General features: G+C 41.6%; 1 protein-coding gene across 2 annotated transcripts; it reads left to right on the top strand.

Annotated features, from left to right (window-relative positions):
* Window positions 1-13,997: 13,997 nt before the first annotated feature.
* NAB1 (NGFI-A binding protein 1) lies at window positions 13,998-64,543 on the top strand. 2 transcript variants are annotated; one of them, XM_002712343.5, is made up of 8 exons: window positions 13,998-14,257; window positions 25,641-26,475; window positions 40,423-40,556; window positions 43,539-43,590; window positions 53,860-53,949; window positions 55,532-55,694; window positions 59,110-59,226; window positions 62,039-64,543. In XM_002712343.5, the coding sequence occupies exons 2-8, from the start codon at window positions 25,660-25,662 to the stop codon at window positions 62,125-62,127; spliced, it is 1,461 nt and encodes a 486-aa protein (XP_002712389.1). In that variant the 5' UTR covers window positions 13,998-14,257; window positions 25,641-25,659; the 3' UTR covers window positions 62,128-64,543. The 2 variants fall into 2 exon arrangements, with proteins under 2 accessions (XP_002712389.1, XP_017198481.1); XM_017342992.3 differs by having other exon boundaries at window positions 14,018-14,257; window positions 55,535-55,694.
* Window positions 64,544-72,089: the final 7,546 nt, after the last annotated feature.

Raw genomic sequence — 72,089 nt, 5'->3', positions numbered from 1 at the left:
CCGCTGTTCACAAGGTCTTAATTTATCCAACCACTGGCTCTTCACATCATCTGTACAAAACACGTAAATAAAATTCACAGCTGCTTATGAGGCGAATTGGCAAGCTACAGCTCTCAGCCCGACATGCTTGCTCTCAAAACTGTACAACCAGTGTGTTATGACCCCAGGAAACTTCTGGGTGTTGCGCCACATTGTTCAAATCTCAACTCTGGTCATTGCAAGCAAATACTCGAGGAAGGCTGCTGTGGCACAGAAAGAGAGGGAGCTGGGCAGAGAGAGAGAGAGAAACTCTGAGGATTCTGGTAACGTCATCTTTCCATCCAGTCTACACCCTATTTTAAACGCAGTAACTTACACAGTATTCTTCATCGTGCTTGTTGTAGCATGTTTTAAGCCCACTTAATAAGCCATGTGATTTGAATTTTGGTTCAATAGCCTTTCTGTTCTGCATTCCCTTGGATAGCTTGCTTGTCAGTGTACTTACAGGCCACCAATGCAGCAAGGTAATTTCCTACACAATAGTGTTTATATGTCTTAAACGTGAATATAAATATATACTGCACATTCATCTGCAATTTTATATCTTTTAGTCAATATTGTTTTTGTGAGATTCTTTCACAGGAGATATGTAAATCTATTTCTTTCATTTTCATAGTTATATCCATTATATGAATATTTCACAATTTATTCATGAAATCTTCTGTTGTCTAACATAGGTTGCTTCCAGTTCTTTACTATTACAATCAATACTACTGTGAATATGGTTGTACAAATCTCCTTGGACACATGTAAGGGATCTTCTCTGAGAATATACCTAAGAATGCAATTTCTGACTCAGAGTATGCACACCTTTAGTTTCATTTAATATTGCCAAATTATACTCTGAAGTCATTGTGCCAATTTATACCTTTACCAAAAGTATATGAGTTCTTATGTTCTTAATTCTAGCCAATATTTTGTGGAGTGAGACTTTAAATTTTTTGCTGACCTAATGAATGGATAGATACACTCTACTCACAAAGAAGTAATAATGCAACGAAAAATCTTAGAGCATTTCCTCAGTACTTCAGTGAGAACGAAGAAATCTGTGTGAATGCTATGTCAGATTTCTGGACTTTATCACCCTCTATTTAAGGCCAAGTAAGTTTTCCCCTATTTATTTCTACCACTGTGAGTACCAGAGGAAAAACAACTTTGGAACAAAATTTTCCGTACTTTCTCTAAAGGGATGAGAGTTCAGAAGAATGACAGATTGGATGCTTTATGTCACAAAACTCCTTCTCTGATTATACAGGGACTCGAGGTGGGGGGAAATTAGCTGTATTCATTCAAATCAACCATCACTAAGCAATGTCATTATGATGGTGGGTCAGCAGAACAACCCCTACTCACAGGCTGAGAACGCACTCATTTAGAAAGTTCTAGAAAGTTGCTCACTGCCCCAGAATATCTAGCCCACGGGCTTGTTACATGCTGTAAATATTGACTGTTAGAAATTAATGTATGAGGATCAAATTTTTCCCTTTTAAGAAAATTCCAAGGGCATGGCATTGTGGCATAGCAAATAAAGCAGCTATCTGTGATGCCAACATCCCATATGGATACTGGTTCCTGTCCTGGCTGCTCCATTTTTGATCCAGCTCTCCTTTAATAGTCTGGGAAAAGCAGCAGGAGATGGTCCACGTGCTTGGGTCCCTGCAGCCACATGGGAGACCTGGAAAAAAATTCCTGGCTCCTGGCTTTGGCCTGGCCCAGTCCAGGTCACCGGGATCATCTGGGGAGTGAACCAGCAGATGGAAGATCTCTCTCTGTCTCTCCCTCTTTCTCTCTGTGACTCTTTCAAATAAGTTAAAAATAATTCTTTAAAAAAAAAAAAGAAAAACTCCATCTCAAAAAATACATTCAGCACTTAGAAGTCATCAGCACCTTATCCAGCACACCTCCTTCAAAAGCACAAAAGGAATGGGACAGAGAAGGTGTAAGATGGAGGCCATGCTCAACTCATTCCTCTCCCTTCACCCAGCACATTGACAGGCAGATCGCTGTCCTCAACATGTTGCTTCAATCTCTGGGTTGCTCCCCCACAGTCCTAGCAGTGTCCTGAAAATGTTGAGTTCACTGGCCCTAAGGCATTTTTTTTTTTTAAAGTGCTATTCCTGAGTCCCAACCCAGGTCAACTCAAAACAGCATGCCCTGGAATCTGTGTTCTCAATCAACAACCCAGCTTGAGTTGTTGACAGTGGGGAAGTGTATCACAGGATCATAAAAGCACAGAGAACACAGATGTACAGTCAATTCATTATCACAAAGCCAACACCCACGTATCACGGCTCAGAGAGTTTTGCAGCCAGAAAAGAAGCCCCCTGGTCCCACTCCCCTTCCCGGCACCTCCCTCTTCCCTTACTTGTGCCTGTTGGGCTGATGGGTGACATGCTCAGCGCTCGGCTTGTCAGACAAGGCCCTGAAGAACTTGGTCTCTGCCGCCTCACCTTCGGCCGTCCGCACATCTCATTCTCAAGTGCTTCTTTCTACAATGATTTGTCTGATTCCCTGCTCATGCTCAAGCTCTTTGCCTCTGTGCTTCTGGGCTCGCTGGGGGAGTGCCCACACTTCCTGAGTCCTTCTATTAAACTCACTTTCCAAGATCTGTCCAACTGTTGCTTTCCTGGGAGGCTTCATGACTTTCACTTCTCAGCACTGCCACTCTACATGACTAAGAACACCTTACAGTATGTGCAACTGCCTATTTACTTTTCTATTTCCCTTTCTAGACCAGGAATTAAGGCACTCTGGTTTAGTTTTGTGTTGTTTCTTTAGTTCTCATATAGCCTTAGCATGTCTCTTTTGAACAAACTCCAGGTCTAAATGCCTTTGGAAAAGTAGCCCGTTGTAATCTTAACACCTTGGGGTATATTTGGATCATATCATGTTCTTCCCTGTCAGAAAATAAATCAGTCATCAGGAGCACACTGGGCGCCTGAGAGGGGGTCTGAAAGCAAGCAAAAGAGGGATGAAGTGGAGGGAAGAAGCCAGTGACAGTGCCCAGAGCCCTGCAGAGGCAGCAGCCCAGGGAGGACTCCCAGCTCACAGACCACTGTGCTGTGCGGGGCACCTGGACTGTTCTGAGGCCTCAACATCCTTCCCTGCCTCTGACTGTCCCCACACTGTCCCTCTGCTTCTCTGAGTGCCTATTCTTGCTCGTGAAATGCCACCTTGTAAGTAACCTGCCTATTTCTTGACCCTCGCATCAAAACTCCTACGCATCCATAGTATGTGTGAGTAGGAGTGGAGGGTGACAATGGGCCACACAGAAGCGCCTTGTGTAACTGCCCTGGTGCTCAGAGGATCTGGAGCACAAGCATGTGGGCAGCTTGCCACGGGAAACTGCAGCAATGTCAATAGTCCTGACGCAAACAAACCGCGACCGTGGGCAAACCCACAGGCTGGAGGCCAGCAGGGAGAAAAATGGCACACAACTTTTTGAAGCTAGAAAAAACACTGCTGAGCAAAACTACAGTTAACCAAAAAAACGGAGCAAGTCCAAGCCCCTTCTACTGTGCAAGTATGAACGAGAGCCAATGCTGGCGGTTTAATCGCTGGCATGGGGTGGGGGCAGCTTTGGGTCTCATGCACCCCTAAAGAACCACAGTGCCTTGCAGATAGATTCGAGCGGCACTGGACCAGTTCTGTACCTGGTGTGCCCGTCTTTCTACAGATAAACAGGGCAGCAAGAAACGGGCATCAGAGACTACTTCGACATCAGTTCTGTCGCTGTTCAGGTGTGGATGCCCAGTCAATGTCACTTTTTGAACTGCACAACACTTGTGACTGCATGGGTCCTGGGAGTGGGAGGATTGTCAAGATGATACAGGTGGATACATGCTTGAATGATTAAGCAGAAAACGAGATCAACTCTATTTGTGACATCAGATTAAACACTCCTAGCAAACAACAAATATATAACAGATCTGATATATGGAAGACTCTCAAGGCATGGAGTTCTATAGATTTATATACTAAGTGCTTGATATACATTTTGTTGGATAAGCTGATTTTTGTTGCCTTCTTCAAACAAGAGGATAAATATAGTGCAATTCTGTTCTCATTTTTTTATTTCATTGTAATCTCCTTCTGAAGCAAAATCTTTCCTAAAAATAACATTTAAAATTTTCCTCTGGTTTTCAAAGTAATGCATGTTTATTGCTGAAATTTTCAAAGTTGAAGGAAAGCAAAAAGAAAATAAAAATGATCAATAATACCATCACCCAGAGACAACACTTGCTAAGATTCAGTGAAATTTTTCCCATGCTTATTTAGGCAAGACAATTATAAATTATTTCGCTATGTTCTATTTCTTACCCCCAATATCATACTATGTGTATTTCTCAATTTTATTTATGAATTTGATATATTCTATCATGTAGATGTAATATAATCTATTTAACCAGTTCAGTATTTTATATGCTTTTGTTTTTCAATTTTATAAATGCTGTAAGTATAGTCTTCTTTAATGCTTATAAATTTAGGATACCATCTTAGAATTGAATTTGTTGGACTGAATTCAATGAACACTTAGAAACACTGAGTTCAATTTTCCTTTAAAATGCTATTCACCTCTTAGCAGCAATTTAGAACTCCTAACCTCATCAACATCAGGATGACCTGGAACATTTTATTTAAGCAATATATTTTATAATTGAAAAAAGTCCTCATTTTCCTACTGTTAGAGGTTATAGTACAAAAAATGAAAAAAAATCACAAATCCTTAAAATTTCTCACAATCACACAGTAATCTCCAATCCTGGGTCAACTGATGAATTACTATGCATAAGTCTGGGTAAACACAACAATATAATTCAAATTAAAAACATGTAACTCTGCAATCTATGTAAACAGAACCACATTTGACCTGCCTTTACTTCAGTAGTTTAAAACCTCTTACTGTAGAACATACACATTGTGCATTATCCTTTCAAAGTGTCTGCTAAGGCAGTCAGTGCTGACCAATCTGATGTGACAATTAGCCCAAGTCAAGATCTTTGTGGCTGCTTGGATGATAAGTCAACTCAAGTTCATACCTGGACCAGCATGATCTAAGTACTTGGTGTGGGCGGGGCCAAGTTTTGAAACCTTTCCTGCTCCCCTTTCCTCTTCCCGATTCCTAGTTGTACCTGCTACACCTACATTCCCTCTCCCAATCCAACAAAAAGGTAAGAGAGTGCACTAGCCACACTTTCTCTGTCACCTTCTCTCTATAGATCTGTCCCAACTGCTCCACCCCACCACTCCCACCTCAAGGGCATGACTGTGTGCCAGGCTTGGTGGAATGTATGCGAGGATGATCTTTCCTTTGCTTCTGCTTCCTTCTTCTTCGGGGGAGCATGCACTCAGTACTCTCTCTCTGGGTTTTCACAGCTCTCAGAAGAGTACTGTCCAGTTTAGCTGGCTCCTCCTAAGGACGCCCAGTTGCCTTCCTTGACTCCCTCCTCTCTCCCAACTCCAGCCCATCTACTTCAAGAAAGGCTCTTGTCTTTTACATTCTCCCTCCCTATTTATTTCCTTGCTCCTTTTATGAGCAAGAAAGAGCCCACATCTTGGTTGACAAGTCACACGCCTCTGTCAAGGAAACAAACAAAACCCTTCACACTCACTCTTCTGTGGAATGCTTCAAAGAGGTACGCCAGGGGTCGGACACTTTGCCTGCAGAATTGTAGCTGCAGAGCAGAGACCAGCGCACAGACAGAGCGAGCAGACTGGATGTCAATCTCTATACACGGGCCGGAGAAGAGCAAGGCCAAACATGCAGCTCAGAGGAACAAGAAAGCCAGGAAGGGAGTGAGCAAATAGGTGTTCTGAATACACTCCCGAGACAGTGAGCAGAGCAGTTTGCAACCGCTTTCCATCACGGCTGATACAGTTAGCACGATTACCAAAGTTAAGAAGGAGCTGACACCTAAGCAGCGTTGCAGCACGGTTAACTGTGCACATTCTGCAGTGGATGCTGTGGCAAGAGACGAGCAGCTGAGCTGTAACCACTGTTTCCAAAGAGGGCAGAGAGGAGAAAGAGAAGGTTCTACTCCTCAAAAAATGTCCAGAAACTCTCTTTAGGAAGTCATATGAGAAATTTCCATATACATTCTCTTCTGTCTTAACAAGTGAACTTTTAAAATAAAACCATAATTATTATTCAGTCAGCTGGATATTTGGTTGTGCTCACTGCCTACTATTATGTTTTCTGCTCTCTTATTAGCCATCTATAGTATACATTTCCTTACCTGTTGGAGCCAATTAGATCAATCAAGTGACTTCTAAGATCCTACCTGGTCTCCCAAATGTCTAGTAATACTCATACAACATTCTTACTTGGATCTTACAGGCCCATCCTGGGAATCTAGCCATCTCATTTCTTTCTTTTCTTCCCCTTCCAACAGGAATGGCAAAAGTAATCAACTTATAACTAAATAAGTTAGTGGAAACTAAACTAGTTTACATTGAATTTCTGCACAGTATTTGAATATACAAAAGTGGTAAACGTTATAATCCTTTACACTTGAAATTTTTGTAGTATATTGTAATAAAACACACTACATGAAGATTGGCTTATTTTTTAGAAGAGTAGCTACTTTCTCCTGAAATTATCAGTTATTATATATTCCTCATATTTCTTAGAGAAAGTTATTTATAATCTCCACACATCTAAAAATATTCACATTCTCATATATTAAAAAATCTACTTCACTTTTAAAGTTTTCAATTTCCCATTGCAAAAGAAGAGAAATTTTAATTACATTTCTGGTAATATGAATATCGTACATGACTCAGTTAACTGTAGGGCCATCATCACAGAGTGGAAAATTTGTTAAGTATAGAATCGTTCTGAGGCAGTAACAGGAGAATACCAGGACAGAATTATATTGTATCTTAGATCGTGTAGGTCATAAGCTCTAATTTTATTCTTTCTCTCCTCTAAGAACATTTAAAATCTATTATGCTTTCCTTTGTTTTGGGTCACTGAAGCATTTTAAAGTAAGAAATCTTTCCAAAGGCAGTAAATTTTCACTCAAATGTCAGAACCACTACTAACTTTCTACAGTTTTACTTAAAAAACATTTTTTGCTTTCATTTCACAATGTGGAGATGGTTTAGCAAAAAAAAAAAAAAAATCCTTGTTTTTGCGAATGTACTCATCCTTGAAATATTCTGAATAATTTCTGAAAAATCCTGTTAGGCGCACACTTAACGGATTCAGGAGTGTAACGCACCATTCCTCTTCCTCAGGGGTTTACACTGCGTTTCAGAAGCAAGCGAGATCATGACTGACGTGAGCCTTCCTCATGGCACGCAACGTCAGTGCAACAGGAGGTATCCACCTGGCATCTCAGGGCTGCTGGCGGAGAGGCTGTGACATGGGCCTCACAGGGTCCTCTCCCATGTGACCTTCAACAGGTCACGGTGCTACCCCCCATCTCGGTCCCTCACCTCCACAACAAGAATGGGAACGACAGTGCCTGATGCTCTCCATAGCTCTGCTTTGAGGAGCAAATGCACACTTGCAAAGTGTTACGCACCTAGTGGCTCCTCAGTAAATAGTGGTAATTATTTTCCGGCAGCACTAAACTCATATTTGCTTGAGAGTTTTCTTAAGCTGACAAGCAATATTGTGTTTATCATGTACGACACGGTGTTATGAAGTACGTAGACACTATGGCATGGCCAGATCCAGCCAACATATGTATCATCACCTTGTGGTGAGTCCACCTTACACCCACTCTCCTGCGTCCTCAGGAACGCATCACACCTTAACTTCAGTCACCATGTTGTAGGACAGATCTCCCCCACCTGCTCCTATCTCACTGAAACTTCGTATTCTCTGGACAGCATCTCCCCAGCCAATCCCCAGCCACCCTAGCCCTCTGAGATCAGCCTTATTAGAGTTCACTCGAGCAACACCTTTCTGTGTCTCCCTAATTTCACTTAACATGTCCTCCAGCTACAGCCATGTCATTGCAAATGCCAGGACTTTCTTATTCTTTTTTTTTTTTTTTTTTTTTTTTTGACAGATAGAGTTAGACAGTGAGAGAAAGGGAGAGACAGAGAGAAAGGTCTTCTTTCCGTTGTTTCACCCCCCAAATGGCCGCTATGGCCGGCGCTGCGCTGACCTGAAGCCAGGAGCCAGGTGCTTCCTCCTGGTCTCCCATGCAGGTCAGGGGTCCAAGCACTTGGGCCATCCTCCACTGCCTTCCCGGGCCACAGCAGAGAGCTGGACAGGAAGAGGAGCAACTGGGACAGAACCCGCGCCCTTATGGGATGCTGGCACCACAGGTGGAGTATTAACCAAGTGAGCCACAGCTGAATATGATCCCATCGTGTACACAGACCACACTTTCTTGATCCATTCATCCGTGCACGGATGTTCATCTGCTCCCCTTCCTTGGCTATTGTGACTAACGGTGCCATGAACTGCGCGACCATGTGTTGGTACTAGTTTTATCTTTTTGAGCTACCTCCATTCTGTTGCTCATACAACTCTACCAATTTATATTCCCATTACAACAGTGTTGTTTTAAGCATTCAGTTATTTTTTTTAAGTTCAAGTGTATTTAAAGGGTATGTTTATATCATTATTCTAAGTGAATAACAAATTTCACTTAAAAGTTAATCTCAATCAAAGTTAACCACAAAAACAAATACAAGGAAAACAATGCTATTGATTCTAGCTATACACTAGGGCCTGTTTTTTAAAAACAAAAAAACAAAAAACCAGAATTCAGCAAAGTTAGAGGGATCAGAAACACATTTGCACCTACTGAGATTCCCTCCCTCGCCAGGACTGAAAGAGATCTGGAGACAGAAGACCTTGTGGGCATGGGATTCGCTGCTCTTCAATGCACCCTCCCTTCCCCATCTCCAGTCATCTCAGCCTGTGTCCCCTGCTCTGCCCCCTTCATCAGGAGATGGAGGGAGGGGGCATTGCTCATTTCCTTGTGACCCAGCCCTGTTCTCAGATACCTGCACTCACTCTGCTTCCAACGGCCTATCATATATCCTATTTTCTTTCAATTTCAATTCCCGATCAAAAACAGAAAGGAATTACTCTTTATCTGTAATTTTTAAACTCGAGAGGGAAAATATAGTTTTCCAAGAGGGGAAATGCATGCCGGATTTGGCTGCCTGCTGTGACACACTGCACAGACGCGGTTAAAATTAGGACTAGACTGTAAAGTAAGCTGCTCCCACACGCACACCTATCAGGTAGAAACAAAAACGAAGTCAACAACCGGGAGGAAGTTTTCCTGTCTTTTAAGAAGTGTTTTTGCAGTTTAAAACTGTACAGTGATGCTTATTTAAGCATTCAGAAGGAGCTCTGTATTACCTTTGCCTTCACAGATAAGGAATTAAGCCTGCGAAGACATTTGCAAGTGCTGTTCCTAAGAATAAGCACCCATTAATAATGGACAAGACATATTTCTTAGGCCACGTTCCAAATGGTGTAAAAATTCAGGATTTGATGTATTTATTAACCCTTTGCAATTTATTAAAAAAAGAAAGTTATGCTTAACAATGTAATATAAATTATTTTAGTAACAGTCTAAAGTTACTTTGTAATTTACACATTGCTTTTGAAGATATTCTTACTCAATTTTTCACTGGAAAAGTTATGTATTTAATCAGATGATATCACACATGTTAAATACTTCTATGATGACATATACAATTCACATGAAGAACATCTACAAAACACAAAAAGCCTACTTGCTAGTCAGCTCCTGTTTTCCATTAAATTCAGTTATTCAACAAATATTTAGTGACAGATTAGTACGTGTGAGCCACTGTCTAGTGTGAGCATTAGATACACAGCTGTGAGTAAAAGGCCACAACAAATACTTTCACTGCTTGAAAATACATTCCAGTGTCCTTTGGGCTCTTACTGAATCATAATATGAAACATGTTCCCATTAAAATTTTTAAAAACTTATTTCCATTTTATTTAAAAGCAGAGAGATAGAGAGACAAACAGAAGAGATCTTCCATCTGCAAATCACTCCCCAAATGCCTGCAACTTCCAAGGCTGAGCCAGGCTGCACCCAAGAGCCTGGAACTCAGTGCAAGTCTCCCATGTGGGTGAGCCATCACCTGCTGCTTCTTAGGGCATTGGAAGCACAAGAGCCGATGCTTGAACCTGGCACTCAAATAAGCAATGTGGGAATCTCAAGTACCAACTTAACCACAACACCACCCACCCCTGATACTTTTATTTTTAAGAATTTTTTTATGTAATTGTGATCTAGATGCAAAGAGGTATTAGGTTTATTATAGCTCAATTCACAATGGCTAAGATACGGAACCAACTCAGATGTCCATCAACTGATGACCAATCAAAGAAAATGTGGTAAATATACACTATGGAATACTACTATTTTATTTGAAAGGCAGAGTTACAGAAAGGTGTGTGTGTGTGTGTGTATGTAGAGAGTGAGACAGAGAGAGATCTTCCATCTGCAGGTTCACTCCCCAAATGGCCACAACAGCCAGGACTCAGTCAGGCCAAAGATGGGAGCCAGGAGCTTCTTCCAGGTCTCCCATGGGGGTGCAGGGACCCAAGGGCTTGGGCCATCCTCCACTGTTTTCCCAGGCCACAGCAGAGAACCGGATCGGAAGTGGAGCAGCAGGGACTCAAACAATGCCCCTGTGGAATGTCGGTTCTGCAGGCTGTGGTTTAAATCTGCTGAGCCCCCTATTTTTTTTTATTTGTTGAATATTATGGTTAGTGGCACATGAAGCCTGTGATTGTAGAGTGGGCTGAAATTATGTTTTCACAAAAATTTAAATAAAAAAAGAAGGAGGGAAATTCAGGGAGGGAGGGAAGTATGATTATCTTCTTAGAAATGTACCTATGAAATCTGTTCTATTAGTAAAGTTTTTCTTAAAAAACTCAAAACACAGAATATCATAGTTTGTCATAATAGGTAAAGTTGCTGCCTGCAATATCAGCATCCCATATGAGCACCCAATCAAGTCTGGCTACTCCATTTCAGATCCAGCTCCCTACCAATATGCCTGGGAAAGCAGCAGAAGATGGCCCAAGTGCTTGGGCCCCTGCATCCACGTGGGAGATCAGGATGAAGCTCTTGGCTCCTGGCTTTGGCCAGGCCCAGCTCTGGCCATTATGGACATCTGCGGAGTGAACCAGCAGATGTGACTTCTCTCTCTCTCTCTCTCTCTCTCTCTAATAAACCATTAAAAAAAAAAAAGGATATCAGCCGCGGTGCCGGCCCACTTGGCTAATCCTCCCTGGGTTCTAGTCCTGGTCGGGGCGCCGGATTCAGTCCTGGTTGCTCCTCTTCCAGTCCAGCTCGCTGCTGTGGCCCGGGAGTGCAGTGGAGGAGGGCCCAAGTGCTTGGGCCCTGCACCCCATGGGAGACCAGGAGGAGGTGCCTGGCTCCTGGCTTCAGATCAGTCCAGCTCTGGCAGTTGTGGCCATTTGGGGAGTGAACCAGCAGATGGAAGACCTCTCTCTCTGTCTCTCCCTCTCTGTCTGTATCCTAACCAACTTGTCAAATAAATAAATAAGTAAATAAAATCTTAGAAAAAGAATCACCCTTCTCCTGAGTTCTCTCAGATACAGGTGAACGCCTCATTCCCCACCCCACCCCCCCACCCCCCCAGCAATCCTATGGACTACAGTGTTGTCACACAGACCTACAGAATTGGATGCCTGAAAGCTTAAAATGTTATCTTCTCATCGTTTCCCTTCCTCCCACCACCTCCCCCAGCAGCACCGGGCATTGAAGCAAAGCAGAGTGGGCCAAAAATGCCATTCTTAATGTGGGAAGAATACCCTATCTAAATGTGCCCAGAAAACAAACAGGGAGAGACTTCAGTGTTCAGCTGTGGAAGGAAAGCAGTTAGAAGTGAGCAGGAGGGGTATCTGCCCTGACACACTTCCTTCGAAGCATCACGTTCAGCCAGGCACGTGCAAACCTGGGAAGAGGAGGAGGTTTTTCGTTTGCTTGTTTCGGTTCTGTCTTGCTCTGGAAACAGTTCTACTAGAAGGCTCCCGGGCCAGGTGAGCCCCCTCCTCCTGACTCAGGACTCACTCACTGACTGTACACCTTTTTTCCTCTGACTGTTCACCACCAATACTGTTTGTAGAACACGAGGATTCCAGAGGAAGGAGGAGCATCTTGCAGATTCCATTGCCTGCACGTTCATTAACCTCTACCTCTTCCAAGCAGTTGAGAAACTGCCTACACACTGGCTCTTTTACAACAACCACCTAAGTTAGCTTCTCCTTAGTACAACAGGGTGCACAGCTGCAAAAGTCATGACATGACAGACGCTAAAAGAAACTTCCAGCAGTGATTTCTTCAGCTGAAGAAGTGAAAAGATGTAAGCATGTCTCAGTAGCAACTCAGCTACCCCAGACAGAACCTGTCACCACCCTGAGGAAGTCTAACTTTAATTATATACATTCCCATGTGGCATTACTCATTCTTGTAACATGCTTTTGCAAAAAGAAAAAATAAAACAGTTCAGTGCTTTAACAAGGTCTTTTTCTTCCTAATTGTCATCCCAATCCATTGCAACAACATAAAGATGTGGCTTGAAGAATTTCTCATCTCAAAGAATGCCTTGTATCCCCATCAGCAAAGTAGGCACACTCTGGGAGGCCAGCCAGGAAGTGGAGCTGGCCTCCTGGAACCTTGGGTTTGTAAATGGACGTTCACATGGGATCCTACCTGTCGTCGAAATGGTTTTACATTAACTTATGTCCTCTACCCCTGAAGATCACAAGGCTAAAACCTAAGGAATTCTTTTCCGTTTTTTTTTTTTTCTTTGCAGAGGCAGGAAAAAATAGATTTAAAAACTGACTTTCAATTTTCCTGGCAATAGTTTAAGTACATTTCTTGGAGGTGCTTTAATACTTTTCGTGGCAGAAGTTTATGCAAACCAAGCTTAAACGTTCTATACTGCGCCTTGGGGATTCAACCTGCAAACACTCTAGGGCCGTGCAAGGGCCGTCGTTTCTGGGCACCATGGAAAGAAGAGAACATTAACCAATAAAGTTAATAGACTGAGAAAATCGGAAAGAAGCTACCTAGCAAAGCGACACAATCCTCAAAGCCGCGCTCGGGTTCACTGCTTCTCACCGCAGCCCCCAGCCCCCACGCCTAGCCCGTTGGTGGGAGAGGGGCCAGCAGGGCGACACAGAGACCCCCTCTGCGGGCCTCGCGAACTGCAAGCGTTGCGCACCTGCCGCCCCTCCACGCGCCGCGGCCGCCAACTTCCCGCGGGACGGCCCGGACCCCAGCGCGGGTGCGCACCTGGCCCACCTGCCCGGCCCACCTCCGCCCCGAGCCCGCGGGGGCGCGCCTAGCGCGCTCTCCCTCTCTCTCTCTTTTTTTAGTCAGCCTCCCCGGGGATGTTGGATTTGGTGGGGGTGTGCTCTTTGAAATACTATACTGGGAACCTCAAACATTAATTTTTTTTAAATATTGCAAACCTTTCCGGCTCGCTCCGCAGCTGGAGAGCAGGCCCGAGGCGGCGTCCCCTCCCCGCCCGCCGCCGCCCCCGCTTCCTCCCGCCGCCCCCTCCCACCGCCGGGAGCGGGACTCGCGGGAGCCGCCCCCTCCCGGGCGCCCACACTTGGTTCCTCCCAGCTGCCGTGTGAATGGGCCGCCCTCCGGGTTCCACGGAGGGGGCGGTGGGAAGAGGCCGAGCCCCAGCCCCGGCCCCGCGGCCGCCGCCGCCCCCGCCCCGCGGCGGCCCACGCCGGGATCTGCGTCACTTGGCCGCGCGTGGGCGGGAGCCGGAGCGGCGAATGTAGCAAGAGCGGAATCTCCCAATGTGACAGCGCGCGGGGGGTGGAGGCGGCGGAGGCGGGCGGGGGAGGGGGAGGGGAGGGTGCAGCGCGCGCGGGGAGGGCCGCGGCGGGGGAAGGGAGGGCGCGGCGGGGGAGGAGGAGGAGGAGGAGGAGGCGCCGCCGCCGCCGCCGCCGCCGCCCGCGCGCCGGAGCCCGGAGGAGCCGCCGCCGCCGCCGCCGCGGCCGAGCGAGCGCCGTCGGGGCGGGCGGGCGGGCGGGGGGGAGCAGGGAGAGCGCGCCCACCACCTTCCCTTCCCCCCTCTATGGGAGCGGGGGCGTCCCGGCCGCCGCAGCCGCCTGAGGAGGGAGAGCTGGGGGCCGTCACTTCGGAGTTGGGGCTGAGCCGTCCTCGGGGGAGAGTGCGCCGAGACCGCCGCTGCAGCCGCTGGCCGAGTACGTACCCAGGCGGACGTTCGCAACTCCGGGGCGGCGGGACGCGGGACCGCGTTCGCGCTCGGGCGGCCGCCGCGGGAACTTGAGGCGGCCGAGTGGACGCGCCGCGCGGGCGTCCCGGGGCGCGGGCCCCACGCGGCCGCCGCCGGAAGGAGAGGGCGGCGGCGGGGCTGGCGTGGGCGATTCCTGGAGAAGTGGGGGTGCGCAGCGGCCCCGCAGGAAGCGGGGGAGCGCGGCGGGAGCCCCGACTTGCGCCTTTTGCCTCGGGAGAAAGCCGAGCGTGCCGAGTGCATTGTCCTCCGGGGGCCGAGGTCGTCGCGCGGGGCGCAGGCCCCCGAGTTTAAAGACCCCCGTGGCCGGGAGGCAGAGTCTTTGTGTTTACTTTTATGAAAGTGCTGCACTCACGGTCTCCCTTTGCTTCCTGGGATCCTCCCCATCCGAGTATGGTTTTTTCATTTTTAAAGAAGCGGAAGGAGAGTTTGTGCTTGGAAGTGGCTTGCAGAAACTTGGCGTCGAAGCGCAGGGAAGCGGCAGCCGCGTCGCGCCTCCGAGGCCGAGTGAGGAATGTGCAGACGCGTGTGGGGGACACGCGAGCCTTGGATGCAGACGTGCATGACCTTATGGTCGGGGAGAACCATTAAACGTGCCGTCAAGGATATGTGGGCTGCAGGCTCGGGGCGCACCAGGCTGGCGACGGGAAGCGACACTTCTGACAAGCCCAGCTGTTGTAGGATCTTGGGGAGGGGTGGGTAGGTGGGAAGGATGGCAGAGTTGGAACATGCGTGTCTGGGTCCTGCAGCCCCAAGTTTTGTGGCAGGTGATCGGGAGGAACCCTAGATTAGGCGTGCACCTAAACCTCGCTCCCTGAGATTCCGCGGGCATGGAACATTTGGGGGGTGGGGTGGCTGTTTAATTTAAAAATCTCACCCCAAAGAGTGGAGCTGGAGTAACTTGTCACTACCAGTTTGGTTTGCCAGTGACGTGTCTCCCAACTTCAGGAGCGCAAAGATCAGAAGCTGAGAGCGAGATTCCCAGATCTTGTTTAGAAATATTTTGGCAGTTTCAATTGATAATATTAGATGGCATAGGAACAGAACAGCCGAATTTAAAACAGATTAGTCACGTCGGAAATGCTTCACTGTTTTGTTGGAAAAGTGCGCGCAGTGAATTACCTTTTTAGAATATTCACTGTTTTCGAATTTTTCCCCCTGAACAAGATACCCGTTGAGATAGTTCCTAATTTACGTATGGGTTTTAAGGAAAAATGTGGGAAGACAGGCTGCATAGGATCTGCTTCGCTGTCTGGGGTGGAGACTAATGTCTTCCTTGGAGACCTTAAAGAGCTGTTCCTACTGTGTCAGTAGAAGTGGCTCTTAGATGCAAGGGGATCTTTTTTCCCTCCATATTTTTATCACACGAGGCATTTAAAACTGTTCTTTCATTACGTTTAAAGGACTGTGTTTTTTTTTTTTTTTTTTTTTTTTTTTGTCCTGGTATTAACATGCAAGATTCCCTGGAGAATTTACAGCTAGCCGGCAAGGGCAATCTTCTTTATCCCCCTTTTGACTGTTAGTTGTGGGGATGTTAGGTCTTGAAAGAGAATCATTCCCAGGAACCTCTGGAAGGCTTTTTTTATTTTGGGTCTTAATGTTGCTATTTTTACCATCTTTCACTAAAGCTAATTTGCCATCCAGTGCTGAAAATATTTTGGGTCTCCTGGCTGTGGTGGGCTCCTGTTTTAGGTGAATGTACCAAGGACAACAACAATAAAAATATGCAGGCACTGAAGGTTTTGTCTTTATTCTGCTTGCTAGTTGTGGATGTAATTCAAATGACAAGTATCTTTAGGAGTACTGTAGCTGATACAAGGAAATTTAGTGAGATATATCTTTAAAATTATCAATAGAATCAGACAGTCTCAGCTAAAATAATTTAAAATGCTCCCTTTTTTTGTGGCTAGTAAATAACTTGCATTGTCCTATAGGGAAATTAATAGATTTTTCATTCTCCATATTACTTAGTTAAAGCATTAGACATTTTCTTTTAGTCATACCTTAATAACAATGGTTTATTTAGTATTAAAGATTTTGGAAATTTGCATTGTAGGGTGCTTAGAAAGAATAATCTATAAAGTGGGGGGAGATGTTTGAAATTTGCTGCATCAACCTTAACTATTTAAACTACAAGATGGTTGGATGGAAATAGAAGTGTGTCAGGTTTTTGCGTTTGTTGGTTGAGACTCTGTCCTAACACTTAGGCTGCATCTGTTCTGTGACACTGAGTGTAGTTGTTTTCTGTGGGTGCTATTCATGTGCAGTTTTGGAAATGAAAGCTCTGTAAAATTCATGTTTAGATGTGAAAACTGTGTTCTAGGTACCATAGAATCACAAAACATTTATGTTACTTTCATGGAAGTGACCATTTTATGACGTTTTTGAATAGTTGAAAGTCATACTAATGTATAATCAACTTGTCTATACGTATTTCATTGTGAAACTTAAAAAGTATGTTACAAAATAATTAATTCCCCAGTGAACATAATATAAGGATTCTAATTCCTTTGCTTTGGACTTATTTTTATCTAACCTGCCTCTTTGAATCTTTTGAGTGGCAGAAGAAAGAATAGTGCAGTTATTATAGTAAATGCAAATTTTCTTTCTGATCTGACATGTTCAATAACTCATGCAGTAGTTGACTATGCTTCCTTAAACTTACTAATGGGACAGGTGGGAAATCAGAGAAGTAGATGCTGGGGAAAAATAGCAGTCCTCACCTTGAGAGAATTCTTACTGTGAAAACATACCATGAAGCTTTCCGATAGTTTGTCATTTCTCAGTACATTGTCTTTAAGGGCCTGCACATCAGTTTGCATGGTATGTAAATTAAATAATTTTTACAAACTTCTGAAGGGTGAAACAATCTCTGTTTATATATTGCCTTTATACTCTGTTCAGAGGGCACTGAGTGCTCGTTGAATGACCTCTTGGTCACTTGAAGAATTTGCCACCAGCCAATATGAGAGGCTAGTATTTGCCTCTTGGTATTGTAGTTAAGTTAATGCATAGTTACTGTTTCATAGCAAAATAAATTTCATGTAATTTTTTTCTTATTTTGGTAAATACGTTTAAACTTACACAATTGAATGTTTTCATTGAAATTTTAAGGAGTTTCTGCAAAGTTGTTTTCCCTGTTCAGAAAAGAGTCAGTAGGGGAGGACATTTAAAATTTCCCAAATTACAGTTCATTCATTAGTAGATATGTGTTTAATTCATAACTATGACAGTGATAAGATCCAAAAATGCTTTAAGATGTGTCACTGAACGCTAAAGAAGAAGTGTGCCTCATAAATCTTTTGGCACTTGAAGAAATTTAGTAACTGGGTACTAAATGCCAGCCTTGCATTATTAAGTGACTTTGTGTAATCATTTTTGCTTGAGTTTTAAGTTCTAGAAGTAGCATAAAGGTGAAAAAAATTCACTTTCTGGAGGCTCAGCCTTTCCTAAGCCCAGTTCTGACTTGTTAGGAAGCTTTTTGAGTCTCACCCCTCATTGTACCCATTGCGCCCTTCTTTGTCCCAGGCCCTGTACCTTCAAGCTATGCTCTCCTGAACTTGGCAGCACTTCAGAGGCATTGCGTTGTGCTGTATGTCTTCACATTTCCTATTCCTTTGTCCTCGTTTCCATCTCGGCCTTTCATTCCCTTAGTGTACAGCAGATCTCATCGAGATGTTATGAGGAAAGCAATGTCGTGGAACTAATTCACCTTAATCTGCAAATGACTCGTGAGCTCTTAACCAAGGCTTTTCACGTTGCTTTGTTAAATCTGTAAGAAGTTGTTATTAACTTAGATAATTTTAAAGGAAAAATTTAAGCTGTGTCGGGAGGAAATGTATAGACCTCTGCATAATTACTCAGGCCTTACTGGATCTTGCCCTTGCTTTCTCCCTACTCCTGGAAGTTTCTCTTGCTTGGAATGCCATAAATGTCATAAAAGTATGTTGCATATGTGTGATGCTTTGTGTGCATGTGTGTCAGTCTGTGTCAGTGATTCCTACAGAAGATCCAATGTGATTATGAATTAGTTGTTTGGAAATAATTTATACTGCATTTAATTTATAGGGACAGGTTTTAAAAAGGACCTAAGATTTCTCATGACAGATGTCTAATTCTTAGAATTTTTTTTTTTTTTTTGACAGGCAGAGTGGACAGTGAGAGAGACAGAGAGAAAGGTCTTCCTTTGCTGTTGGTTCACCCTCCAATGGCCGCCTTTCTCTCTGTCTCTCTCTCTCACTGTCCACTCTGCCTGTCAAAAAACAAACAAACAAAAAAACCCAAAAAACAAACAAAAAAACAAAAATTTTTTTTTAATTTATTTGAAAGAGTTACTTGGGGGGGAGGGGGTTGGAGGCTTCCATCCCATGGTTCACTTCCCAAATGGCCATTAACAGCTAGGCTGAGCCAAGCCAAAACTGGGAGCCAGGAGCTTCTTCCAGATCTCCCAGTGGGTAGCAGGGACCCAAGCACTTGGGCCTTCTTCCACTGCTTTCCCAGGCACATTAGCAGGGAGCTGGATTGGAAGAGGAGCAGCTGGGACTCAAATTGGCACCCATATGGGATGCTGGCATTGCAGGCTGTGGCTTAACCCATTATGCCACAACACCAGCCTCAAATTTGAGTTCGTTTCCTTCCCTTCCCCTTCCCCTTCCCCTTCCCCTTCCCTTTCTTTTTTTGGAAGTCTAAAACTAGAAGATGCTTACATGAATTTGAATTCTTAAAATGCTAGTCTGGGCTGGATTCAACACAGGATGTGTATGTTTTAACACTAATTGCATGTAGATTCTCTATTTGGGATAGTATCTTTTGGTCGCTTGGAAAAATAGCCATGTTATGAAAGTCCACCATGTAGCTTTCTAGGAAAGTGTTGGACATGAGAGTGGAAAGGATTGTAGGTACCAGATTGGCAATTCATTGGGACACTTCAGTTTACATAGAATGCATCTCTTCTGGAATGTGAAGGGAGGTTGCTGATCAGATTCTGACTCAAACATTGGGTTTAATTCACCAGAAACCTTCATAGAGATCTTATTCTTCATAAAACACTTCTCTAGGAATAAAGGGGAGTAAAGGATTAATGTGACCCTAATTCTTAACTTCAGGGTGCTTATAACCTCACAGTAACTGTACTGCGGCTCTTGTGTATAAAACACAAACACGCTGTGTAGCATTTTTCAAAAGTTAAATTTATATATTTAAAAGGCAGAATGAAAGATAAATTGATTGATTTTTTTCATCCATCATTCACTCCCCAAATGGGCGCAATGGCTAGGGCTGGGGTTGGGCGAGGCCAGGGCCAGGAGCCTGGAACTCCATCTGGGTCTCCCATGTGGACCATCTTCCACTGCTTTCCCAGGCTCATTAGCAGGAAACTGGATCTAAAATAGTGCAGCTGAGACTTGGACCAGCGCCCATATGGGGTGCCAGTGTTGCATGTGGCAGCTTTATCTGCTGCGCCACAGTACCATCCCCACGTTACTTAACATTTATCATGTTTGGGGCTGTTCTTGTCCATCTCTTCCCTCTGAACTGATTTTTCATGAAGGACCATCTTTCCTCTGTATCCTCAGAACTACCAGTGCCTGGCATGCTTGGATAAGTGCAAAAAATGAGTGGATGAGGCATGATAGAGAATGAAAGAAACTGAAACCTTAGTCTTTAATAATGTGATGCTACTTTTAGAACCCCAAATCTTTCCTTAAGTTATTACATTCCTAGAGACTTCCCATTAGTTGACTCGTTGTATACAAGAGTGAAGTACACTGACTTGGACATCTGATTTCACAAGTGGCAGCACAGTAGAACTACACAGAAGGCAAAAGATCATGTATTTTGGGGGAAGTTACATGCAGTGAAACTGGAGTGTGTTCTCTAAGTAACATTGGAGAAGGGAGAGGATACCTGCAGTTGGATAAAGACTTTATGGAAGAGGTATGGAGGTTTGAGGGTGGAGGATGCCCGGCACAGGTCAGGGAGGTGGAATGCCCAGAGTCTGTCTGGCGTGAATAGAAGGGCATGTTAAGGATCAGAGGAAGGGTAGGTTCAGGCGTGGGTTGCCTATATGAGTAGTTCTAGGCAATGGGGAAATTTGCACCCACACCTGTCCTGTAGGGAGGTAAGGTTGGGAGGGCCGTGTGAGCTATTCTGATGGGTAGGATGCTGTTTTCAAAGTTGAGACAAGAAGTGGTGAAAACTAGAAGTGAGTACTTTTGAGGCAGAGAAAGGAAAAGGATGGTGGTGTGGTCTAAGGAGATGTAGATTTGAGGAAGGAAGCAGCAACAAAGATGAAATCCACACTTTTCATTTAGAAAACTGGAAGGGTGGTGGTGCAACTGAAAGAGCTGGAGAGCTGGGAAGAGCGTGTTTGGAAATTGGGAAGATGAGAGGAAAATGAGATAATGTACTTGCTTTTGGACACAGGAGACTTGAGGTTTCGATAGTCCCCAGGTGGAATGCCAAATTCTGGTTCAGAAGAATAGTTTGGGCTGATGATTCTCAAACTGTCCAGGTATGAGAATCCCTAATTTAAAAAAAATATATATATATATATGTATATATAAAAATACTAAAAATTCTTAAGATAATTTTACTTGGAGTATTTATTGAGATTATATACAATGGCAAAGACAAATTAACTTATACTTTCAAGTGAATTTGTATTTTTTAAGCCATAGAAGTACTTATTTAACTTACTTATGTAACTTAACTTACAAAAAAGATTTGTGTGAAAGGCATCTTTTTCATTCAGTCATCAGTGCTTGCATTTCTTTTCCTTTTTTTTTTTAAAAAAAAAAAAAGATTTATTTTATCTATTTGAAAGAGTTACAGAAAGAGAGAGAGGTCTTCCATCTGCTGGTTCACTCCCTAAATGACCGAAGCGGCCAGAACTGAGCTGATCTGAAGTGGGTGCCGGGGCCCAAGGACTTGGGCCATCTTCCACTGCCTTCCCAGGCCATAGCAGAGAGCTGGATCAGAAGTGGAGCAGCCCAGATAGACCCGTGCCCATAATGAGATGCCAGTGCTACAGGCTGGGGCTTTAACCCACTGCAGCATAGCACCGGCCCCCAGTGCTTGCATTTTTTAAGTCTTCTTTAGTTTTGTTGGAAAGGCCGAGCGACAGAGATCTCACATCCCCTAATTCATTTCCCAAATACCTGCAACGGGCATTGGGCCAGGAGCCCAGAACTCCATCCAGGTCTCCTGTGTGGATGGCAGGGACCCACGTACTTGAGCTGTCACCTGCTGTCCCCTAGGGTGTGCACTCACAGGAAACTGAGTTAGAATCAGAGCTGGGACCTGAGTTCAGCCACTCTGACGTGGGATGTGGCCGTCCCAAGTGGGTGTCTTAACTGCTGTGCTACATGCCCACCCCTGTGCGTTTCCATTTGAGAACCCTGCAGCAACTCTGGAGCCCTCGGCCCAGGATCCATTGATTGAAACTAAAGCGGAGTTGGAAGTTATCTGTCTGTAGTGATAATTGAAGTCTGGGAGTGGGTGAGATCATCAAGTAAGAATCTGGACTGACAGAAAAAAGATCTAATATAAAACCAGAGTTGTGTTTTAAGATACACTTATTTGAAATGCAGTGTGTATGAGAGAGAGAGGGAGAGACAGAGATTGAATAGCTTCCGTCTGCTGTTTCACTCCCCCAGATGGCTTCATCAGCTGAGGTTGAGCCAGGCTGGAGCCAAGAGGCAGGACCTCCATCCTGGCCTCCCACGTGGATGGCAGGAATGAAGTACTTGAGCCATCTACTGCTCCAGGCATGTTTGCAGGGAGCTGGATCAGAAGTGGAGTAGCCAGGACTTGAACTGGTACCCTGATATGGGATGCTGATATCCTAAGCAGTGGTTTAACCCACTGCACTGGTGCGTGCCCAAACTTTGGTGAATTCTTGAACTTAGGATATACCAATGGAAGGTAGGGAAAGTGAAATAGTGACAGCACTTACTGAAGTGAGGTGAAGAGCCTTTCAAGGAGTGGTACAACACAGTGGAGAGGTTAATGAGAGACAGGTCCTGGTGATAATTCGGTAGTTGCTTAAGAGTTTGATAGAGTGACAGGGCCAAAAAGTGGGCTGGACTGAGGCAGGTTTGAAGGAATGGTGGAATGGCTCTTCTGCCACACTGTGTTCTCACATCCCAGCTTGGAGAGTATCAAAGAGGTTTTGTTTTCTGTAGTGAAGCGGGAATTGACTAGTCAAACCTTGTGGGCCAGTCTAGCTACTGAGTTCATCTAGCACAGTTTGAATCTGCCCTGACTGGTGCTGTCCTAAGGAGTTAAAGGGTGATTGTTTTTGAAGAATTTAAAATAGATCAGTGAATGAAAACAAGTAGGTTTTAGGCTATTGTTGTTTAATTCGTCTTCCCTAGTCCTGGGGTTCTTTTTATTGTACTGGGGTGAGGAACCTTTAAACTGGTTTAAGTGGAAGTTTGCTGTGCACGGGCAGCCAGACCTCAGGTTTAACTTTTGAATACAGTAAAAGTGAGCAACCGGTTTCTTTTAACTGTGGAATTTATAGAAAGGTTAGGCTCAGCATGGATGTTCCGGGATATCTTGAAAAGGCCAGGTACTGGTCTACAGTTTCATAGATTCACCGTACTAGGAGCTACCTGCACTTGATCTTAGCCAAAAGGCCGAGAAGCGATAGGAGCTACCTGAATATAGTGTTGTGATACAGGTAGAAACCTTACTTTCAACTTATTTGACCTTCAAGTTTAAGCATAAACGATTACAGGTTTTGTGAAAATAGAAAAATCTCCAAAAAAAGTTTTCTTTGAAATCGAATCAAGTGAATGTATGAAGTAGTGGATGTTTAAATGATCACAGCAGGCTTTGGAGAGAAACCGAAACACTGTCTTAAAGCAAAAGCTTAGAAAGCTTCTGTCCCAGTGGGGTGCTGTGGGCCTCTGAAAGCCTCCTGGTTTACTTGTTTATCTTCATCTGTTGTCTCGACTTTGGAAATGTGCACCTGGCCCTGTCAATCCTTATGCAGATAATATATTCATAACTGATTTCTCACCGGCGTCATAGGAACTAGAGTGTTTCCTTTTTCTGGGTAAAGAAAGGATAAAACTTGAAAATTCTTATTTGCTAAAATCATTGCCTTTATTCAGGAGGAAAAAAGTCTAGGTCTTTTAGTTTTACTTTTCTTAAATTTATCTTTTATATTTGACTACCATTTTTTTTCCTGACTTCATAAAAAGATTTCTAAAAGCTTTGTTCTGGTTTTTCTGATATGCTCTTTCCTCTGTTCCATGGTCTGGGGAGTACATCAGGTGAATAATTGACCACTCCACAAACCCTACAGAGTTAGAGTCCTCGTATGAAAAATCTTGTGTGTACACATATATTTATGTATGTGGATATGTATTTTTTTAATACTCTTGAATTGACTGCCTGCAGAAGACTTGCATTAGGAGAATGATGGGAAGTTGACTGTTTTCCCCTCCAATCTCAACATTTTCAGGAAGCCCTTCATTTGGTATGTTACTATTTAATATAAACCTAAATTTGAGTCTGTAACTCCCAAGAGCTGTGTTTTCTGGGTTAGTGTCCACCTAGATGATGGTCTGTCCCTGCAGTGAGAAGATGCAAAATGTTTGTTTTTATCCAGAGAACTGGGGCAGCCTGAACATGAAGGTGGACCTAAGGAACCTGGGTGATCCTATAGGACTTGTGGGAGTTTGTGGTGCTCCAGAGGGCAAACTAAATAGGGATTTTCTCTGCAGTTTGCCCTCTTTGCCAAATCATGGGCAATCACCTGCATGCGGCCCAGGGACCTGGGAAACTTTGTTCAAAAACACCTTATATGATTTCCTTGGGATTAGCAGAAGCAGCTGGGTCCAGATTACATCTGTTTTGTCTCTTGGGAAGTAGGTCATCAGGTCACCTGGCTATGTCCATTCTAGCCCTTCACAAATAAAGAGCCATAAAATACGAGGAGGTCACTGGTTGATCAAAACAGATTATGGAGGATACAGAACTTCCAGTCACAGCCCTTAGAGGGAGACCCATTCTCCAGGTTGATGTGACTGAAACTAAAATTTTGTCTAACTTTTTGGCTGACAGCATTTGACAACAAAAGTCCACATTTGACTTTCTGGCTTTCAGAGATATATTTCTCTGATTGCAGTATCTCCCATTCAAGTGTTGATCCGAACTGTTTGAGTTGAGAGCAGGTCTTGTACTTTCCTCTGATGTGTGCATTTTTTAAGCCCTCTGTAATTTTTTCCATAGAGGGCTACAGGGTCCTTTTGATTCTAAGGGTACATTGATTACAACAAGTTTGTTTCTCTTAAATGGAAGTACTCAGCCAACTCCTCTTTGTATGTGGGAGGTCTCCAGGCAACTGAACAACTTTTAAAGGCTGCTAAGAGGTCAAGAAGTGCTTTACTAGCTCTTGTTCTGTCTTTTTAACAACAGGTTTCTCTATGTTGCTTGGGCTCTAAAAGTATGTTTCTTCCTTGACCTTGACCTCTGCTGCTGCTATGATGGCCTCAGATTACATTTTGCATCTGTGTCCTTGATACATGTGTAGACACAGTCTTGATGTTTGCATGCAGAGTAGTTGTACGTTAGCATCTTGCCCTGTGCCATGTTCAAGTACCATGCATGTCAGAGGGAATCCCATCGTCCTGATTTTTCTCTGTTATATAATCCCATTGTCACCTATAACTCTTCTCTTCCTAGAACTGTAACTGTTTCCTTTCCTTTTTCATGTTTATGCCTAAGAAATGACCAAGTCTTGTCATTTATTTGTTTGAATTTTTGCTGCCTCTTTCTTGGTTCCTAAATATGCCATCTTCTATTTTGTTACCTCCAGGTCTTACTGAAATCTTCCTTTACCTGCCAGACTAATCCTGCTAATTTTTCTTTATGAAATGGAAATAACTATACCTACTTCACAAGGCTGTTCTGAGGATTAGACATGTGAAGTGTCCATGATACTTCTTGGCACAGTCAGTATTTAACAAATGGTGGTAAACTGTAGTACTTCTCTCCTCTTGCTAAATTTGATTATTTTCAATCTACATCTGTGTCCGCACCATGGAAATAGCCAAGTCTGCCCAAACTGTGGGTTGTGGAGCCTCGTGAGTCTTTGGGTCTCCAGACTTCTGCTTGCTGGTTTTTCTCCAGGAAGGTCTGGCCTTTAGAGTTGTTGGAGTGCAAAATGAGATAAAGTACTTACATAGAAAGAATGGCGCTCTCTTGATGGTTGCAATGCAAATGCTCCTTGTTTTTGTTCCTCTGTATTACATTCTTAAATCCTGTAGTGCCCAGCCTATTCGATTTAAGGAGTTTGAATTTTTTCTCTCTTCTTTTTGCAGGTTTAACCCATCCACAGTAATGGCCGCGGCTTTACCCAGGACCCTGGGGGAGTTACAGCTGTATAGAATATTACAGAAAGCCAATCTTCTTTCTTATTTCGATGCTTTTATCCAACAAGGTGGTGATGATGTGCAGCAGCTCTGTGAAGCTGGAGAAGAGGAGTTTTTGGAGATTATGGCACTCGTGGGCATGGCTAGCAAGCCCCTTCATGTTAGAAGGCTGCAGAAGGCTCTGAGAGACTGGGTTACGAACCCGGGCCTTTTCAATCAGCCGCTGACTTCCCTTCCTGTCAGTAGCATACCCATTTATAAGTTACCAGAGGGATCACCGACGTGGCTGGGAATATCCTGCAGTAGTTACGAAAGGAACAGCAATACCCGGGAACCTCACTTAAAAATCCCCAAATGTGCTGCCACGACCTGTGTGCAGAGCTTGGGACAGGGGAAGTCCGATGTGGGGAGCCTGGCACTGCAGAGCGTTGGAGAGTCCAGGCTCTGGCAGGGCCACCATGCTACCGAAAGTGAGCACAGCCTGTCCCCAGCTGACCTTGGCTCCCCAGCTTCCCCAAAGGAAAGCAGCGAGGCCCTAGATGCTGCTGCCGCACTCTCTGTGGCTGAGTGTGTGGAGCGAATGGCCCCCACGCTGCCAAAAAGTGACTTGAACGAAGTAAAAGAGCTGCTGAAAACCAACAAGAAGTTGGCCAAAATGATTGGTCACATCTTTGAGATGAGTGATGACGATCCACACAAAGAGGAGGAAATTCGAAAATACAGTGCAATATATGGCAGATTCGACTCAAAGAGAAAGGATGGAAAGCATCTCACACTTCATGAGGTAGGAAGCCCATGAATTTTTTCTCTACACAGTGTGCGCTCTTAGACGTATTTGGTAATAATTTGCAGCTACAGAGTTACACTGTCTGAAAGCAGGACTAAAAACATATAAGCATTAGCAAAATGCAACCTCTACGAAAACAGACCATATTTATTGTGCTGGGCTTATATTTGTGTTTAACTCAAACGTTTGTGCTTTGGAACTACAAGGCAGTGACTTTTAGGAATATGTCAGAATTGGATCAGAGAGAGCATAGTCTTTGTGTTTGTAAGGCAGTTTTTCAATTTATAAATTAACCATACATTTCAAAAACATTTTTGCAGACTTCTATTTTAGAAAAAAATTTTGTAAAAATAACCAAAACTTAGCTGGCATAGAAAACAAAATAATATAAATCAATGTTTAGCTTTGAATAGTAGCTTTTAACATTGTTTTGTTCAATGATTGGTGTTAAAAGTTCCCATCGGGGCCATTGTTGTGGCATAGCAGGTTAAGCTACCACCTGCAATGCTGGAATCCCATATGGTTGCTAGTTCATGTCCTGGCTGTTCCACTGCCAATCCAGCTACCTGCTAATGCACCTGGGAAAGCAGCATATGATGGCTCAAATCCTTGGACTCCTGTCACCCACATGGGAGACCCAGACAGAGTTCCAGGTTGCTGGTTTTGGTCTGGCAAAGCCCTAGCTGTTGCAGTCTTTTGGGGAGTGAACCAGCAGAGGGAAGATTGATATTCTCTCTCTCTCTCTCTCTCTCTCTCTGACTCCCTCTCTCCTGTAACTCAATAAATTTTTTAAAAATTCTCATTCTTTTATCTTTATAGCACTCTTATCTAGAGACACTCTGCAAGTATGTGTCCATGTATATAAGTATGTGTGTATGTATATATGTGTGCGTATGTATATGTATATATACACTATTGTACTTCTTTTCTCTTGACCGAGCAGTATGTCATCTTCAAAATTCAGCTCAGAGTAGGAGTTTTGCTTATCAGTTAAATCTCCAGTGAGGATACCTTTGTCCCACATTAGAGTACCTGGGTTCAATTCCCACCTCTGGCTACAGTTGTAGCTTCCTGACAGTGCAAACCCCAAGAGGCAGCTGTGATGGCTCAAGTGGTTGGGTTCTGCCACCTCTGTGGGAGACCCAGTTTGAGTTTTGGGCTCCAACTTCTGTCTTGGTTCAGCCCTAGCCATGGTAGGCATTTGGGAAGTGAACTATGTATGAGAGTTCTGTCTCTTTCTCTCTTGGGGGATGGATTTCACCTGAAACATGACTTATGGTCTTTTCTGCTAATGTTGCCTTCCAGGTAGAATGACCTGTTCTTTTTATTTAGATCTCTGCAACACTGGTGTTACATTTAACTTCAACACTTGATTGTGCTTATATGTATACTTGTCTGTCTCTTGCAATAAACTTGGAGTTTCTTTAAGGCAGAAACAATGCCTCATTCTTCTTTATATCCCTGGAGTCTAATGTACCCAATAAATGCTTGAAAAATAAGTGTATTTTCAAATGTTGAAAAGACTGTTAGAGCTAACTTTTTAAATAGCCATAAATCCTTTAGAAGAAAGGAAATTCTCTGAAAAACTGTTCAGGTTGAGTGCAGTATTTCATGTTTAGCATCAGATGTCCCCAACCCCCAGACTTCTACTTTAACATGAAAAAATACTTACTAAAGGCACTGTGGTGCAGTGGCAGCATCACAAATGGGCACCGATACAAGTCCTAGCTGCTCCACTTCCGATCCAGCTCCCTGCTAATGCATCTGGGAAAGCAGTAGAAGATGGCCCAAGTCCTTGGGCCCCTGTTAACTACATGGGAGATCCCAAAAAAGTTCCTAGCTCCTGGCTCCGGGTCAGCTCAGCTCAGGCCGTTGCAGCCATTTGGGGGAGTGAACCAGCGGATGGAAGACCTCTCTGTCTCTTCCTCTTTCTGTAACTCTGAATCTATAAGCTGCCAGATATTTTCTTTACATATATAAATATGGGATCATGTTTTGCACACTGTTCTAATTATTTTTCTTTCCTTTTTTAAATGGAACAGTGCACATAGTGTGATACACCAATAGGTATCTTTTGAAGTCAGTACACATAGAGTTACCTTATTCTTTTATAGATTGAACTGTATTTCTTTAAAAAAAATTATTTGAGAGAGTTTTAGACAGAGGGACAGACAGAAAGATCTTTCATCTGCAGGTTCACGCCCCAAATGGTCAGAATGGTCAGAGCTGGGCTGATCTGAAGCCAGGACCCAGGAGCTTCTTCTGGATTTCCCACCCATGTGCAGGGGCCCAAGAACTTGGGCCATCTTGTGCTTTCCCAGGCCATAGCAGAGAGCTGGATTGGAAGTAGAGCATCTGGGACTCGAATCAGCGCCCCTATGGGATGCCGGCACTGCAAGCGGCGGCTTTACCCTCTGCGCCACAGCGCCGGCCCCTAAAGTATTCCTTTAAATAATTAATTTTTAAGTCAACCTAATATTCTACCATGGTATTAGACCTTTTTGGAAATAAAGCTCTAATTATTAGGGTTATATTCTGTTTAAAATCAATTAGGCATCTTTATTCAAATAATCAAATGGAGTATATAAAACTTCAGCTTTTGAAGCTTTTAGAAAGTTTAATTAATAAAAACAAAATTTGTAAGTGGGAGCTATTGAAATATATTTTACAAAGAATAAACAGGTCAGGTGTCAGCATTGTGGCATTGCAGGTATTTGTGTTACTGGTAGAACCTCTGCCTGCAATGCCAGCATCCCATCCGAGTGCTAGCTTGTGTCCTGGCTGCTCCTTTTCTGATCCAGCCCCCTGCTGACGGCCTGGGAAAAGGCAACAGAAAATGGCCCAAGTCCTTAGGCCCTTGCTACCCACATGGGAGACCTGGGAGAAGCTCCTAGCTCTTGGCTTCGGCTTGGCCCAGCCCTGGCTGTTGCGGCCATCTGGGGCATGAACCAGTGGATGGAAGACCTCTCTCTGTCTTTCCCTCTCTCTCACACTCCCTCTCCCCATCTCTCCCTGTCTCCCTGTAACTCTGACTTTCAAATAAATAGAATCTTAAAAAACAGTTCAAACAATGAATAAGATATAATTTTGAAATTATATAATTATACTTTGGAGTAGCTTTGCAAAGAATTTTGATGTAGTTTTTCTTTTAATTATGTAAATTTAGACTATGCACTCGACTAAAATAAAATTGATAAGATTCTTCCCACATTCGTTGTTTTTTGCCTAGAAATGCCTTAAATATGTCAATTTGAAAAGATATATTTAAAATATGAGACTTCTTGTATGTGTTTACTTAGGCCTTTTATATTGGTCAGTAATTGTATAATTTTTATTATTGTTTGAGGGAGACAGAGAAAAGAGATAGAGCTCTCATCTGCTGATTCCCTCCCAAAGCTGTAACTGAAAACCTGCTCCTAGGCTCCCATGTGGTCAGCAGGGACCAAACCATGTACACCATCACCTGCTACCTCCCAGGGTCAGCATTGATGGGAAGCTGGAATCAAGAGGGGGAACTGGGAATCAAATGTAGCCACGCCAGAATGGAACTTGGACATTTTAACTGGTGTCTCAGCCGCTGTGTTTTACTCACGTGGGTTTTGCACATTTTTTGTTATGTCAAATACTGTGTATGTTACATGTCTATATTACATGTATTCTAGAATTTATTTATGTAGGATATACCAAATACATAAGATACAAAAATATATAGTTTTTAATTAGATTTTTTCCTCTGATTTTTCGACGGCTATCACTGGCTGGTTTTTGTATATTAGTCTTGTTTTCAGCAGTTCTACCATATGATTTTTTAAAATGATTTTAGATGTGAATACTGGAGCTTCAGATCAGGTAATTGGTTAGCAGAAAGACTTAACTTAGAGGAGATCTGTGATTTGATCCATGTTGGATCTACCCTTTGGCAGTTGTGAATTATCATTTGCCATATAATAACTGCCTTACAGGAGCTTATGAGTAGATCCAGAAAGCAAACTTAGCATTAAAATCCACATACACTTTGACGATTTTATATTGCCTTTGACCACTGGAGAAGTCCACTTGACAAGCTACATGGATGTCATTGATAGAAAACAAAAGACAAAACATGTTTACAATTTTCCTTTGATGCTTTAACTTAGTTTCCCCATAAATTATAAATACAGCAGATGAAACACAGTTGAATCAAAAAACTTGTATTTTTTATCTAAATAAAAGTATTTTAAGATTACTTAATAAACCCAATCAACTTCACTCTTCTAACTATTTTAAATCTTACTCTACTTTATAAAAAAATCCAGAAAGAATTTGCACTTGGCTTTTGCTAAGAAGCTCTTTGCTTCTTTAGATAAATAGGTGCAAATGGTATTTAAGTACTTGAAACAGTTGTAGAATTCCCAAAATAAGAGCTCACAATTAATGCTATTAGGCCAAGGTGTGGAAGTGAGGGTCTTGGGAATTGGGCTGTTTTTTTTGTTTGTTTTTTGTTTTTTTTTTGTTTTTTTTTAATTTGAAAGTCACAGCTACACAGAGAGAGGAAAGGCAGAGAGAGAGAGAGAGATCTTCCATCCGATGTCACTCCCCAATTGGCCGCAATTGGAGCTGTGCCGATCCGAAGCCAGGAGCCGGGAGCTGTTGGGGTCTTAAGCCTGAGACTGTCCCCTGACCAGCAGGGGGCATTACAAGCACTCCCCGACAAGGCGAACAGGAGAGGTAAGGTCGACGGGTCAAGCACACCACAGCAAGCACCCGTGAGTTCTTTCGAAGCAGGAACCACTTTATTGAGGAAGCGTACAGGCTTATAAAGCTTACGAAGGACATGCACAGTAGGGGAGCCAATCAGCGAAAAGGTCGAAAAGGTCATGCAGGCACAGGTGGACCATGCACAGGGGCACCTTAAGCAAGGTATAGGGATAACGCACTGTCCACGTGTCCAGAACTAAATCGGACCTATCCCTGCAGGTGGTCTGATAACTGCAGCGGCCGCAGACATGCCCCCGATCATCCGCCAGGTGCCATGTTGTTAGGGACTATTTTATACAACGCCCAACAGGGAGCTTCTTCCGGGTCTCCCACACAGGTGCAGGGGCCCAAGGACTTGGGCCATCTTGTACTGCTTTCCCAGGCCATAGCAGGGAGCTGGATCGGAAGTGGAGCAGCTGGGTCTCAAACCGGTGCCCGTATGGGATGCCAGTGCTTCAGGCCAGGGCATTAACCCACTGCACCACAGTGCCAGCTCTGGGGTTGGTGTTTTTGAAATTTAACTTAGTCCAATTGTTAATAGAACTCAGATATGTGAGTCTGGTCCATTAATGAGCACAGTTCGGGGTAGAAGTTTATGTATCAGGGAGCTTTCTTCAAGCTAGTAACCATTGAAGACCTTGGAGGAAATTACAGAACCCTGAGGGCACTAAAAGAAAGAATTATTGAATGTACCTTTTAGGTGTTAAGAGGCTTTTGCATTTTTTCACTTGATGTTAAAATCAGAAGAAAATTCCTTGGCTTTTCTAAATTCCTAAGGTTAAAGACTGTTACTAGTTTGTCCTCAATTTCCAAATAAGGAGATGTAGGACTTACTCTTACTTCACTGTTAGTGTAATCTCCGTGTTCTGAAAGTTTTCTTCTTGTAAACCCTATGGATACTACAGGACTGTACATAGGTCACTAGGATGAAAAGGAGGACATTATCTACACTTGAAAAATCTTTTCAACTTTCACAGGTACCTAAGGTTCTTTTTCATGTGAATACTTCTATATTTATTTTCAAGTGTACTCCATACAGTAAAGGAGTAGGGAATGAATATTGTTAAACACTTATTTAAGTGCAGAATCAATAACAATCTAAGCACCTGGATTACAGGAGAGCTGGATTATATGAGATAGACCTTGGAGATAGTGTAGGGGCTGAGGCTTAGGACCACGTGTGTTGGTGGCATAGGGTGGGTGCTAAGGGACAAACGCAGGTGTGGTATGAGAAGGGACTTCTAGCAGGCAGGTTGTTCCATCTATCTCACACGTGTTAGAAGACAGTAGGTGGTAAACTAGACAAGTAGTCTGCCTCAGATCTGGGCATCAATGAGTGAGGGAGGAGGGGTGGGTCGTAAATTGGGAACAGTAAGGCAGGAAAAGAATTCTAAAGCTGAAAGATGGATTGGGAAGAGGGACATGTGTAGTCCACTGAGTGGAAATTCTACAAGAACTAGGAAGCTAAGAAGGCTACTGAGTTAAGGACCCAGACCTGCAGAATAAACAATGATGCCAAGCTCAGGTCAGTTTCCCTTGTGGCTGTTTTGTTTGTTTTGAAGTAAGGGTGAATGTGTCAGAAATGTAACAGTGTCAGTTCTGAGAGAGGAGGAATTGTGAATCTGGGAACCCCATAGACCTGTACACATTATTCATAATTTAAAATACTTTATTCTGAACGCTCAGCTTCACATACATTTCATCTAATACTTGAAGAGAAATGTTGGGAATTTCCTTCTGATAAGTCTAAAAAATGAATTATAGGACAGTTAAATGGTTATTTCTCGAATCAAGTTATTTCTTGAGAAGTTACATTTGTCTAATAATTTGTCCATTTCATCCAAAGTTTAAAACCTACTGGCTTGAAGTTTATAGTTGTTAAGACATGATATGGCTTGTGCCATCTATCCCTCCTTTTTCCCCCAGATAATCTGAGGTTTGTCCATTTTACTCTTTTTTTCCCTGAGATCTGCAGACTCGGTTCTGCGGACCCAATCTAGCCTGCCTCCTGTTTTCATAATTAAACTTCTATATGCTGGGGCTGGTGCTGTGGCGTAGTAGGCTAAGCCTTTGCCTGCAGTGCCAGCATCCCATATTGGCACAGGTTCGAGTCCCAGGTGCTCCACTTTGGATCCAGCTCTATGCTAATGGCCGAGGAAAGCAGTGGAACATGGTTGAAGTACTTGGGCCCCTGCACTCACATGGAGACCTGGAAGAAGCTCCAGGCTTCTGGCTTCTGGCTTCTGGCTTCTGATGGGCACAGCTCCAGCCATTGCAGCCATCTGGGGAGTGAACAAGAAGATGGAAGACCTGTCTCTCTGTAACTCTGCCTCTCAAATAAAAAATAAGATCTTTTGGGGGCTGGCGCCTTGGCTCACTTGGCTAATCCTCCACCTGCGGCGCTGGCATCCTTTATGGGTGCTGGGTTCTAGTCCCGGTTGCTGCTCTTCCAGTCCAGCTCTCTGCTGTTGCCTGGGAGGGCAGTGGAGGATGACCCAAGTCCTTGGGCTCCTGCACCCACATGGGAGACCAGTAGGAAGCACCTGGCTCCTGGCTTCGGATTGGCGCAGCACCAGCTATAGCAGCCGTTTGGGGAGTGAACCAACGGAAAGAAGACCTTTCTGTGTCTCTCTTTCTCACTGTCTATAACTCTACCTATCAAAATAAAATAAAAAATAAAAAGATACACATTGTTCATAATAAATGATTGTATGATGTATATATTTAGAAAAATAAGATCTTAAAAAAAAACCTATATGATTATGTGTTGTCTGCAATTGTCTTAGAACAACAATGGCAGAGTTGCGTGATTGTGACATAGACTGTTAGGCCTGTAAAACCTTAAATACTTGTTCTCTGGCGTTTTACAGAAAAAGTTTGTAGATCCCTAATCTTTCTGAAGAAGCAGCTTTTAGCTTAGCCCATATTTTTGGTTGTAGGAGTGTGTGTGTGTGTGTGTGTGTGTGTGTGTGTTTTCTACTTACTTAGACTTCATTTTATTTTCTAACTTGAGTTGGGATTTAGTTCATCGATGTTCCATTTTTTCTTTTCTAATATAACTAATTAGAGCTAAAGGGGCAGGCATTTGGTACAACAGTTAAAGATGTTGCTGGGGATACCTGCATCCCTTACCAGAGTGCCTGGGTGTGAGTCTGGCTCCACTTCGATTGAGCCTTCTGCTCGTGTACACCCGGAGAGGCAGCAGATGGTGACTCACGGTTGGTTCCCTGTCATTTACATGGGCGATCCAGATTGAATTCCAAGCTTCTGTCCTCAAATAATTAATTGATACATTTTTAAAACACTGTAAGTTCTCAGTATTGATTTAGTGTTATTCCCAGACTTTTTTTTAAATATTTATTTGAAATTCAGAGTTACACAAAGAAGGAGAGGCAGAGAGAGAGAGAGAGAGAGGTCTTGCATCCACTGATTCACTCCCCAATTGGCTGCAACAGCCAGAGCTGTGCCAGTCCGGAGTCAGGAGCTTCTTTCGGGTCTCCCACACGGGTACAGGGTTCCAAGGACTTGGGCCGTCTTCTGCTGCTTTCCCAGACCTTAGTAGAGAGCTGGATTGGAAGTGGAGCAGCTGGGACTCGAACCGGCACCCACATGGGATGCCGGCATTGCAGGCAGCAGCTTTATCCTCTGTGCCACAGCGTTGGACCCCATTCCCAGACTTTTAACACTAGATTATTATATTTTCAGTTCTGTTGGTTCTTACTTCTTTTCTGATTCATGACTTATTTTTAAATGTTTCATCATTTCCAAATAGGAATGATTTTTTCCCCAGTTGTTTTTCCTGATGATATTTAACAAAATACATGTAGTTAAGAAAACATGGTTTGTACAGTACCAGCTCTTTAAAATTGATATAATTGATTGAGAGTTTAGATATGGTCCAGTATATGATCAGTTTTTTGGCAATTGTTGATATAGTATTCTCTTTGTGTGTGCTATTCAAGTTGCCTTTAGTATTAACATTTTATTTGTTTTTGGTAGGTTGCTCTATCAATAAATAAAAGTTGTATGTTAAAATCCTTTTTTAAAAAATATTGATTTATTTGAAAGGTCAAGTGACAGAGAAGAGGGAGAAAAAGTCCGTTCAGTGGTTCACTACCCAAATGCCCCCAAGTAGCTGGGGTTAGACCAGTCCAAAGCTGGGAGCCAGGAACTCCACCCCAGTCTCCCACATGGGTGGCTGTGACACAAGGAATTGAGTCAGCATCTGCTGTCTTCCAGGAGCATTAGCAGGAGGTGGGATCAGAAACCAGAATAGCTCTCCAACCAGACACTCTGGTGTGGGATGGGGGCATCGCCCAAGCAGCGGCTTAACCCACTGCGCCACAGATCTGCCTGAAAACATGACATTTTGACAAATTTCGTCTTTTATAAAAGGAGTATTCAAAAATAAGCCCTGTCCCAACATCTTTAGCAGTGGTAACCTTTGTAAACTGCTGCCTTAAATTTATTTTATATTACTGTTGTATTTACTAATACTTCTAAACTATTACATAATGTGAAGAAAGCCTGAAGGCAATAGAATTGTCCAGGAGTGTTACTCTGAGTGTTTTATCTTTGCTAATTGTCAACTGTATAGTAATCTTATTAATTCTTGATATGTTTTACTTAAAAAATCTTTCCATCCTTCCCCTTCTCTGGAAAATTTGCCGTAATTGTTTCTGCATTAGCAGGAAGCTGGGGTCAGGAGTCAAAGCAGGTGTTGAGCTCAGGTACCTGGAAAGTGGGTATCTTAACTGGTGTCTTAACAGCTGGGAAAAACACTTGCCCTCTGATTCTTACTATTTATTTAGAATATTAAATTTATTTTGTCATTGGTTTCCATTAGTAATTGAAGATCACATTTCATTGGCTTTTGTCCTTGTTTCATTGTTATGCTTACGAGTTAATGGTTAGGAGCAAGCACTTGACTGCCTAGTGGTTAAGTTACCAGGGGAAGTACTTGTGTCCTATATTGGTGTACCTAGATTGGATACCTGGGTTTGATTTCTGGTCCTGAATCCTTATTCCAGCTTCAAGCTGACTCAGACCCTGAAAGGCAGTGGTGATGGCTCAAGTAATGATTTTCCTGCCACCGTGTAGGAAGCCTGGATTTAGTACCCATCTTCCGACTTCAGCCTCTGCCCAGTCCTGGCCAGCGCAGACATTGAGGAGAGAACCCGTGGATGGGAGCAAGCTCGCTCTCTGTGCCTCTCCAATGAATAATAAAAAGGATATGTTTGGGGCTGGTGCTGTTGGCTCACTTGGCTAATCCTCCTCCTGTTGTGCCGGCATCCCATATGGGCGCCGGGTTCTAGTCCCAGTTGCTCCTCTTCCAGTCCAGCTCTCTGCTGTGGCCCGGGAGTGCTTGGGCCCTGCACCAGCATGGGAGACCAGGAAAAAGCACCTGGCTCCTGGCTTCGGATCTGCACAGCACCGGCCATAACGGCCATTTAGGGGTGAACCAGCAGAAGGAAGACCTTTCTCTCTGTCTCTCTCACTGTCTATAACTGTACCTGTCAAATAATAAATAAATAAATACATTTTCAAAAAAAAAAAGGATATGTTTATCACAACAGGGTCCAGTGTTGCCCCCTAAATCATCTTTGAGGTCACCAGTATGCCTATTGTACTTAAAAAGAAAAAAATAGTGGTGATTTTGCTTACTTGTTTTCTACTTTTTGATTGTTTCTGTCTTTTCTCCTCTCTAGATGGAAACTTTTTCTTGGTCATTTGTACTCTTTTGCTATTTATTAGTCATTTCAAATCTACTTCTTTAAATAAAGTATTTGAGGATCTGATTCTGCTTTTTTTTTCCTCCTAGTTTCACTTTCCATGCCTTGTTTCTTTAGATGTTTTATGATTTTTCTTTATGAATTTGTGCTTTTTTGGAACTTTAACTGTGGAAATGTTTTGAGATCTGGGAACAAAGTGGATTTTCCCAGAGGTTATTTGTTCTCACTTCTATGAGACATTTGGGGACCTACGACTCTGGAAGCCTGTGAAAATAAGTTCTCAGCCCATTATTATGGATTAAAGCTGATGATCTGTGTGAAAGCTGATTTGGGGTTATGGAATACCCAGAGAATATCTTCTGTACTCTCCTACTCAGTGCCAAGGTCCAGGACAAGTAATTCTCCTTGCATGCTCCTTGGGGACTGCAGTATTTCTAATTTAGCCCTACATTGGATTTGCAGTGCTTTGAAATTTCAGTTTTATGGAGGAGGAGTCTTTGAATCCTCACTTCTAGGGTGCCCTGGTCTTTGCTATGAAGATTGAAGTTCAAGTTCATCTAGTCTAGCAACTGAACTTAAATTCTGTGTTATGTTGTGTTCATTCATTTCAGCCTAGATAGTATGTACATGTCTTGCCAGCTCATTGAGTACTTAAGAGAATTTAACCCCTCTCCCCTATTTTATTTATTTGTGGTGGTTTTTTGTGAGGGGACCAGTCATGGTACCTAGCCCACCAGAGTGCTAGAAATGAAAGTTCTGATCCACCTCCCTGTCACACAACAATGCCAGAAATACTTAATTGAAGGTCATAATGGTTTGATTGTTAAGTATTATAATTTGACCCACCTGTAAAAGAAATTTTTTTCATAGATTCAGTTAAATATTCTTTTTAAGGATAAAGATAACTAGTAAGTCCAGATTTTCAGTTTAGTGTTGAATGATAGCTAACTTCAAGAAATCTTTTACATGAAGGTGTGAATAGAATTTTGGTATTCTTGGTGATGAAGGTGGGAGAGGGGCTGGCACTGTGTAGTGGTGGGTAAAACCTCCTGTAGTACAAGATCCCAGCCGGTTCAGTTCCCAGCTGCTCCACTTCAATCCAGCTCTCTGCCATGGCCTGGAAAAGCAGTAGAAGATGGAAGGCTCTGGGCCCCTGCACCTGTGTTGGAGACCCAGCAGAAGCTCCAGATTCTTGGCTTTGGATCGGCGCAGCTCCAGCCATTGCAGCCATTTGGGGAGTGAACCAGCAGATGGAAGACTTTCTCGCTTGCTCGCTCACTCTCTCTCCATCTTCCTCTCTGTAACTTTGTCTTTCAAAACAGTAAATAAATAAATCTTAAAAAGAAGAGAGAAGGTAGGAGAAAGAAGCAAACAGTAAGGCAGAATATCTTATAGTTTTATATTTTAACAAAATTAGAATTTTACTACCTTTTAAGAGCTAACACATTAAATAATCACATAGTATACCATAAATATGTCCAATTTTTATGTCTAAAAATTAAGTTTTTTTAAAATTTAAGAGTTAAAATATATAAATGAAAGCTAACTGTGCAGCAGCAGGGAACCACTGTCTTGGATTATCTTTGTCATCTTTTTACAGTATATCAGAATAGTTACTGATTTGTTCATTAGTAGCAACTGGGAGGCGTGAAATCTAGATAACAATGACAGCACAGATTTTTGAGGGAGAGGCTTCATGAATCACCTTCCTGTTACAACTTGTGAGTGAACTAAAGTTACTTCCCCAGACTAAAGACTCCTTAGGCCCTGGGAAGCTCAGTCTGCTTTTTCGGACTGTTGGAGCCTGAATTCAGTAGCAATAAATGTGTTACGCCTGTTGTTCTTGGATACTGGTAAGATGACAGAAGAAGTACTAGATGGTTGTTTGCAGTTTGTCTTGGAAAGTTGTTGTCTGTGGTTGATCATAAACTAGTACCTCCAAAATGTTGCCAATTAAAATATCTTATAATCAGAGATTCTCCACAGTAATTTAGATTGATGAGTACAAAACACAAGTAGCTACCTACAAAGTGATTAGAGAAGGGTCTTCAATGTGGGTGTAGCTACTACCACATTGTTTATTTAAGAAATCATTCTTTAAACTCATTTTGCTTTTTTAAAAGGATTATTTATTTGAAAGGCAGAGTTTTTGAGAAGGGGGAGACAGAGAGAGAGAGAGACAGAGCTTCCATTTGCTGGATCACTTCCCAAATGGCCACAGTGGCCAGGACTGGGCCAGGCTGAAGCCAGGTGCTTCTCCCACATCTTCTGCTGCTTTCCCAGGTGTCATCAGCAGGGAGCTGAATCTGAAGTGCAGCAACCAAGTCTCCAATTGGCACCCATATAGGATGCCAGCATCATAGTCAGTGGCTTAACCTCCTTCTCCCAACACCAGTCCTTATTTTACTTTAAGCTCCAATAATGTATCTTTCAAAAGCATTTGTGGGGAAAATTGATCTTTAATGATTACTTAGGAGGAGAGTAGAAGGCTGAAAATAAATTTCTTCATTTATGCTTTCTCAGTTAGCTCTAGATTTAAAATTAGACCTGGGCTAATTGCAGTCTGCTTCTCAGTAGCCAAATTAATTGTCTCAGAATAAACTAATACAGATTACAATTGGAGGGGCTGATGCTATGGCATAGCAGGTTAAGCATCCACCTGTAGTGCAGGCATTCCATATAGGCTGGTTTGAGTCCCAGCTGCTCCAGTTCCAATCCAGCTTCCTGCTAAAGGCCTGGGAAAGAAGTAGAAGATGGCCCAAGTACTTGGGCCTCTGCACTCCCATGGGAGACCTGGAAAAAGCTCCTGGCTTCAGATTGGCCCAGTTCCAGCCTTTGGGGCCAACTAGGGGTGAACCAGCAGATGGAAAACCTCTCTCAGTGTTTCTCCCTCTCTGTCTGTAACTCTGCCTCTCAAGTAAATAAATAAATAAATCTTTAAAAAATTACAACTGGAAATTTGAGGAAGATTTTAGCTTTTTTATCACATCATATACTGTAACATTCTAAGTGAATTAAATACTTAAAAGGAAAAGATAAAACTAGACTAAAATTAGGAAAATATATATTATTAGGATTGGAAGGGCATTTCTGTGCTTGCAAACCAAGGCAAAAACTATAAGGTTTGGGTAGGAAGAAGGGATGCACTTGGCTTTCTTAGGAAAGCAAGAACTGACCCAGCAACACTGTGCCAAGTTTGTCTGTTACTCCCATCCAGTCAAAAAAAAAAAAAAAAAAAGTAAATAAATGTAAACAAAGTGACTGTTTTGATTAGTTTAGGCTTTGTGGGGTGGTGATGATTTGATTTTCCTCTGAAATTTGGCAGCTGGAACAACTAGGAATAAATACCATCCTGATTTTATGAACTGTAATTTAAATATTTAATGAAGTGACTCTGTATTCTTAAGTGGAACATTTTATATATTGGTGAAATAAAAATGTCTATAGCTTCTGTAACTTTATTTTGAATATCCAGCTCACTGTTAACGAAGCAGCTGCTCAACTCTGTGTGAAAGATAATGCTCTGCTGACCAGAAGAGATGAACTTTTTGCCCTGGCTAGGCAGATTTCTCGAGAAGTCACCTACAAATATACTTACAGAACTACCAAGTAAGTGTCTAACTAATTGGTGTTAGTTTTGCATTGCTTGATAGAAATAAAGTTTGAAACATCATCCATTGATAGAATATGAGTGTTTTTGAAAACGTACAAGTTGAGGCAGGCATTTGGCATAGCAGTTAAGCCTCTTGGTGATGTCCACATCTGATATTTGAGTGGCAGCTCTGCCTCCGATTCTAGCTCCCTGTAATGCATACTCTTGAGAGTGAGCAGGTGATGGTTTAGTAGTTAGTCCCTGCCACACCCATGGGAGACCTGGATTGAGTTCTGGCTTCCTGTTGTGGCCAGCTGTTGTAGGCGTTTGTGGAATGAACCAGTGGAGCTCTGTCTCTGCCTTTCAAATAAATAATTTTCTAAAAGGTAAAGGCATGATGTAGTTCTGTACAATTACAGGGTTGGGTACTGGGCACAGTGGGTTAAGCTGCTGTTTGGGACACCCACATCCCATATTGGACTGCCTGGTTCAGGTCCCTGCTACTCTGAGCATCCAGTCCACCATCCTGCCAACTTGGGTTCCTGCCACCTACATAGGAGACAACATGGAGTTCCTGACTCCTGGCTTCAGCCTGTATAGCCCTGGCTGTTGTGGGCATTTGGGGAGTGAACCAGCAAATGGAATCGCAATCTCCCTCTCTTTAAGAAATAAACAATGCAGTGACTTTTTAAAATGCTATTACTAAAGTGATTTTTGTTAGTTTGCTTAATTCTCTTCTATCTCTGTTCCCTAGTACTTAGAGCATTGTTCTGTAGTAGTGGTTTTAGTTTGATGTCATATGGGATTAGACAGCATTTACATACTTATACATCTACAAACTACACAAACTTGTTGAGCTCTCTATGGAAAAAAGTGGCCCTTTTGCAATCTGAGATTAGCTGGATATGTAAAAGGACTATTTTCAAGGGAAAATTGGAAGAAACTTTTATTAATAGCAGATGGACTGTGGAATGTGAATTTGAAATGCAAAATACAATATTGAAAAGCAATAGTAGTTTCAAAATTTAATGTCAACACAGTCTTGTTATTGCCCATCTTTTCCTCACTTGCACCCTAAGTGTTGCCTACAGGTATAGGATTATTTTGATGTTGTTCACTTGATTCTGCATAGAGTATGATTTCCAGCCCACCATCTGCTGTGCATGCCATTGCTTCTCTCAGTAGAACCATTGGACTGAGTATTTGTTGGAAATTTGCATCCCAAGCACCCTTCCCAGCCCTTATAAATCAGTCTTTGGGAATGGAACCTTCAAATCTGAGCTTTCATAAGCATCCGTGCTGATTCTTATGCATATACAAGTTTGAAAATTACTACTATAGGCATTTGCTTTGACAGCATTATTTCCCTAATTCATAGCTTCATTTTTGTCCTACTTTAGTCCTATGTACAAACTGACAGACAATAAGTAAAATTACATAGACCAGATGAACTGAGTGGGGACATACAGCAATGTTATAGAATTATTTGCAGGTTTTTTAGAGTTATTCAGGAGTTGATTCCATTTTTTGTTTTCTTTATTATATAGTACATTTTCTGATTATTTTACTTAACTTTTTAATCAAAATAATACATGTATGTGATTTAAGAAGTCGTATAGCACCCAGGGCAGTGATCCCCCTTCTCACTTCTCAGATCATGCTCTAGAGGCAACTGCCTTTCATGATTTTTAGCTGTTTCTTCTTGTACTTAGATTTATATTTTTTTATAAGTTAAGTATATTTTAAAATACATGAATGTTTTCACATAATTTAGAAGCCAAACCTTTGTTTTAAAAAAAGGAACATAAAAAGTTTCACTTCCATCTCTCTCTTACCTTGTTTCCTGATACAGGTGATTTTAATAGTTTCTTTTTCATTCTTCCAGTGTTTTCTGTATCCAGCAGTGGGGAATGTCCATCCCTCAGGCTGTATAAGGCTTAAGAAATCCTGTGGTCTGGTCCTACCAAGGCAGCTCCAGGCGGGACTTGTAATTCAGTAAATCTAGAGCAGGCTAATTTTTAAGTTGATAATCTTGGTGGCCTGCAGATGATGATATAAATATCCAAATGGCCTTGGCAGAAAAAGGTTCCCCACCCCTGTAAATGCACATGCAAAAGAGTGCAAATACATATTCTCATTTTCTTTTTTCAAGAAACAAAAGGAAGCATGCATCTGTGTGGCTATATATTACTTTGTTTTACTTGACATTTTGGAGACCTTTCTTTATTAGGATATACTCATCTGCCTCATTTTTTATAGCTGCATGATATTGAATTGGGTGGTTGTCCCATGACTTAGTAGGTCCAGTCTTCTGTCAATGATACTTCAATTGTTTCCAGTTTTTTGTAATTATAAATGATGCCACAATAAGTAATAGGCACATTGTATTTTGTTGATTTGAGGATATACTTTAACATTTTCACGTTTTATATGGAAGTATGACTTAGAGTTGATGACTTGTCATAGTTTAATTGGCAATGATATTTCATAGTGGTACATGAAATAATTGTGTCTCAGAATTGATGGAGTGCCCTTTTATGTATATGTAGATACCTCTGGGATAGATTCCCAACCAGAGATTTCTGAGTCAAGGGTAAATGCATTTGTAGTTTAGGTAGATAAACTAAATGTACTAAATCTCATATAACCTTAAGCATTTTTCTTAAATGGTCATTCTTGTCATTTTATCTAAATTATTCCTACTTAATTGTTTTTTTCTCTTTTGTGATGTGATAATCACTAAATATTAATTGAGTGCTATCTGTGTGGGAAGGTCTTGGGTAGTTGCCATTTAAAGTGTATAATGGTGTCTGCATATTCCCTAATGTTAATTTGGGAATGATGAAAAATCTTTCTCATTATTTTTATGTTCATATGTCATTTCTCATGTTGAAGTTTCAGGGTTACATATTTTGGTGTAGAACATTATAAGTTGAGAAGCTTTTGGAATAATGTTTGTTACTTTCTTAAGTTTTCTTTTTCTCTCCATTACCCCTTAGGTCAAAATGTGGAGAAAGAGATGAATTATCCCCAAAGAGAATTAAAGTGGAGGTATGGTTATATATTATATTTTCTTATGCTAGTAAATTTGCTTCTGTTTTAAGATAATTAAAAATTGAGTAAAAACCTTTACTAATTCAGACCCCAAAACATGAACTCTAGAATCTTAGAAACAAAAAAGAATTTTGTTAGTTTGAAGGGTCTATAGTAATTTGAACTAGCCAACCAAGAAGACTCCTTTTTGTTTTTTTAATTTCTGTATTTTATTTGAATGACAGAGTGTCAGAGATCTTCCATCCTCTGGTTCTCTTTCCATTTGGCTGTGACACCAAAACTGGTCTAGGTCAAAACTAGGAGCTAGGAAGGAACACCATCCTGGTCTCCCATGTGGGAGGCAGAGGCTCAGGAACTTGGGCCATTTTTTTGCTGCTTTCCCAGGCTCCTTAGCAGCAGGAAGCTGTATTGGAAGCAGAGCAGCTGGGACGCAAATAAGCAGGCTACTATGGGATGCTGGATGCTGTACCACCATGCTGACCCCCAAAGGAGATTCTTTAAACTGTTTGCTGGGTGGATGTCCAGTCAGTTTATCAAAGATTGATTTGCAAATTGGTGTTTCTTACAGATTTATATATACTTACTTTAACCTTAACTTTAACTTAATTTAACCTTACTGGTTAAACTTCATTTCAGAATTTTATTTACATTATTAGTTATCAAATAATTCAGAAGTGCTAACTTTTAGTTTCTTTATATTAGTTGTCTGAGGGAAATGACAATTTGTTTTTTTGTTTTTAAACGTTTACTTATTTATTTGGGAGCCAGAGTTGTAGACAGAAGGAGAGACAGGAGAGAGCGATCTTCAATCCGCTGGTTCATGCCCCAAATGGCCACAATGCCCAGGGCTTGGCCAGGTTGAAAACACGAGCCAGGAGCTTCTGGGTCTCCCATGTGGATGCAGGGGCCTAAGCACTTGGGCCATTTTCCACTGCTTTCCCAGGCCATCAGCAAGGAGCTGGATTGGAAGTGGATCAGCCAAGACTCAAACTGGCACTCACATGGGATGCCAGTACCACAGGCAGAGGTTTAACCTAAGCCACTGGCCCCAGAAATGAAAATTTAATAGCAGCAAATTATGGAGACTTTACTTCAGCCCCTACTATAGGATCATTGTTGAGGCTGTTCTGATTTTAGGCTTGCAAGTGGTAAGGTAAGGACTGAGCAAGAAAAAATGTGCTTGTCTTTTTTTTTTTTTTTTTTTTTTTTTTTTAAGATTTATTTTATTTTTTTGAAAGGTAAAGTTAGAGAGAGGAGATATTTTCCGTTTGCTGGTTCACTCCCCAGATGGCTGCAATGGCCAGGCTGAATCCAGGAGCCAGGAGCTTCTTCCTAGTGTCCCACATGGGTTCAGGGGCACAACCACTTAGACCATTTTATCTTGCTTTCCCAGGCACATTAACAGGGAGCTGGATCAGAAGTGGAGTAACTGGTGCTCAAACTGGCGCCATATGAGATGCTGGAGTCGCAGGCAGCAGCTTTATAGCTGTGCCACAATGCTGGCCCCATGTGCTTGTCTTAAGGCTCTGAGAACGATAAAATAGTTTTGGAACCACTGTTCCTTAATTCAGATAGGGTACTTTTTTATTCTGTAGGCTTCTTTCTTCCTTTTTCTCTTAGGCAGAGGGGGGTGATCAATGCTCTGTTGGACATCCCGTTATTTAATTTCAACTTAAAGCAGATTGTGCTGGACAACACTAAACTTCGATCATTAAATTAAACTAAGTGTATGTATATGGAAGTAATACTTTAATTATTTTAAACTTTTATTTAATAAATGTTAATTTTTAAGTTGATAATTTTGTATGGCCTGTAAATGGTGTTACAAATATTCAAATAGCCTTTGACAGAAAACAGTTTCCCTGGCACTGGTTTATAATATTAGTTATGGCCCTTCTAGTCCTGTATTCAACAGGAAATCATTAAATTATAATTATAGATGATTAGTTTATTGTCTATTTATTTTTTGATAGGCAGAGTTAGTGAAAGAGAGAGAGACAGAGAGTTATAGCAGTGAGAGAGAGAGACAGAGAGAAAGGTCTTCCTTCCATTGGTTCACTCCCCTATTGGCTGCCATGGCCGGCACTGCACCGATCCAAAGCCAGGAGCCAGGTACTTCCTCCCGGTCTCCCATGCGGGTGCAGGGACGCAAGCACTTGGGCCATCCTCCACTGCCCTCCCTGGCCACAGCAGAGAGCTGGACTGGAAGAGGAGCAACCAGGACTAGTACCCAGTGCCCCAACCAGGACTAGAACCCAGGGTGCCGGCACTGTAGGCGGAAGATTAGCCAAGTGAGCCACGGCGCCAGCCTATTGTTTATTTTTTTTTTAAGATTTATTTTTATTTACTTGAAAGGAAGAGTTAGAGAGAGACAGAGATCTTCCATCTGCTGGTTCACTCTTCAAATGGCCACAATAGCCAAGGCTGAGCCAGGCTGAAGCCAGGAGCCAGGAGCTTCTTCTAGGTCTCCCACGTGGGCACAGGAACTGAAGTGCTTGTGCCATCTTCCACTGCTTTACTGGGTGCATTAGCAAGAAACTGGATCAGAAGTGGAGCGCTGGGACTCAAAGCAATGCCCATATGGGATGCCAGGATTGCAGATGGCAGCTTAACCCACTATGCCACCGTGTCGGCTTCAGTTAGTTTATTGTTTACCAAAGCCACTTGAACAATTCTGGATTCAGAATTAAGATAAGTGGTGTTTCCTTTTCCTGTGAATAACAGTTCTAACTCTTTCTCAATAAGAGAAGTGACTAATCAGCCTCTAGCTTTAAATACTTAGTAGGTTAGTAGACACTAACCTGTTGATTTTGTTTCTCAGAAGTAAGCTCTAGCTTTGAATTTCAGACAGTGGCTCACTTCTGTGTTGTCACTGGTTTGTTTTTAATTTTGTTTTTCTTGGTTTTTGTTAGTTGGTTTAAGATTTACTTATTACTTGAAAGGCAGAATGACAGAGAGAGAGAGAGAGAGAGAGAGAGAGAGAGAGATCTTCCACTTGCTGATCCAGTTCCCTAAGTACTCACAACAGCTGGGGCTCGACCTAGTCTCCCATGTGGGTGACCAGAATCCACTACTTGGGCTACCATCTGTTGCCTCCCAGGTGCATTAGCAGGAAGCTGGTTGGAAAGCAGAGTAGCTAGGACTTGATTCCAGGCACTCCAGTGTGGAATGCAGGCATCCCAGGTGGTGCCACAGTGCCTTCCCCTTTGCTTGGTTTTTAAACTAAAAGCCCTGTGTGTGTCAGTCTTCAATATCTCTTCAATGTGTGTGACTCGTGGTGTGTGTGTGTGTGTGTGTACCCATGTATGTTGTATAATCCTTCAAAAAATAAACAGTATTGGAATTTGTTGTAATACCCTCTTAGTGAGATTTGATATAGTAGAGCTGTTCTTCTGATTCTGTAAGCTGGTTTTGAGGTAGTTAGTATTGGTTTGTAAGGTTACTATTCCCTTAGGGCTTTTCACCAAGCGTTAGTATTTTACTTACCTCTACCTTCTGGCATGAGAAGGAATTAGGGGAGCCTCTTTTGGAGGTAACATTTAAGCTGGCTTTTAAAAGAAGGGTAGGGGAGCAAGCAGGATGGCTCAGTGGGTTAAGCTGCTTACTTGGGATACCTGCACCGCAAGTGTAGGTTTACGGTTTGAGTCCCAACTACTCCACTTCTGATCCAGCTCCCTTCTAGTGCAGCTGGGAAGCAGCTGATGGTGACTCAAGTAGTATGGGCGCCAGTTCGAGTCCCAGCTGCTTCACTTCTGATTCAGCTCTCTGCTAAGGCCTGGGATAGCAGTAGAAGATGGCCCAAGCCCTCGGGCCCCTGCACCCATGTGGGAGATCCAGAAGAAGCTCCTGGCTTCAGATTGGCACAGGTCCAGCCAGTGCGGCCAATTGGGGAGTAAACCGTTGGATGGAAGACCTCTCTCTCTCTGCCTCTCCTCTGTCTAACTCTTTCAAGTAAAATAAATAAGTCTTTATAAAAAAAGAGTAAACCACAGAGGTAAGAAAATATTAGGCATGTTTAGTGAAAAATAAGTAGATCAGTTTGCACATAAAAGAACTCATAAGGTAGAAAGATTTTAGAATTCTTTGAGCATGCTTTTTCATTTATTTTGTAGTGTTGCCTTTGGGATTGTCAGCTTATTATTCTCTGCTTAAAAAAAAGGAATATAAAGATAAGCTTAAAATGTTGTGAAGTACAACTGATTCTTAATTACTAGGCCCAAGTTAAGGAAATAATTTTTTTTTATTTATTTTTTAAGGAATACAAATTTCTTGAGTACAACTATAGGAATATAGTTGTTCTTCCCACCATACCCATCCTCCCATGCATACTCCCACCCCTCTTCTTCCTTCCTCTCCCCTTGCTAGTCCCATTCTCCATTAAGATTCATTTTCAATTAACTTTGTACACAGAAGACCAACTCTATACAAAGTAAAGATTTCAACAATTTTCATAAACACACACACACATAGAGAACTAGTTTTACAGTTAACTCTCATAATACAATTAACTGAGGACAGAGGTCCTGCATGGGGACTTACTGCACAGTGACTCCTGTTGTTAATTCAGTTAACACTCTTATGTATGACATCAGTGACCACTTGAGGCTCTGGACATGAGCTGCCTAGGCCATGGAAACCTTTTGAGTCCACAAACTCTGTCAGCATTTGGACAAAGCCACAAGCAAAGTGGAAATTCTGTCCTCTCTTCAGAGAAAAGTACCTCCTTCGTTGATGGCCCCTTCTTTCCACTGGGTTCTCACAGAGATCTTTCATGTAAGGGGACAGTTTTTTCTCTTCCCTTTTCATTTTTAATTTTCCAGAATCCTTAACAATAACTAATAAGCATACATGCCAAGTTATGGACTCTTTTAATCTTAAAAAGATAATTTTTACAATGAAAAGAAATGTAATATCCAGTAGATTATATAGAAATGGGATCAAAATAATGTGACACATGAGAAAAACTTTTTCTTACCTACCATTACCCATGCCTTAGGGTACCCTAATAAAAATAATGCTGTATTGAAGCTCCATAAGCTCTCTTCTTGTTGCTAAATATTTCCCTGATCTGTACATGTAGAGTTGGGGAGAAGGTAAATGGAATGAATCAAGAAAAATTAGCTTGATTTATGTATACCCTACCTATGACAGAACAATTTAAGATAGTTTGACAACTGCTTAATTAAAGGAGGTGAAAATCAAAGAGACGAAGAAGTCTTCTACATTTTTTAAAATTTAAGTTAAATGCAGGTTGAGTTGGCGTCGTTTGTCTTTCATTGAGAACCTGCTGAGTCCTGTGAACAAACTGTTGTTATCTCCAGGGTTGTAAGGAGCCTCTTAGAAAGGAGGAAGGATCTATAAAGCTGCTGGGCTCAGGGCTGTTTGTAGCTCACCTGTATGTTTTCTTCATTCACTGAAATTGCTGGAGACCAGGCAGGGTTGGGAAGGAGGTGAGAGCATTCTTGACCTTGTGGGGGCTGGAGGAACAAAGCAGTTAGAGATAGCTGGATGAGAGAAGTGAAGCTTGTTAATGGAGCCTAGGAAGTGGGAGAGCTGGAGCCTGAAGAAGAAGGACTTAGAGGAAAGTCTGCTAGCAGTTCAGGGAGGGGTGGGGGAGGGCGGTGAGAAGGGGATTCTGTCTCGCTACCTACACTGTTATTAAGCATCTTGGGGGAAAAAAAAGCTGCCCTAATTTGATGTAGACTGACCCTCTGGATCAGAAAACCAGAAGCATTACAATCTGCTGTTCATACAGAAAGTGCGAGTAGGAAAAGGAAAATGCACTTGTGGGGTTGTGAACATCTGCTGGGACCAGTCATTTAGAGACAGCTGAGCAGCGTGGCTTTAAGCTGCATGCTGCTGTTTGACAGGAAGAGTGAGGAGGACGGGGTGGAGACCAATGGGATGAGGATAACTAGGTCAGGAACAGCTCTACATCTTTTATTTTCTTGGTGTTCAGACCCAGTTTCATCAGCAAGGGACCACTGTGATTAATGGCAGCAGGCAGAAGTGCGACAAGGAGATAAATTGCTCATAGCGTGGTACAGCTGGTGCCTGGGGAACATGCTTTAGAGACCTAGCATAAAAGGCCTGCACCAACTCAGTGTGAAAAAGACCAGTTTCATGGCAATGTTCTCATTTTCATTGCCAAGTCCTATTTTTGGATACCTTGAACCTACTTTATATCTCATACAGTAACAGCTGTTTGGTCCTGATGAACTGTAGAAACTGTAGGAGAAAACCAGAGTGACTAATGTACTCACTTGCAGAGACATCACTGATTACTTGGATATTGTTATTTACCACTTATTTAAAACTTATTTCTCTTTATTAACAACGAAACAGCATCTGGTTTCTAAAAACTTTTCTCGTGTAAGAGTTTGGAGTTCCCCCTTCCATCTTTTCAGTGCTCTGATGATTAAATAATCCTGACAGTGGTACCAGCATGTATTTGTATGGAAGATTTACCATTTGCATTACTTCGTTTAATCCCCACAAATGTCCTAAACAGGTGGCATGATCCCCATTTAAAAATGGGAAATACTAGAAATAGTGAGGTTAACTTTCTTACCTGAGATCACACATTTGGTTCCTAATGTAAGAAGATTAGATTACTCCTTTCTCCCTCTGCAAGTTCCTTCAAAAACAGCATTGAGATACTGGGGATTTTGGCTGGGCACACTCCACTCAGAGCCTACTGATGAGCTGATGACTTTCCAGTCTGGGTCCACAGCCAGGATTTTGCCCTCGAACTAAACTTACCTGGCTTTTACTGGAGTCTCATCAGCAGATGAAACTCAACATGTCCCCAGCTGAATTTATCAACTTTCTGATCCCTCCCTAAGCCTCCAGGTTCCAAGTTCCTTGTATTAGTGAATGTCACCACCAAACTCCAGTTGCCTGATCTCCAGAATTTGTGCATTTCTCTATTGCATCTGCCATTGTCCAAGAGTTAGGCCACCATTCTCTGCTGTCACCATAGCTCTGTAACCAGTCTCCCTACCACCATCCTACACACACACACACAGACTACACACACCTTCCCACTGCACTGCATTCAGATTTGAATACAGATATAATCAGTTTCCTCCCTAAAACCTTCACTGACCTCTCTCTTTGCATTTAAGATACAAAAAAAATCTAAAACTCTGGCTCACCCTTCAAGCCTCAGCCTGAGCATCATGCCTCCAGGAAGCCTTGTCTGTCATCATGCTCTCTGCTATAGCCTGGAGCCCTGTCTGCCTCCCTCTCTGGACGGTGGTTGTCAGGGCAGAAGGCACGACAGTGATGTTGGCCATTGCCTTGCCCCACTTGGGTACACTGTGTGAACCGGTTAGGTCAGCGTGACTCTCTGTGATAAAGAAGCGTGTGTTTCTGCATTTCCAGGTTGTTGTTTTTGTTTGTTTGTTTGTTTGTTTTTGTTTTTGTTTTTGTTTTCCCCACAAAGACAACTTCCCACTAACATGCTCAGTATTCTCTTGCTGGTCTTAGTGTTAGGTGTCCGGTTCCTGTGCATTCTCTAAAATGTCCATGCTGTGTAAATATCCCTAAAAAGGTGCCCTTTGCCATGGAGTGAGTGAGAGCATGCTGCCTGCTTTGCTCTGATTCAATCTGGTGGCTTTTGTGGGTAAACTCTGAGTATCAGTAACAGCCATTTGTTCCGTCATTCCTGTATGTTAAATGCTGTGCCAACTATTTCTCATGAAAGTTTTGCTTCCTTAAAATGATGCCATATGTTAGCTAGGTACTATTGTTATCTCCATTTTACAGATAAGGAAACAGACTCTGCCTCTTACCTTAGCAAATAAGTAGTAGAACTGGGTTTTGAACTCAGTGCATGCTGCAGCATTAAAGCTGGTTCATCTTATGAGAAACAGCTATGAGAGAAACTCCTGTTTATTGTTATAAGCTTCATAAGTAACTAGGATTTAAGGGATTCAGCACAGGCTTTTAAGCCAGCTTCTGTAGCTGTGAAATGAGGGAAACCCGTTCATAGGAAACATTGTTCATAGGAAAGATTAAATGGGATAAGGTATGTAAAATGCAGAACGTAGAAGCTAGTACCTTGGGGCCAGCACTGTGGCATAGCGGGTAAAGCTGCCACCTGCAGTGCTGGCATCCCATATGGGTGCTGGTTCCAAGTCCCCACTGCTCCACTTTCAATCCAGCTCTCAGCTAATGTGTCTGGGAAAGCAGCAGAAGATGGCCCAAGTGCTTGGGCCCCTGCACCAATGTGAGAGACCCAGGTGAAGCTCCTAGCTTCAGGTTGCCACTTGGAAAATGAACCAGTGGATGGAAGATCCCACTCTCTGTCTCTGACTCTGCTTTTCAAATAATAATTAAAAAAAAAAAAAAAGAACAAACAAAAAAAAAAAACAAATAAGCTAGTACTTTAGAGTTTCCTGAAAAGTGATAGCTGCTTTTACTGATGTTGTTCTAAATCTGCTGCTAGTTTATTCACAAGAACTTTAGAATTTGAAGGAGAACTTGCCAAAGAGAAAGTTGGGTTTAGGTCTAAATGAATTCTTAGAAAAAAAAATAGAATGGAAAAGAAAAAGTGCGCTTTTCACTTAGACTATATGCATTTGGATAGTTCATTCTAGCTCACCTGATTATGTTCTGTGTTCTAGAAGCCAATACTGCGATCTAAAAAGGTGCCTCTTTTCAGTGTTTTAACAGTGCTGGTTACATACCCACCAAAAAGCTACATGAGGCTATCTGAAGATGTCAAATTTACTTGCACTTGACTTTAATTATATTGTGTCTGAATTTTTAAAATAACAAGCTCATTATAGCTGATGAACTATTTGAATGGGTGGGATCTATAGTAGAGAAATACTTTTTTTAAAAGACCCTGATAGTGAAAAATTTGGGGGCCACTATTTTATATCTCAAATAGGGTAAAATACTTGTTATTGTATCTTTTTCTGCTTTATTAGTGTAGGAACTTCGGTTTGTAATGATTCATCCTTTGCTACAGTTACATAGCTTATCAAATAAGGGAGTAAATGAATGGGAGTGAATTTATTAATGACAGTTTTTCTGAGGAGTCTTTTATAGCTCTCACCAGAGTTACTTCAACCATGCTGTTGTGATGATTTGTAGTTATAAGGTTCATGTGGAGAAATAAATAGGCAAAAGGTATTATGTGGATTAGCACACATATATAAATAATATAAATAATATAGAATAATATATTAAATAATTAATATATTAATGTATAATAATAATAAATAAAAATAATTTGAGTGTTGTCCAGGAATATAGTACCCACAGATAGGCCCTATTTAATATAAGATTTTAGTATATATGTGTTGCTATATTTATTTATCAGTTACAACATCCTAAAGGCATTGTCTCTTTAGCTTTATCTCATTCAGTCCTCACCACAATCCTAATTAGGTAGATTCTCTTATCATTTTTCTTTAAAAATTTATTTATTTATTTATTTGAAAGTCAGTTACACAGAGAAAAGGAGAGGCGGAGAGAGGGAGAGGGGGAGAGAGAGAGGAGAGAGAGAGAGAGAGAGGTCTTCATCTGCTGGTTCACTCCCTAATTGGCTGCAATGGCCAGAGCTGCGCCGATCTGAAGCCAGGAGCCAGGAGCTTCTTCCAGGTCTCCCATGCGGGACTTGGCCCATCCTCCACTGCCCTCCTAGGCCGCAGCAGAGACCTGGATCAGAAGTGGTGCAGCCGGGACACGAATCGGCACCCATGTGGGATGCTGTCTTTCAGGCAGTGGCTTTACCCGCCATGCCACAGCACTGGCCTCTATCCTTATTTTTTTAGAGGAACCTGAGTTCAGAAAAATGTAGCTTCTCATGCGCTGTCACGTAAGTAGTAAGCGGTAGAATTGGAGCATAAGTATAGTCCCATAGCGAAGTACCTGAGTTTGAGTCTCTGTGGGTTCAGCTGAGTCCCAGCTCCAGCTCCCAATCCCAGCTTCCAGCTGATGCAGACAGGTGATGGCTCCTGTAGCTGGGTTTGTGCCACTCACGTGGGAGAATTGAATTGAGTTCTCAGCTCTGGTTCGGCCTGCCTAGCAAATAGGAGCTTTCTTTCTCTCTCTGCCTCTAAAACAATTGAAAAAGAAGAAAAGGGAAATAAAGCATTTGTACCGTAAAATACAGGAATGAAATATTGTACATTAAATATTAACTGATTAGATAGTGGTATTGAGGTGGTTTTCTTGCTTTATCTTCTGAGTTTGGAGTAATATGGTATTTTATTTTTACAAACTCTATATAATTTATTCTTTGACCCACAGGATGGGTTTCCAGATTTTCAGGATTCTGTGCAGACACTCTTCCAGCAGGCTAGAGCTAAGAGTGAAGAACTTGCAGCTCTTAGTTCACAGGTAACAAACTACAGATTCCTATTTCATAGTATCATTTATAGATTAAATTTAAAAATATCTGCTTCAACTAGTTTTAGGTATCCGAGGACTGAATTTATTCTGGTTTTTAAAATATCTGGTCCACAGCCATATCAACAACTTAATCATAACCACTTGGTTGTTTTTTGGTGTATGAACAGAATTTCATAGGGAGCTACTTATTTATTCTTTCTAGTTTTATAGAAAATGAGATAGATTCTCAAGAAACCTCAGGGAAAAAAATTTTGATTCATTACAGACATGTTGACTGTACTGGTTTTCAATAGTTGTTTTCAAAAATTGTACGGATTTTCAATAAAATACTAATAATCAACATTGTAATTATTAAGTCATTTAAATTCAGACATATTGGAAAAAATTGGTAAGGCTGCCACTTCAGGTGCTTTTGATGAGAGTGTGTTTGCACACAGAAACAACATTTAGAAAAGTCATTTCTGCAAGCGTCTTTTAGGAAGCACTAAAAGATTGATAGTGCTGCTTCTGAGTGATTGTATTTCGTCACATTTAAGACCACCAAGTTTTGTTTTTTCATGTTAAGAGTATGAAAAATATATTTCTCCTTGAGAATGCATATTGAAATATTGTCATTTAATTAGTATCAAGTTGAGATGAAATGAAGTTATGATCTCTTTGATCTGGTTTATGTACATTTAGGAAAATGGCATCAAAATATCCTATTTAATCTGTGAATTAACATATTTTACTGATTGATTTTAACACTATAAATCAGGATGTTTTGTAAGCAATTGTATGTAGCAGTTTCTGTTCTTGTACTGCTCTCGCATGTGATGTGGCATTAACTTCTAACCTGTGCACATATCTGTGCATTAAATTCTTGGGAAAATATCTCCAATACACTGCTTTGAATGTCACATGCAAGTAATTTGGAGCAGTGCGTAATAAGGAATATATAAAACTCATGCAGAGATAAATTTATATGTCAGCTAACTAATTTTGTATTTTAAAACATGTCTTTCTATGATTGGTTGGGAAATCCTGCAGTTTCATCCTATGATGAGGCGAGGTCCTTGTTGGCATTGACGTTTGCCTGCATAATTTGCATTGTTTAATTTTAGTGGGAGAAGTGTTTGTCTTGTTCTTGTAGACAACCGTTTTACACCTTTTTTCCCCAAAACACACTGTCATGTCAGAGTCTGTGTAGTGCCAGATCCTAAAATAAAAATGCCAAGATTTCACCCTATTAGAAGCAGTCTATGGCAGATGTTGCTGTTTATCTTAGGTTTCTTTTTTTAAAAAATCCTTTGAAGGACCCAGTACCTTGTAAAACAAAACTAAAGTTATTTTGCTTTAGAATTGAGATAGAATTCCCTTTATAGGGTTGAGAAGGGAATCCAGCATTTTATGTTTTAACATGATGATATAGACATCTATGCATATTTATGGGATGTATATACCACATGAAGTGTGAACTAATTTTAATGAATGCTAAATATATTTGCTGGAGTCTGAAATTGGCATCTTTAAGCCATTAGAAAATCTAGAATATTTTAGTGACTGATTTTATTTTTGCTTTACTTACTAGCAGCCTGAAAAGGTGATGGCAAAGCAGATGGAGTTCCTTTGCACCCAGGCTGGCTACGACAGACTGCCGCATGGCGAGAGAAGACTGTCGGCAGGACTCTACAGGCAGAGCTCAGAAGAGCACAGCCCAAACGGCTTGACTTCTGATAACTCAGACGGACAAGGTGTGTCCTTAGGATGACCCATGTTGGACAGGCGCTGTGGCGTGACAGGTTAAGCCACTGCTTGGGACGCCTGCTTCTCATATGAGTGCCTAGGATAGAATTCTGTAGCTCCACTTCCAACCTAGCTTCTTGCTAATGCTTCTTGGAAGTCATAGGATGATGGCTGAAGTGCTTGGGACCCTGCCACCCACATGGAAGACCTGGATGGAATGGGTACCAGACTTTGACCTGGCATACCCCCTGTTATTGTCTGCATTTGGGGAGTGAGACAGCAGATAACACTTCTCTCTCTCTCCCTTTTAAATAGCTGAAAATAAGCAAACATTACATAAAATAGAATGACCTATATCTTTTGAGCCATCACCATTGTACTGTAAAGAGACACTGAAAAAAATTGCTGATTTTAAATCTTGATATTTTGTAGAGACTATTTTCTAGATTTTTCTATCAAAATTAATTTTTGTCCCCCTTTCTAAGAATGAAGATATTTATCCTATAAATTTTAATTTCTGAGTGTTTTTACTTTATTATTCCTATATAGATCATTCTTCCTAAAGATACAGATTCTATCAGAGATGTTTCTCCCTTTTTAAAAGATCAAAACTTCATATTTTTTAAGACTTACAACATTTGTTTCTTTAAAAATGATTGATTGATTGATTTGAGAGGCAGCATTACTGAGAGGGAGGGAGACAGAGAAAACTTTCCTCTGCTCGTTCATGCCCCTAGTGGTTGCAACAGCCAGGGCTTGGTCAGATGGAAACCAGGAATCCAGAACTTTATCCGGGTCTCCCACATGGGAATGGGCCCACACACTTGGGCCATCTTCTGCTGCCTTACCAGGTGCATCATCAGGAAGCTGAATCCAAAGTGGAGGAGCCGTGACTTGAACTGGGGTTCATATGCGATTCTGGCGTCACAGGCAGCAGCTTAACGTGCTGTACCACAATGCTGTGGTCCCAGCATTTGTGTCTTAAGAGAATATGGTAATTGCTTGTAAAGTCTTATGACAAAGACCAGTGCTGTGGCTAAGTAGTTTAAGCCTCTGTCTATGTTGCTGGCATCACATATGGGTGCTGGTTCATTCCCAGCTGCTCCGCTTCCAATCCAGCTCCCTGCTGATGGCCTGGGAAAGTAGTGGAAGATAGACCAGGTGCCTGGGCACCTGCATGGGGGACCCAGAGGAAGCTCCTGGCTCCTGGTTTCAGATTGGCCCAACTCCAGCTGTTTCAGCCACTGAGGGGGTGAACCAGTGGATAAAAGACCTCTCTCTCTGTCTATCCTTCTCTCTGTCTGTAACTCTGCCTCTCAAATAAATAAATCTTTAAAAAAAAAAAAGTCTTATGACAGAGTACAGCTCTTAGGTTTAGAAAGCTATGTGAGTATGTTTGCCATTCTGAATATTATTTGTTTTCATGCCCTCACCTGAAGAAAAATCCCATCATTGTTATTCATGATTTTAACTTTTTTTAATATTTCCTATGTGTCAGGCATATTTGTAGGCATTGAAGTGGCAGCAGAAAAGAGACAAGTCTTTGCTCACTGAGAGCTTACATTCCAATGGCAGGAGTTATACAGTATATAAGTACATAAAAATATTGCTTAGTTTCAGATACTAGTGTTTGAAGAAAAATAGTAATTTTGTAGTACATTTAAAATATTATTAATACTTTTTAAAAGACTTATTACTGTTCTTCAAAAAATAAAATTATTTCTAAGTAAGAATACTATCTTAAGAAACATTGTGCAGCTATGGAACCAAATATTATAAACGCCACCAAATCAGAGTGCTGTAGAAGAAAAAAATACTAGAGAAACGTTTTAGGTGAGGTCTTCTTTAATTTCTCCAGTAGTTCTTATTAAGACTTAGTGAATACAGAGCAGAGGCAAATATGAAAGATATGATGACTCTGATTTGTGACACCAAGATAATGAAGTACAGGGGGCAGTTTGCTAATGTGATGGATTTAGGTTATGATAGAATATGATTTAACATATAAAGCATTTTTTCTGTATTAATTGTTTTTTCATGAATTTTGGTATAGTTTTTATGCCTTTTCATCTGTAACTGGTTTGAACCAATTTCACTCTCTTAATATTTATAGTTCTTTGGTTAATTACATGACTTCCTGGTAAAATGGTTGTACTAGTGTAAGAATGTCTTACAAAATAGTTCATTTTCTGAAATGCACATGCATGTTGGGATCTTCAGTTTTATGTTTAATTTGTGTTTAGCTCTTAAAATACGTCCTGGAAAGGGGCCAGCACTGTGGTGTAGCGGATTAAAGCTCTGCCTGTGGTGCTGACATCCCATATGGGCATCGGTTCATGTCCTGACTGTGCCACTTCTGATCCAGCTCTCTGCTATGGCCTGGGAAAGCAGTAGAAGATGACCCAAGTGCTTGGGCCCCTGTACCCACATGGGAGACCTAGAGGAAGCTCCTGGATCCTGTCTTCAAAGGGGCCCAGATCTAGCTATTGCAGCCTTTTGGTGGGGTGTAAACCACCAAATATGAGTGGATAGAACACCTCTCTTTGCCTCTCCCTCTCTTTGTAGTGCTGCCTCTCAAATAGATAAATAAATCTTAAAAAAAAAAATGCCCCGGCAAAATTTTATCCTTGGGACTAGGATGAGATAACTTGGCATTTTCCTCCCAAATTATTATTTTAAGTATTTTTCCAACTATTATTTACGTTCTTGAGTGCCCATTGACTTTCCTCACTCTTCCTAAGGAGCATTCCAGCAACTTGTGAAAACTTACTGTTTTGTTTTTGTAGTATTAAACTTTATTTTTGTTATTTATTTGAAAGGCAGAAAGAGAGTTCACAAATGCCCACTACAGCCAGGTCTGAGTCAGGCCAAAGCCAGGAGCTGGAAACTCCATGCAGGTCTCCCACATAAGCACTACCTGCTGCCTCCCGCCGTGCATGTTAGCAGGAACCCGCAACCAGGAGCAGAGCTGGGACCCAAAGATATAGGCGCCCCCAGGGGTCCCCTAACCACAATACCAAATGCCTATCCTGAGAATTTATATTTAAAGAAAACTATGGTATTTTTTATTTTAGATTTATTTTATTTATTTGAAAAAGTTAGAGAGAGAGGTAGAGATAGAAAGGTCTTCTATCCGCTGGTTCACTCCCCAGATGGCCGCAACGGCCGGAGCTAAGCTGATCTGAAGCCAGGAGCCAGGAGCTTCTTCCGGGTCTCCCATGCCGGTGCAAGGCGCCAAGGACTTGGGCCATCTTCTACTGCTATCCCAGGCCGTAACAGAGAGCTGGATCGGAAGTGGAGTAGCCAGGACTAGAACCGGCACCCATATGGTATGCCAACGCTTCAGGCCAGGGCTTTATCCTGCTGCGCCACAGCGCTGGCCCCACTATGGTATGTTTTTAATCTTGTTTTTCTTTTCATTAGGAGAGAGACCTTTGAATCTCCGAATGCCTAATTTACAGAACAGACAACCCCATCATTTTGTGGTGGATGGGGAGCTGAGTAGACTTTACTCCAGTGAGGCAAAGTCCCAGTCATCAGGTGAGAATGTGGTTTATGATCAGAGAATAGCACCTGAAAACAGACATCTTTAAATTCTGTTCTCCCCTTGGCTGCCACACGGGTGAAAAAACAACAGTGTCATTACTAAGAGTGCTGCTGGTCAGTTCTTCTCCCCTTGCAAATTATAGATTGCCATAGTATCAGCCAGTCTTTTTGAGAGTGTAGATACTCTATAAAGAATCATAGAAAACACTCATCATGCTTGTGACTATTACGGCTAGCTGCTACATGTACATTTTATGTAACTTTCATACAAAGGTTAATCTGGGTAAGAGACTGGTTTGAGTTTGGCTGCTTTGCCCTTTCCTGGAATAACAGTGTGAAACTGATGAACTCTGCTTACTCTGCTGTTAGGAAAACTTTGTGGATCAAAATCTAAACTTCATGTAGATGCACTTTGGAGATAATACTCGTATTTCAGAAATAAACTGAACTCTGTAGAAGGGTAATCATTTCTTTATAGATATTTACATATTTTTTAACCCAAATAAAGTGAGTTAGAAAAAGTACTAGACACTAGCACCATTTGAAAGAACTTAGTATCATTCAGTCTTTGAATTTAAGTAACTTTAGGAATCAATCAAAATCACTGGATTTTTTCTAGTTGAGGAAACTAAAGCCAGATTAGTGACTCTAGATTTGTATTATAAGTGGGAAAAGTAGTTTTACAGCATTAAAGGTTTAACTTTTATATTGTCACCTTACGTGTTTATAGGCAAAAGGTTATCAAGAGAGTTTATGTCTTCCAATTTCAGTTATACTCCTAATAGTTGATGCCCAGAAGGCCAGAGTACTAAATACTTTGTTCTGTGACACTGTTGTGCTATTGAAATACTTAATTTGAGCCACTTTATTTTTTTAAGAAAGCTTTTATTTAATAAATATAAATTTCATATGTACAGCTTTTGGAATATAGCGGTTCTTCCCCCATACCCACCCTCCCACCCACTCCCGTCCCACCTCCTACTCGCTCTCCCATCCCATTCTTCATTAAGCTTCATTTTTAATTTTTATATACAGAAAATAAACGCTATACTAAGTAAAGATTTCAACAGTTTTCACCCACACACACAAAGTATAATGTACTGTTTGAAGACAAGTTTTACTGTTAATTCTCATAGTACAAGTCATTAAGGACAGAGGTCCTACATAGGGAGCAAGTGCACAGTGACTCCCATTGTTGATTTAACAATTGACACTCTTATTTATGACATCAGTGATCACCTGAGGCTCTTGTCATGAGCTGCTAAGGCTATGGAAGCCTCTTAAGTCCACAAACTCTGACATTATTTAGATAAGGCCATAATCAAAGTAGAAGTTCTCTCTTCCCTTCCGAGTAAGGTACCTCCTTCTTTGATGGTCCTTTCTTTCCACTGGGATCTCACTCAAAGAGATCTTTTATTTAGGCCATTTTTTGCCACAGTGTCTTGGCTTTCCATGCCTGAAATGTTGAGCCACTTTAAGAATGTCAGCAATTGAGGAATTAAAATTATCATAAAACAGTCACATCCTGGTGTTGTATTTTTTACAACATGAAAAATTGAACTATTCTTTAAAGTTCTTAAAAGACAAAGTTAAGACACTTACTGCCAATCTATATTCCTTTGAAGACTGCATATAAACATGTATAAAACCAGTTATATCGGTCATTTGTGTCTTACCGTGGGAACACACTTTGTATCTCTCTTGCAGTTCAGCTATGGTTTTAAGTAGGACAGAATAAGGGAATGTCTTTAAAAAAAAAAAAAAAAAAAAAACTTTTTCTTTCTCTCCTGTTTTGTAGTAGAAATAATACCAGTTCAGTATAGACCAGACTTGGGTCCAGGTCTCAGTACCGACATTTGAGTAACCCTTTCTGAGTTACATAATTGCTCTGCCCCTCAGTTACTTCATCTGGGCAATAGAAATAATTTCTACTACATCAAGTAGTTATGAAAATTAAATAAGATAATATATATGAATTGTATGGCTGACATGAGTTCAGTAAGTGATAACTATTGTTTTTATTACTCTTACGCAGATCTTAAAATCTCCTTCTGTGTAGAGAGGGTATGTTCGTAAATTTAGCTACTTCATTTTAATAAACTAGTAGTCTGGTTACCTTTCAAGGTATGGATGTGGATCTGTATACTTGTTTGTATGTGCATATGTGTGTCTAGCTCCCAGTGCCAGCACTCTACATAAAGAGAACATTTTATTGTTCTGTAGTGTTTGGATGAGGTTGAGATAACTACACGTATTTAACTCCATTGAATGATTTTGTATTAAAGAAGCATCATCATTCCTTTATATCTGTTTCTGCTACCTTAGTATGTAGTGGTTACAACTTGTAAAATCATTGAACATGTTTTTCTGTCTCATTTCTTTGTTGATAGTAAATATTTTAACCAAATAAAACAGCTGGAGATGAGTGATTAGTTTATATCTTTATCATGTTGGGCCAAGCATTTAATAAAACTGCGTGTTCTGTATGCACAATGTTTTATATGCACTCTGTAATTGAACTGTTGTGTCTCTTTATGTATATACTATCCCCATTTTATAGATGAAGACTCTTAAGGTTTAGAAAGGTGTGTAACTTGCTCAGAGATACATACATCCTAGTAATCAGCAGAGTTGGAATTTAAGTCCAGAATCCAAGTTCTTAACCACCACTGTATAAAAAATTTTTATACGAATTTGCAGAATCATGGGTAGTTGCTGTTACTTCCTGTGGAGTTTGAGAGATTGTTTTATAACGTTGATTTTTGTAGTCCACTGATTTATATACTTTGTTTCTATTTTTATGCAGAGAGCCTTGGGATTTTAAAAGACTATCCTCACTCAGCTTTTACCTTAGAAAAGAAAGTCATCAAAACAGAGCCTGAAGATTCAAGATAGCTGTGATTCTCCCACTGTTCTCTGGAAATGGCATCAATTTAAGGAAAATGCTCCATCATAGAAACAAGCCTTAATAACCAATGTTGCCTCATTCAACTCAAACAGATTTCATAGCCAAAGCATAAGGAGTGATACAGTAGTTGTGGAAAACTAAACAACAGCCACAAAAGAGAGAATTGAGTGTCGCAATCTGTAACAGAAATATTGATTCATTCACATTCCTGTGTAAGTTGTTTTATGTGGAAAGGCTTACAAATTAATATTGTAGCCATTCGTTATTTAAGAATGTACAATGTATTTGTGTAATTTATAGAAGTAAAATCTAGATGTTAAGACCTTTTTGGTCCAATAGATGTGGATGCAGTTTATTTTACTTGAAATCTTGTTGTGTACTTTTTAGTGTATTTAGCATAAATATTATTACACATCAAAGTTTAGAATCTTACAGTCATAAAAAGGAAAGTTTAGGTGATGTAGTTACTGGTAAGGTTGCAATGATTGTGAAAAAATGGAAAGCAAAAATACTCAATTCAAACCAAGGAAAATTTTGTGGATTTAATATTTGATAAAACTGATCTGATCTAATAGGAAATGTGTAGCATTCATTTGATAATGTCATTTTCACTGGTTTAATCAGTGCATATTTGCACAACTCATGGAGAAAAGTTAGAAAGATGAGCAAAGAAGAAGAAAATATCTTTTAACTAAGTTGACCCAGATTGTGTTATATAATAACTACTTAAGGTGTGACAAAAATAGGAAGCAGTTATCACTCGGACAGAGAACTTAAGCAAGTGGAGCTGTAAAGCCTGGACTTCAACAGTGATGTTTCAGAATGTGTTAAACAGATGAAGACCTGGGGTTATCCCCACATGTGATAAATGTGGTGGCTATTAACGAAGGCTGTAATAAATTAAGTACCATACTATGTCCAGGAATTCTTGTCTGTATTCAGGAGTCTGAGAGGTTAGATGCTTCTCACTGGGGAATATTTTCCCCTGCAGCCATCACAAGTGTGGGCAGTCATGGCACCCACATTTGCTGACATGTTTCTATGAGGTTTAGTGGACACACATACTCATTATTTATTTTACAATTTCATTTTGATACACCTTTCAGATTTGTGAATGCAGTTTCTCCTTAAAATTCATTTTAACTTGAAGGTATGTTTTAATTCCCCCTATTTAATTAATGGACTGTGTGCATATGTGGGGGTGTACTTAATGTTAATAATGTACTTGTGTCCTTTTGGGAATTGCACATTGGAATCCATAGTGGGAAAAAAAATACATCTGCCAATAGACATTCTTTCTGCTGATTTAGGAGAAGACATTTGACAGCTTTACTTAACTTCCTACAGATTACCTAAACCCAGAGATTGCCAAGAAGAGTACATTGACATGATGTATGTGTTGTTTTGTTTCCAGTTCTGCTTTAGATCATAACTGTGTAAAAAAAATTAAGTCATAATCTGTTATACTAAAATTCGTCAGCCAAATTTTAGAGGACTTGTCTGCACTGTAGTCTCTGATCACTGTCACATACATAATTGCTTTTTCGTTTTTGATTTGCAGGAGAGCTTTTACAGTAGAAACACCAGTGAACAACTTTTATACTATTAAAAGGCTTTTTCCCTTCCTAAATGTTTTATTGTACCATAGTGTTCTGCCCACTAAAGAAGCTTCTTATGGACCTTGCAACTTTGTTGCTAGCTTGAGGTTGATTATTGTGGTTGTATTGTTCACTGTGTGTAGAAATAGTATGAGTACGATTTAAATAGAATGTTCAGTTTTTAATATTAGCCATAGCACTGGTTAGTATCTCAGTAGTTTCATGAAACGTTTCCTGTATTCTAATCTATTTTGAGAAATTTTGTGGGTTTTTTTTTTAATTGTGTCTTACAGTTCAAGTTTGTAGGTTTTAATAAGTAACAATTTTTAAAGATGCAGTTGTCTTCCAACTAATATTTATCCATCTTTTATGGACCCACAAACTGCATCTTTAAATCCATGAATAGGTTTCCTTAAGTATCATACTTTTCTCGTCTTTCATGCTAAGTGATAAGGAAGAAGCACAAGAAGAATTTCAGTAGAATACAGTTTTTATTTTATAAACACTAATGTATTAAACTTGCTATACATTAAAGCAAATAATATATATTTTTATTTGAATTGTATATATGAATTGGATGTTATAACTAGTTGATTTTTTTCATTGTGTTAGAGGTATTTTCACTGAACAAGGTCAATTGGTTACCTCAGTATTACAGCCAATATAGTCCAAGGGACCATTTCTCCCCAGATCTGTGTTATACTTTATTGTGTGAAGTCTGCATTTTTGTGACTCTTAAAGTTGTTGGTGAGGTGGGACGAGTGCACTTGCTTCCTGTGGCAATAAAGATTTTCTGTGCCTCACACATTTATGTCAATAGCACTTTCTGCACAGTACTTTCCACAGTGGGTGACATTAGCCTATTCTGCCTCCCTTATCTGATCATTTTGGCTGGGCTTGGGTGTGAGGGGCCAGGAGCTCAAGTCTTAAATGATGACTAATGTTATTGTCAGCTGCCTTCATTTCCAGCGAGTGCTCAGTGACACTGGTCTGTCAGAGAGGTTATTAGTTCATGTTCTCAGGGAAAGTTTTTATGTCATTTTAAAAGCACCGTTTCTGACCACCTAAATTAATAAATGGAAGGAGGAGCATTAGTATTTAACATTGATAATAGGTCACATTTGTATAAATATGGCGTGGCTTCAGTACTATAGGCTAATTATGTGAAATTGAGCTAACCTTGTGGTGAACAACCAGCAAAAACCTTGCAACAAAGTTTTAGTGTCCAAGTTTTGTAGATTAATCTTCAGTAAAGAGTTTCAAACGCTGTGCTAGGTGCCGGGGTAGGGGTGAAGGCCACAGAAGAGTATGTGATCCCTGTGTGCCCTGCAGGAGCCCAAGGCCCAGTTCAGATGGTTTCTGAAGCCACTCATACAGACCACAAATGTATGTTACAGAATTGGGATGGATATGGAGCTGATGTGCAGGTGCATTCTTGTAGCATGCAGGTGTTAGGGTAGTGGGCACTTGACAGGTGAAAGCAAGCACGTGTGGGAAGTAGGATGCAAAAGAAATGAGCCAGGGCTAAGCTAACACAGAAAGAGAGGAAGACACGAGATCTGATGGAAGGCCACAGTGTGGTGCCTTTCACCCTGTGCTGTCCTTTTATTTTTTTAATATGTCCCCTTTGGGGTAGGCATTTGGCATGCTGGTAAGATGCCATGTGAAGGGCTGGCATTGTGGTGCAGTAGGTTCACCTGCTTGCAACACCAGCATCCCATACTGGAATGCCAGTTTGAGTCCTGGTTACTCCATTTCCCTTCCAGCTTCCTGCGAACGCTCCTGGGAAGGCAGTGGAAGATGGCCCAAGTGCTTGGGTCTCTGCCACCCATGCGGGAGACCAGAGTGGAGTTGCTCTGCTCTTGATTCCAGCTTCCTCGTAATGTGCACCCTAGAAGGCAGCAGGTGATGGCCACAAGTACTTGGGTCTGTGTCACCCATGTGGGAGACTGGATTGAGTTCTGGACTTCTGACCTGGTCTGGCCCAGCCTCCAGCAGGCAAAAGATTCTCTGACTCTTTTTGTTCTGCTTCTGCCTTTCAAGTAAATATAAGTAAATAAATAATTTTAAACAAATGCATCCTTGAGAAGCAGTTTGCCTTTTCCTGTGTCCTTGCTTGAGTGAAAGCTTTAGGGTTGGTGATCATCAGGCTACTAGTACCTAGTGGGCCTTCACAGTTAAGAGTAGGCCACTAGTATTTAAGGTTTAATAAATAAAAGTGTGGGGCCGGCGCTGTGGCATAGCAGGTAAGGCCACCGCCTGCAGTGTTGGCATCCCATATTGGCCCCGGTTCAAGTCCCAGACGCCCCTTTTCTGATCCAGCTCTCTGCTATGGCTTGGGAAAGCAGTGGAAGATGGCACAAAACCTTCGTGGGAGACCCATAGGAGGCTCCGGGCTCCTGGCTTCAGATCGGTGCAGCTCTGGCCATTGTGGCCATCTAGGGAATGAACCAGTGGGTAGAAGGAAGACATTCTCCCCGCCCTGTAACTCTGCCTTTCAAATAAATCTTAAAAAAAAAAAAAAAATGTGCAGGGAACTGCCTAACATGTGCTCCACTCACTTGGCTACTCAGATACTTAAGCATTACTGATACCACACCCATTTCACTTATGACTGCACTTGACATTGCATTGAGGCTTCAAAAGAGAACCACCCAAGGCATTAACCTTGGTGTTAACCTAATGAAACCAGGAGGTCTTTGGGGTGGTTGTTTTTTTTGTTTTTTTTTTTTTGTTTTTTTTTTTTTTGTCGTTTTAGAAAATAAATTCAATCAGTAAATAGCTGAAGTTAGAATTGAGCAAACATTTTGTGTTTATAACAGCTTGAAAGATGTGACCAAATATGGTAGTTGATATTTAACTCAAAGTCACCTCCTGGTCCAGCTGTGCATGGGTGGTGGTTGAGGGAATCCAAGCTGATTTGTTATTATCAGTGGGTGTTCTCATAAATGAGCTGCTCAAGTGGACCTCCAGAGTTAACAAAAGAATGATCCAATGTTCTGACATTTGTTTTTATTGGAAATATGAATTCATCTCAAAAACTGCTGTTAACGACTTTCAAAGTAACCCTGTCTGGTGATTTTTGTTTTGCATAGATGTGATCAAAAGCCCAAGTGCTGGTGTTAGGAGTTTCTTACCTTCTGAGTAAGCAATGGTTAATCTTTTACAATCTTAGGCTTCTGTTTCTACTGACCTATAAAAATGAAAAAAAATCACCTTCAAGGTGTGTTTATTTTTTTGCAGGAAAATTAATAAAATTTCATAATCAGCATATCAAAGTTACAATTAAAAACTTAATTGTGCATAAAGCTTTTGACTTACAGTTTTAAGCTCCAGAATGCTCCATTTGATTTTTTTTACTTTACAGTTCTCTTCTATTTAAGTTTTTCATTGTGCCTTCCCAAAGAATCAACTTGTTTCTTAACAATCTTAGAAAAATGTCATCAATTGAACATTGCCATTAAGACAGTGTTGCAAAATACAGATTAAATATATAACACTGGCTCAAGATAGTGGTGCCTTAAGTATTAAGAAGCACAAAATCAAGAATTTTTTTCTCAGGGCTGGTGTGGTACAGTGGACTGAGCCAGCACCTGCAATGCTGGCATCCTGTATGCATACTTTTTCAAGTTCTGACTGCTCTACTTCTGATCTGGCTTCCTGCTAATGTACCTAGGAAAGCAGTGGAAGGTGGGCCAAGTACTCGGGCCCCTGCATTCCCCGTGAGAGACCCAAATGAAGTTCCAGGCTCCTGGTTTTCTGCGGCCATTTGAGGAGCAAACCAGTGGATAGAAGAGCTCTCTGTCACTGTCTCTCCAAATCTGTCTTTTAAATAAATCTTTTAAAAAATTCTCATAGTGATAAAGGGCGAGACAGAAAGATCTTCCATCCGATGGATTGCTCTCCAAAGGGCTTCCATGGCTGGGGCTGGGCCAGGCCAAAGTCAGGAGCCCAAGTACTTAGGCCATCATCTGCTGCCTCCCAGGTGCATTGGCAGGAAGCTGGATGGGCATCTGAGTAGCTGGGATTTAAACCAGACAAATTTATGAATTTCCTGTTAAGCCAAACAGTCGAGTAAACGGTAAGGCTAGTTTTGCTGTGAGTGCCCGTGGTGGCATAAATTAGATTGTCCTCCAGAATTACACATTCTGAAACCCATGAGTCATCTTTGCATTACAAGCTTGCACCTCATATATGTAAAGTACCACGTTCAACACCCACACGCAGTCCTAGGCAAGCAAGACCATTCTCTTATGGTCGTCACACACAGGTCGCCGAGGCTCTGTGTGTAGGCAGGTATTTAATTAGTGCATATGTAGGTGGAATCTTACTGGTAACTGGCTCAGCACAGGCATTTTTCAATTTTCTGAGACTACCTGCCATCCTCAACTGTGAACTGTTAAACCGAACATCTGTGGTCTAGCACCATGCCCTGTTACGGTCCTTCCCAGAAGACAAAGCGATACCTCTGGTAGCATCTTCTCACACTGTAGGCTATCCAGTCTCATCATTTTAGTTTTGTTTCTGAAAAAAACAATTATATACTTTCCACCCTTGGGTCCCTAAAAACGTAATGTAAGATGCTTTCCATCAGCGGTAGAGGTGGGCCAGGTCACCCGTTTCCCTTCAGAATGCAGCCAGTTATTCTGTCCCCAGAACATGCTCGTGTATAGCTTGTATGAATTTCTTTTGGGTGCATCAGCTAACAAGTTGGACTACATTTTTCTGTTTTTTTTACTGATGAGAAGATAACATAGCTTGTGTATTGAGGTAGATGGGGATATCACAGATAAAACCAGGTACTTAACTTCGGTTCTTAGGTTTTTAAAAGGCCATTTCCACCTTAAAAAAGTTACCTTTGAAGGTGAAATAAATTTCAGATTACCGAGTTCAGAAAATAGTGTTAATGTATTGTAAGACAGTGTTGAACAGGGAGAAGATAGAAGGATCCAAATTCCCATTTAAGCATGGCTTTGACAGTTTATAGGAGAAATGTCACTTTTGTCAATAGTCTCTTATTAAGACTGAAACTAGTTCAGCCTTATAAAGCAAATGATTTAAAACAGATTTGTAGTCCCGGCTGCTCCACTTCCTATCCAGCTCCCTGCCGAAATGCGTGGGAATGCTGTGGAGGATGGCCCAAGTGCTTGGGTGCCTACATTCGCGTGCGAGACCTAAGAGAAGCTCCTGGCTCCTGCCTCAGACCAGCTCAGCTCCGGCTGTTGCAGCCATTTGGGAAGTGAACCAGAGGATGGAAGACCTCTCTCTCTGCCTCTACCTCTTTCTGTAACTCTCTCTTTCAAATAAATAAAGTAAATCTTTTAAAAAAATTGTATTCTTAAAAAAACTAGTATAATAGCATTTATTTATTTGACAGAAATCTTCCATCTGCTGATTTGCTCCTCAAATACCCACACCAGCCAGGGCTTGGGGCAGGCCTGGAAATTCAGTCTGGGTTGCCCATGTTGATGGCAACAATCCGACCACTTGAGCCACCACTGTGACTTCCCAGTTAGCAGGAAGCTAGAATTGGGAATAGAGCTGGGACTTGAACCCACGCACTCTGAATATGGGATGTGGTATCCCAAGTGATGTCTAAACTGCCAAATGTCCACCTCTGGGGCTTTTTTCTTAGTCTAGGCTGAATTGCAGTAGTGCCATATATCAAGTCCGCCAATTCCTAACACTGGGTGAACTGCCGCATTGAATCCTCCAAAACTCCTCCTCCAGGAGGTATTTACTGTCATCCCTGTCATACAGATGAGAAAACAGATGTCTCAAGAGATCAGGTAACAGTGCAGGAGCTTGCCAAAGCCTGTGTGCACTACATCCTATTAAATGTCCTTGAAACTGAGCAGCCTGCTCCGTGCGCAAACCTATCCAACGTGTAGAAACAAGTAGGCCATAAGGAGAGCTCTCATACTGATAAGTTGCATGTTGGGAAGTTGGTTAGTTAGTGCTAGTGTCTAGAGAGTCCAGTGACAGCCTCCTCCAGGAAGGAGACATGGAACCAGGCTGAAGCAGGCAGTACAAAGTTTTCATTATTTGGGAAGCAACTGGAAATGTTTGAAGAAGAGAGTAAGACAGTGCCAGAATGTGTGGAACATAGTAAAAAGTAATGGAAATGTAATTGAATATAAGGTGATCCAGGAAGCTCCCAAGGGGCTTGGTTTGGCTGCAATGCATGGAGGGAGAGAATGACCAGGATGTTGCCACTGTCCGGGCTTTGGATGGTCAAGCTGAATGCACGCTGAACGGTGAGAATGAAGCCCAAGTGCAACGAACATGAAAGATAGGCACTTGTTCAGTAATTCACTCAGCAGACCTGCTTTGAAATATCCAAGCACAGTGTTAGGAACGGGATGCAAAGATCATATGACATTGCCCCTGCCCTTGAAGGATGATTCCGGTCTTGTAGAGGAAGTCAGCGATTATTGATGAAGTGGAAAGATTTGATAGATTAAGTGTAGGGTTCAGGAGAAGGAACACATCAAGCACCTGGATGAAAATGATCCGTGGTTGTGACACAAGGGAAAGGCGAGGAGCACAGTAAAATCGTTTTCCCAAGGAGAGCTGAGGAAGGAGATAGAGTTTGCTGTTCAATACTATTTGGTTTCAGACCGCTCAGTTTTGAGGCTGTTGGTGTATGTCGGTAGGGCTGCCCTGCAGGCAGCGAGAAATATCAGACCATGTTCCAAGCTGGAGATGCAGATTTCTGAAGACTTGAAATCACTTTCATAGACAGTTGTCAGCAAGAAAAATGTTAGTTATAGAGAAACGGATATTCCATAGAGAAACAAAAGAACTCTCTGCTGAAGGATTGTGATGCGTTTGTTGTGTGTGAAAGGGACAGGGAGGAAGGAAGGATTCAGGGAAGGAATCCAGTTAGCCATCTTTCAAACCATGGTTCATTTAACTTCGTTTGCATCTCCAAACTTCACCCACAAATTATTAATTACAAATGGAGAGAGTTAATTTTTACAATTGTGAACTCTAGTCTGTTCTCCTTTCCTGCAAAGAATGGGAAAATTCTAGTAGTAACGCCTTCACTTAAAGTTGCAGGACTAACCCTATCATTGCAGTTGTGACCTAATTAATCCAATTCAAAACCCAGTAGAAGATGGCCCAATTGCTTGGGCTCCTGCACCCGCATAGGAGACCTGGAGGAAGCTCCTGCCTCCTGGCTTTGGATTGGTGTGGTTCCCTCCATTGGTGGCCATTTGGAGAGTGAACCAGTGAATGGAAGACCTCCCTCCCTCTCTCTCTCTCTCTCTCTCTCTCTCTCTCTCTCTGAGTGTGTGTGTATTTGTGTGTCTGTCTCAATCTCTGCCTTTCAAATAACTGAATAATTTTAAAATAAATAAAATGCACTCTACTCTCAGATCTCTTACAACATGTCTGTTTTGCTTGTTTGATAGCAGGTGGGGCTCCAGAATTCTAACGACTTAGATGTCGTCACGTGGAAGAATCTAGGAATCTACTGAAAGAGCATAGAATGTTGAAATCAGCTATCCAGTTCCCAAAATGAACCCAGGTCCAGCGTGAAATGCTTTGTAAAAGGTCTTAAGCTAACCAAGCAGCCAGGGCGAGACCCTGGGTCTCCTCCTTAGTCCCATGCTGGTTCTTTTGCACCACTTTTCCTTTCTGCTGGGTGAGATTTTTACCATTTAACAAGACAAAATAGAAAAACAATAACCCTGACAAAAACATCAATATGTGTACTGATAGTAGCTATGGAAAATTCAGGAAATAGAAATTTGAGCCCTGGCTTATCTACCATTTGACTGCTACCAAGTCACTTTGTCTCTCCATATCTGTAGCTGCACTTCTCTTATCCAGAGTTCACATTGGTAGTTCAAAGCCATGTGCTACAGATCAGAGGACTGGGGGCCAGCAAGCCTTCACTTTATAACTGGTTTTATCTTCAGATGATGAGACTGTCGGGGAAGTCATGAAAGCCTTTTGACTCTCAGTGCTCTCCGTTGGAAGATGTCAAAAACAAGCGATGGCCTCCAAATGCCATGACTGTGCTGGGATCACAGCACATAAAAGAGGGGAAAGTGGCCCAGCCTTGTGAAAGAAGCAAACACTGCCTGGCATGTACCTACGAATCCATGAGGCTGTTCTTATAAATGCTGAAGGTATTGCTAGTGTTTAGTGACACAAAACATTTTTGGAGTTTGCAACCTTTCTCTGACCATTCTCATTTTAAAGGGGCTTTTAATGGAGCACACAGGACCCGCTATCATGCAGGAAAAACCATTGGTTAAGTTTCTGGAACCCGTTTTCCAGTCCTTGACTCTGCAATTGCCTAATGCTTTTGCCTCCACTTCCTCACATGTTAAAGAGGC

Source organism: Oryctolagus cuniculus, chromosome 3, assembly GCF_964237555.1.
Source record: "Oryctolagus cuniculus chromosome 3, mOryCun1.1, whole genome shotgun sequence".
Lineage (NCBI taxonomy): Eukaryota > Metazoa > Chordata > Mammalia > Lagomorpha > Leporidae > Oryctolagus > Oryctolagus cuniculus.
The sequence above is the reverse complement of the archived record's forward strand: the minus strand, read 5'-3'. Positions and strand labels throughout refer to the sequence as shown.

What these genes read in the sequence shown, in the direction of transcription:
- NAB1 (XM_002712343.5), top strand. Translation starts at nt 25,660, where the DNA reads ATGGCCGCGGCTTTACCCAGGACCCTGGGGGAGTTACAGCTGTATAGA. An exon ending in TTGCAGCTCTTAGTTCACAG is followed by an intron (nt 53,950 to 55,531) that starts GTAACAAACTAC and finishes TTTACTTACTAG; the next exon opens with CAGCCTGAAAAGGTGATGGC. An exon ending in TGATAACTCAGACGGACAAG is followed by an intron (nt 55,695 to 59,109) that starts GTGTGTCCTTAG and finishes TCTTTTCATTAG; the next exon opens with GAGAGAGACCTTTGAATCTC.